Source organism: Parasteatoda tepidariorum, chromosome 7 (genome assembly GCF_043381705.1).
Source record: "Parasteatoda tepidariorum isolate YZ-2023 chromosome 7, CAS_Ptep_4.0, whole genome shotgun sequence".
NCBI classification, from domain to species: domain Eukaryota; kingdom Metazoa; phylum Arthropoda; class Arachnida; order Araneae; family Theridiidae; genus Parasteatoda; species Parasteatoda tepidariorum.
The window spans coordinates 46678402-46750490 of record NC_092210.1 but is presented as its reverse complement, the minus strand read 5'-3'; the positions used below and the strand labels follow the sequence as shown (position 1 = coordinate 46750490).

General features: G+C 29.9%; 3 protein-coding genes across 3 annotated transcripts; 2 read left to right on the top strand and 1 right to left on the bottom strand.

Annotated features, from left to right (window-relative positions):
- The first annotated feature begins 23911 nt into the window (after window positions 1-23911).
- LOC107451562 (cysteine-rich secretory protein 2-like) lies at window positions 23912-41196 on the top strand. The gene is made up of 8 exons (XM_016067701.3): window positions 23912-24040; window positions 25775-25855; window positions 26171-26307; window positions 28624-28717; window positions 32170-32315; window positions 37938-38044; window positions 39319-39410; window positions 40973-41196. The coding sequence occupies exons 2-8, from the start codon at window positions 25786-25788 to the stop codon at window positions 41113-41115; spliced, it is 789 nt and encodes a 262-aa protein (XP_015923187.1). The 5' UTR covers window positions 23912-24040; window positions 25775-25785; the 3' UTR covers window positions 41116-41196.
- Window positions 41197-44706: 3510 nt separating this feature from the next.
- Window positions 44707-57704, top strand: LOC107451576 (testis-expressed protein 264 homolog). The gene is made up of 3 exons (XM_016067722.3): window positions 44707-45093; window positions 51942-52163; window positions 53327-57704. Exons 1-3 carry the CDS (start codon window positions 44809-44811, stop codon window positions 53681-53683), a joined length of 864 nt encoding a protein of 287 aa, XP_015923208.1. The 5' UTR covers window positions 44707-44808; the 3' UTR covers window positions 53684-57704.
- Window positions 57705-59420: 1716 nt separating this feature from the next.
- Window positions 59421-68830, bottom strand: LOC107451559 (uncharacterized). The gene is made up of 3 exons (XM_043048980.2): window positions 68675-68830; window positions 65890-66147; window positions 59421-59568 (listed from the first exon to the last, which is right to left on the bottom strand). Coding segments are annotated over exons 1-3 (384 nt in total). The 5' UTR covers window positions 68800-68830; the 3' UTR covers window positions 59421-59567.
- Between the last annotated feature and the right edge of the window lie 3259 nt (window positions 68831-72089).

Genomic DNA, 72089 nt, shown 5'->3' with positions numbered 1-72089 from the left:
CATTTTGCTCGACTTTTATGATTATAATTTGAGTTTTTATTTCTTTTATGAGATTCTAAGGAAATAACTTCTAGATATTAGCTAAAAAATGGTTCATCTTTTCACCTGTCTGTGTTATATGGGAACGTTATGAGAAACGTGCTTCCGATTTCTTATCCTCATATTTTTGTTTCAAGAATTTTGAGTTTTCGAAAAGAATTGAGAAGATTCTAATGGTATACAATAAACCATCGAAAAATGCAACTTGTGCGTAACATCTTTAGTTTTACTCAACTCAAAACTCTAACTAAAGAATCCATATTAATCCATATCTAATACTAATAGTACATTCGCATGTTTACTATTAGTATTGTATTCACATGCTTTGGGCTAATGACTTTGTTTTATGATTTAAAGACTGTAATATTGTTCATTTCTCCAGAATTGCTCCAAAATATTTTAATCGACTACGCATTGTACGACAGTTTTCTATTGATTTAAAACATTTAAATTCAGTCAATAATGAATTAGTTTTGATTATAAAATAACCTAAAATCTAATCTATGATCTTCTAGCATTTCAAAAATGAAATTAAAAGGGAAAACTTAAAATAAATGGACATTTTCTAAAAAATAAATCCACGAAAAAGGGATTTCTCGTGAATGCCGCAAGCATCCGTTTGACCCGTGCTTTAGTTATCAATTTTTAACTTCTCTTAATTATGTTTACTCTTGTTTATCCTTATTAAAATAGTGTTAACAACCAAGGCAGCTCAGTTTTATCCTAATTTCTTTTAGTTTTTATTTTATTTTATGACTTCGGATAAGGCGTTTAGTTTTAGTTTTCCGCTTCATTATGGAAGGTGTCCGCAGAGACCATGCAAGAACTCTAATACATTGTTTATCAGTGCAATACATTGTTACTTCGCTGAAAACATTGTAATCGAACTCGTTTTTCTCCTAACCTCTCTTTTTTCCGAATTTTGGAATTCCCCCGGAATATATAAAAAACTTTTCGCACTTAAGAACATTTTATATGTAAAACAAAGCTATTGAAAAGTCATATCCCTAAAAAAAAGCCTCTTTTTCTGAAAAAAAAAATCCTCCAACCTTTTCAATCCCTACCCCAATTTTCAACAATTCACTCATTGTTTCGTAAATTATTAATCTTCTAAAAAATGTCGAATACACTTTTGTAAGAAATTTTATGCTGGTACTTTTCACATTGAATAAATTTTACAAAATTATGAAAAATTGATTTTTTTTAAAGGGAACATTTTAACAAGCATTCTCACAAATAATTTTCATCCACTCTGCTCTCTCACTTCAAGCAAATACTTTGCCCAATTCCAAAACTACTAATTTTTTCATTATGCTCAATGGTTTTTGTTCTTAATGTTGATATGCTCAATGAATTGCGAGTTTACAATTATTATTTTTTCTTCACGAAAGTGACCAAAAATGAATTTTTCGTGGAATTAAAACAACTTTGACTATAAAATTGAAAAAGCTTTAAATCTGACTTTTAATAACATCAATAATTCTAAAAAAAAGTTTTTATTAATTGACTTCATTCTTTTAATTATAACTATAAATTATCAAGTAGAAAGCAAATTCAGCCTCATAAATTTAAATATCGATCACCTCGATTCCTTTTTTAATAATGAAATTGAATACTAAAAACACTTCATGAAAGTATCCAAAATCTAAATTACTGTAATAAAGGAGGATTAACTTAAATACTGAGAAATATTTTTCAGTTTATTCAGTTCAATTTATAAAAGGATTGGATTTAATGATCGATGCAATAAATTTATCGAGCTAAAAAAGATTAAGTGCGCCTAATTTCTTCGTATTATAGAATTAAATTAATAGACTGCTCTTTCTCATTAAAATTAACAAACTAAAAATGTTTTCAAAATTCTGAGGGATTTCTTTTTTTATGCTTAAATCGATTGAAAAAGCTGGACTGAGCATACCATTGCTTATTAAATATCTTTAATTCTACTAAAAACAAAGTATAAAAGATGCGAAACTATTATCATTAGACCTAAAAATTTAAATTTTCAGTTAGTAACCAATAGCCGGTAATAACTTAGTAGTCAGTTTTTTTCTCAAACCTAATGAATCGGTTACCGATATCGTTAGGTCCCTTTCATATAATAGCCAGTTTTTTTATTATTTTTTTACTTGGATTAAATTATATTTTTAAAAATCATGTTAGAAATAATCTACGGCAATAAAAAGTTATATTCTACAATAAAAATAATAAAGAAAATGTGACAAAATTTAGTTAAGCATACTGAATTTAAAAATTCAAAAATATTTGAATAGACAATATAATATAATGTATACATTACAACTTAGAAATATGTGAATTCTTCTTCCACATGAAACCTTCCATCCCAAATTGATGGATTCTGAACAACCACAATTTTGAAGGGAAGCATTAAGCATTTTAAATGAAATTATGTTTTCCAGAGTCTTTCCGCATTAATGTATTTTTAGCATTATTTTATTTTGTTACCATCTTTGAAATCCCGACCCAATTTTGAGCTTACGACAACCGATGTTCAATTCCGTAGCCTTGTAATTTAAAACCCAATCCAGAAGGCAAGGGAACTCCTGAATGAAATATTGGAGAACTTCATGGAGGACTTTTTGATGGAACAAACTTGCATTTGAGCTACATGGATAGGAATACTACGAAAACTTCCCACTGTTAGTGTGACGGCAAGAAGACATGAAACCATGATCCGTCTATAATTGAGGACATCTTACGTCTGAACTGTGATCGGTGTGAGCCCAGAGGGAAATTCGTATCGACCAGCCACAGTTGGGATTTGAGCACGGGTCACTATTTTTTGGGGCGGTGGGAAAAAGTGACTGTTTATTTATGTCGAGCCACTTTTTTTGTTGACTCCCCACGTGGAAAGTGGTTATTTTCAGACTTAATTTTCATTGGAATTTTAAAATGTTTATTTTATATTGATTTGCATTCATGTGATAAATCAACAGACCTAGTTGGGTGCATATTTATAAAAAGTTCTTTTTGAATTGAAAGAATTTATGAATAGAAAATGCTTAACTATGAAATTGGCAATAGAAGCGTCGTGCTACTGAAACACTTATGATCCAATGCAGCATTCTCAACTAGTACATTGTAAACTTGTTTAGAGTACCCAAACACCAAAAATGATGGCAACTGCATTATACTAAAGTGTTCCATCACGCCAAAATCAAGGATAGTTCCTGCTGTAGTGATGTTTTAGTATTCCTAGTATATGTTCTTTTACACTACTTGGTGATTACCAAATTTGTTATTCAGTAGCATTAAAATTTATAAGCCCAGTAAGGTATGATACACATAGAAATTAGTAACGACACTATATAAAGCAAAGAACCATAAATTATGATGCATATTATAAACATATATACGAGTAGTTTGTCTAATCAATTCGAAAGAAAAATAGAAATTACTAGGCAAATAATCTATCACATTCAATATTCTCATTTAATCAGAAAAGAGGATTGAAATTTACTTGGCATTAAATGAACTATGACCAGTTTGTCAAATAAATCTGACAAGAAGAGCACATATTTCACCATTACACTTCATATAATTAAATCGCCATCTTGGCAGCTATATTTTCACTATTTTGAAACTGCACAATTGAGGTGACCTTTAAACTTCTGATTATGGTCTAGATGCAACTGTTATACAATTGAAGTCCAATGAACCGGTCTCTACGAATTTTAGCTATCAGTTTTCGCATACTATTTGTGGTTATTAAACCTGATAATATGGATTTTAATGTCCGAGTTTTCGTAATAGCTGTAAGTGCACACTCATCATTCTTATAAAAAAGCTTCAAGAGCAGAGCGTGATCCTTAATAGTCAGTGTCATGATGAAGCATTCAGGCAAAGAGCTGGTGCTTTGCATTTTTATGGCAGAGTAATTTTCATATCTTTACAGAGTGAACAGAAGTGAATAAAAATATTTAAAACTTATTTAGTGCAATTAACAGAAATTTAAAAATTAAAATATAATTGTCTTTATTACACAACTAGAAATATACATATATTTTGTAATGTCGAACTTTAGTTGCTGTAGATTTATAACAAAAGAGGAAAAAAAGCATCATTTTCTAACGACAAACTTTTGTTATTGTACAAGTACAGCAGAATGCAAAACAACTGCGAAATCATTCTATTCCGTTCTCAATTGAAAGTAATTTTCTGACGAGTGGTGCTTTCGGAAGTAAAAATAATTTTCAAAGTGAATGCGCGTGAGTTTTGTGCAAGCATCTTTTTTTTAACTGTACCCTTTAAAATGTACCAGAACACTCAATTTAATGTTATTAAAATAAAACATTCCGTCATGCAGTTTTTTGGGTACAATTACATCATGTCAAGCGTTTCCCAACCACTTCAATATTACCAACATTTCTTTTCCACTCTCATTTCTTTTCAATGAGATGCATGCAAGTGACGTAGTTTGGTTACCTCCATCCTGATTGGCTGTTGAAACCTGGCACTTGCTTACGTTGGCAACTGTTCTTTCCATTCTATTTCGAGAAAGACAAGCCCGTCAAGTATGAATTATCTTAAGTGACACATACTATATTCTTTTACAAAGATTTCAATTATTTCCCTTTTTTTAAAATTTAACACACGAAGCCGTGTAGAACAAAAGGAAAATAATTATGCATTGAAGTTGCTAGGTGCATAAAACAAAAATATATCACGGTTATAATAAAATAGATAAAAAAAATAACAAATCTAAGTTAAGTAAATAAAGACATAGACGAGGAAGAAATATATTTCAACAAATTCGATGTGCAATACGTCACTGTATTTAATTAGCTTCACTTTAATTAATAGTTTAACTTATGTGGTGAAACTTAGCTCAACTTTAATACACCATTTTGCTTACAAACCATCATCTGGTGCTAACGTCATAAGTCACATGTGTGGGTACATGTGATCTTGAAGTGCAAAAACTCAAAAGTACTAGTACAATGTCTCCCTTTTTTTTCTTTCCTTTTTTTTTTTTAACAGAATTGAGATATGCCTTTGTCACCGGCAAGAAACAAATCCAGCTTACTGAAGAGATTTATAGTTACATAATTTATGGTTTCATGTAAAAACATTTCAATTAATATGTTAATCGAATATTTTACTAAGTTATTTTCGGAACAGACTTAAAACATCCGCTCTATAAGATTTTAGACATCTCCTTTAGAATTTTTCAACACTTCATACTATATTCTTCAGCTAGTTACTATTTCTGATCATTGAACTTCTGTTGATACCCATTCAATGTAATGCGTATTTCGTCCTGCGAAAAGTTTTCTATAATGGCACAACGAATTATTGTAGATTTTCAATGGTTTAGTTCTCTGTCAATTTGATCGAATTTCTTGCGAAAACTGGTCATAAATTTTCAGATACTCATTAATAATGACAGCGGTTTCATCTACGAACATCAAACTTCTCTCAGTGTAAAATAAGAATTGCTACAACTCAGCTAACTCGCCTGAAAGTGCAAAGATATTTATCTGAAATCAATATTGTTCTGATGGTTTTAAAAGACTGTTGGCAATATAGTCTGATAATAATTCTAAATGCGCGTTTTTTTAAGAAAATTGACATAGCTTGAAATACACATTTGTAAAATTGGATAAAGTTCACAATACATATTTAAAAAATGGGTGAGTGTTGTTTGAAAGCGTGGATATAGTACAAAACGCGTATTAAAAAATAGACGCGTTATATTTTTTTCAATGCGCTATAATAAAATTATTTAATACAAGTAAGTTATTTATGTAAATCTCCTTATGAGAATATAATTATTTTTGTTATATAAGTAAATACGTACAAGTCTTTTAAAAAAAAAAATTTCTGAAAGGGAAAACAAATTTTCACCTTCGCTTTTTCTGTTATAAATAATCTACCGTTTCCAAACGTGAGCGAAAATTGGCAAAAATAATTCAGGAATGGAGTAAACGCATTTGAGTTTAAACTGTAAAAACTGGAGTGTAATACATATCCTACTTTAATGCCAAAAAACTCTAAAAATAGTGTGAATGATTACTTTATTTCAAGTTAAAACCGAATCGAGAGTTTTTTTTAACACTCGAAAGGGTATAGTTAAATCTTAACACCAATAATTCAAAAAGCATACACTAATCTGCTGCTCGTTGATGAAGAAGGTTGTGAATTTTGGAGCTCCGTAAATTTGGCGAATAATTATTGCACATTTAGAGAACTATTCACTGAATTCTTCTTTAAAATGTTTGTAATTCTGGTTTAAAAATATAAAAAATGCTCAAGGTACTGACAATACGGAGTTCAAGATGACGGTTTGTTTACATGATATGTATTTTGTGAGTGAGTTCTTAAAAGATTGTATTGACATACTTACCATAGCTTGCCGAGCGCTGCCAAAATTCAACCATAGTTGTGAAAAATCTGTCGAAGCATTCGACGAAAGAGCATTGACACACTGTACTATATTATCTATACTTTATGCACTAAAAATTAAAATTTTTAATAAAATTATGAGCATAATCACTTTTATCAAACTTATTAATTTAAGTTAATTCTTTATAAGATAACACAATCCAAAACAGAAATCTGAATTATATATCCTTATTAAAAAATATCTCATTTTTTCGGTGCTAAAATAATGAATTTCTAAAAACTAAAAACTACAGATTTATGCTAAAGTTTTGTCAAGTATTTGTATATTTTATATAAACTAGGAGGCTTCGCAACCTACTCGCTAACGCTCACCAACCCCCGGAACTGCTTTCGCAGTTCATTTCGGATTGCTTCGCAATCCAATGCTCGCTTTGCTCGCTCATTGGATACGCTCTGAACGTCTAGCTTTTGTATACCTTTTTGAATACTGAAGTTCCGAAAACTTTTCACTGTAGAAAATTCTAAAACTGTACATTTCAATATTAATTTGAAATTGAAAACAGTTCACATATTTTTCTTAATCACACTATACTAAATTTCAGTTGTTGAGAAAAGTAACTGTTGTAAGTTTTGTTTCAAAGCCTTTCCCACCAGTGGGCTAAAGCCATGTGTTGTAAAACAGTATGAAATAGTAGTCTGCCACTGAACGCCGGATGTAAAGCATCGGCTTCGATGAAGATAATTTTACATTTTTAATTCTCTGAAGTGCGCCACCCTAATAATATAGAATTTGTAAAATAAATGTATATATTTTTGATTGTTGATGAAGCCCATCATTTTGTGTTTTCATCAGTGTTCAGAAGCAGAACAACTATAAGTTTTTTATTTTATCACAGAAATATAAAATGTATAAAAAACAAAGAAAAGAGTAAGAAAATGAGTATAGTCATAGAAAAAGTTTAAATTATAATATAGTATTTGTCAGTTAAAATAAAACTTTTTTTTTAAGTCATTTCTAACAATTCAAATTTCTCCGAGGCAATTCTAAAGTATAAATTAAGGTAGTATTGTTAAGTTGAAACACAATATTTTTAGCTTTGAAGTCAACAATACAATTCAATTTTTCGCAAAAACGATTGTTTCCATTGTTAAATTCAATGTCAACAATTCAAATTTTTCTGAGGCAAACTCTTAACCTCTAAATATTACTTTTTTATGCACACATTTCTAAATGCCAGTATTCAACCACAAAACAACTCATGTTCTCAAATTTAGCATGAAGTTGTAAAATGTAATGAAAGAGGGTCATAGCAATAAAGAAAGTAGAAGTAAAGTTAGTACTGTAAAATTAAAACAATATTTTTAATCAATGAGCCAAGTTCTTCAAGAAGCAGTTGTAGAAGTAGGTAGTTGTAGAAGTAGAAGATACAACACTTTTAGAATTGCTCAGGTATCATAATTTTGATCTAGTTGCGCTTCTATGTCATTTTAATTTATTAAGTTAACTTTCAAAAAATTCTATGGCTGGCAATAGCATTTTTATTTAAGTTGTTTATTTTTATTTCTGTTAGAATTCGTTATTTTTTTAGCGAAATGTTTTTTAACCTAACAGAATTCTTTGCCGACAGATATATGAAGAAAATAAAGTAAATATTTAAGTGCTGTGAAAAGAATTTTATTCAGTTGTACAAAGTACTTCAGCCAAAATTTGGGAGCCACGTAAGAGAATTATATATAATAGATTTTGCCATCTGAAATTGATGTGAAAGCAAAATATTGTTTTTCAGAGATTTTGCTCTTATTTATTCTTTTATAGTGCAAAAAGGAAGAACACGATAGAAAGATAGTTTTAAAGACACAAACTAGAGTTGTAGTGTTAGTTCATTTACGTCGCACTAGAGCTGCACAATGGGCTATTAGCGAAGGTCTGGGAAACAGCCCTGATAATGATCCGAAGACATGGCATCACAATTTTGATCCTCTGAGATGGGGATGGCACCCCCGCTTCAGTAGCCTGACGACCTGCACGCGTAGGCAAGCACTTTACGGTAGTACAGTTTAACGAGGACCAATACCGCACACCCTCGGTCCCTACGCAGACTGATCCAAGTGGATACAAACTAGAGATATGTTAGGTAATAAATATGTTATTTAATCAACTGATATTGTGATCAATAAGAGTTAGAGCAGTTATATTGTAATAATAAAAACATTATTTTTTAAATTATACAGCAGCTTGCCCGAAAAAAAAATTTCGATCTATTTTTTTGTATGATAAAGTTACTCGACTCTAATTTCAAGTGCTTGTTAATATATAGATAAAAGAAGATGTTATGTGTTATGTTTTAATTAAAAATGTTTTAATAAAAGGAAATGTTACGTGTTCTATTATATTGTATAATAATAGTGCCTCAAAAAATAGCTTCACAAATCCTATTGTTATGATAGATCATGGTTAAACAAAAAAGTTGTTTTCCTGGCCATTTAACTGAAACCCATTCAGAGGCACATTTCAAAAATATATAAAAATACTATTTTGTCTCAAACAAAGGAGTTAAATACGAACCACGCCTAAACAAACTCGTAACATCTTAACTGCCGAATTTCTATCATGCGATAAAAGAAAAATGAAAGTTACAGTTAATTTTCTCATTTATATTGAAATAGTTCTCTGCATGTTAGGATCTGTCTTCTACGAAATACAATGGACATAAAGAATTTTGAATGTTATAATTACGTATTTAATCATTTTTTACACTAATAAATTGTAATTAAAATGCGGTTGTCAGCAATTATGAGCACTGCCGTTATGTTTCTACTTTATTACCAATTTCAAAATTTAATAAATGGAAAAAAACATTAATTTTTCATTAACTTTAAAATTTAACAATAACTGTTTTTTACGAAGTAAATTTTAGCACCGTAAAACTATTTATAGAGCATGAAAAAACGAACTAGTTAAAAATGTTCCTTTCCTCTCAAAACTGAAAAAACAAACCGAGATGTCATGATGGTTGGTTGTTACAAATTGCATTTCTCATTTCGTGTTTACTGCATCAAATAAAAAGTACTTAATTCATCCAAATAAAAAGTACTTAATTTTTGTTAAAAATTTTTTCTAGGAATGAAAATAAAAATTTATTAAGTACAAATTCTTGATAATGTTATACTTAAACATGCACAGTCTTAAACAGCTTATCACCGAGTAAAAAAGTACGTTCGAAAAAAACAGAACATTGTAAAGTTTACTGTATGGGAACTCCGAAAAGCTCGTTAGTTATTTGCGAAGCGCTTTGGTAATCATTTAGGTGAAATTAACAATAAAAAATGATTTTATAACATGAGATAAAAATTGGTAAATGAAGAACAATTTGGCAATTTTATCGTGATGCCTTAAAGCTTATGGCATAGAAAACCATTTATTCAGTTAAATTTAATTTCAGTTTTGTATTCTTTACTAAATATGTCGTAACAAGAACTATAATTTTGAAAACTAAAATTTCATGTAAGCCGTTATCATAAGAACGGAAAATTGAATAGTTCGAATACCGTATATTTTCGTTTTTATTACCAGAATAATGTTTATATATTTTTATAAATTTTTTTACCAGAAATACAGTACGGTAATTTTACCAGAATTTTTTTTTCTTTGTGTCATATGCCTTAAAAAGTGAGAGTAAATATTTCAAAATAGAATTATTTATTAAAACAGATTCATATAAATCGATTAGTATTAAATTTTGTAACAATTGGATAATAAACGTCCTTTTAAGTGATGAAAATAATGAAATGATTGAAACATAAAGCTTAGTAAATTAAAACTATAAAACAGTCATAGGATAACCATAGTTGAAAAATAGCTGAATTTATATCATTAACTAAGAAATCGACAATCATATAAGCGAGAACCGCGCTGGCATAGGGGATAAAGAGCGTTCGCCTTCCAATGAGGTGAGCCAGGGTTCGATCCTGGCGATGGCTGGTCGATGCGAATTCCGCATCCGGCTTGCACCGACCACAGTGCTGACGTGAAATATCCTCAGTGGTAGACGGATCATGGGTTAGAGTCCCCTCGCCGCCAGGCTAACCGTGGGATATCTTCCTCTACATGTAACGCAAATGCGGGTTAGTTCCATCAAAAAATCACGAAGGTAAATTTCTCCCAATACTTGATTCAGGAGCTCCCTTGTCTTCTGGATTTGTTTCAAAATTACAAGGCCATTACAGAGACGTTTATATTTTTCGAAAAAATGTAAAGATTATTGTCTTACTAGCAGAGAGGAAACATGGGAATTTTCTGTTCAGAAAGACCACGGAATAAAATCCTTATTTTTATGAAATTTACTTTTCTTGTTATATTACTTCATAAGCCATATGACTTTCAAAATGTTATTTAAATTTAATTATTTTCATAACAGATATTTATAATAAATGCAACTTTTTGAATTTATCCACTATCCATAATGATGTTGTCGTCGTAGGCCATTAAGACACTAGGGATGCGATTGCTCTTATCTTCCAGTGGCGCCATCTATGGCCAAGAGTTCAACTTCGGCCCCCATACGTCACAACCATTCATTCATCCACAGATCGTTATTTTTACCTGAACCAGAGAACGATCTATCCAATCTAGTATCCCCAGATGTATAATTTGTAATGGGAACATGGATGATTTTGTGACCGGACAGATTTAATGTGCACCAGTCACCATTTACTACGAAAAGAGTCTTCGGCCACGTGGATTCGAACTCACGTTCTCACAAACGTGAGTCAGGCGCCCTACCAACCAGGCTATCTCAGCCCATCCATAATAATGAATGTGCATAATGATTGCATTGTAAAAAATGGATACTCAAATATCCTGAAACTGTTTTTCGTTTTTGACGAGATCGTTTCCTGGTATATGTTCTGAGTAAAAATTTCATTTAAGTGAAGAAACAACTATATTCACTTCTTCAAGTAAACCAATTTCTTAAAAATGAAAAAAATATATTTCGTCATTATATTTTTTTCGAGAAAAAAAAGAACTCGTAGTGCCTAATGTCCTTCACTCTTCTAATGTACACTATAACGCGGCTTCCATATAGGTAGAACAGCACAGCAAAGACAGATAGAACAGTGAGATAAAGTACACCCATGGCCAAAGTGGGATTCGAACCCCGGATCTTCCTGGTACGAGGTCAATTTCTTGAACACCATACAAGCTGGTCGTCTTGATATGCCCCTTTATTTTCGATTGTCCAGTGTTTATTCTAGTTTTGTCCTTCTAGTTAACAATCTCTCACAATGCACTACGATGAGGTTTCGAGTTGAGAAAACATTTTCGTCATATATTTGAGAGTTTTTTTTTCGCCACGAAGTGATTCACAAAATTAACGAAATGCTGCTCGCTGATTGATGAATCATTAAAAGTGTGAGTTTATTTTCTGGTATGTGTGACAAATTTCTATTATCATTATGTAACTTTTATTAATTATAACGAATTGTAAATGATACGAAATTATTTTTAAAAAAATTGTTAATTTTCCTAGAATTTTTAATCGGCTTCAGTATAATTGATTCTATTAGTCAAATGTACTATAAAAACAAAAATAAGTAAAGGGACGAAAAAATGAATGCTTACATTTGCCATAACATTTAAGCAAAACCCGGCACCACACCCCTATATATAACATGACTTTTCAAAGAAAGTTTGACCAGAAGGGTCAATAACTCATTGACTTCTAAATGCAAGTTCATTAAGAGACAAGGCATTTTATTGATTGATTTTCAAAGGATTCGTTAAGTTGGCAAAAAAAGCAGTTTTTTTTTTATAATTTTCTTCTCCAAAAAAGTTTTTTTTTTTGATCAAATCAAAAGAATTAATTTCATTATGAAATTATATAATCTATCACGAGTTTAAGACAATAAACACTACTTTATAAATTCATATAAGTTCACAAAATCAATTTTTCTGAAGGAATAATTTTTTTTATCAGAGAACAAGTTATGTAGCAGAGCTAGCAAATTGTAAATTATTCAAATTCGAGTTGGGATTGTACTTATGCTTTTTTTTGGAAACCTAAAAGCTGTCAAATTAGTAATCGAGATGGTGTTTCACTTAAGTGTTATCAAAACATTTATAAATTTGAAACTGCGTTTTACTAATATAAAATGCATTAGGGTCTGTTGTAAAATAACAGTTAGAATTTAAAATTTGTTTCATTATTTTTCTCACTCTTAATTGAAATAGTACCTTCTAACAGTTTCAAACAAATTTTTTAATGGTTTAAGATATTGTAAAAAATGTATAAGAATTTGTCATTTATTATTTCAGAATTTTTGATCGCGCACTGCGAAAATAAGTTTGGTCAAAATTAACCAGAATATGATAAAATTTACCGTGTTTCTGGTTCTATGGGAATACTCAAAAACTAGGCATTTTTTACCGATTATCATTTTGGTAAAATTGTCACTAAAATATAGTTTTATATTTCAATTTTTAATTTCCATTTATATGTTGACTAAAATATATATGATAATTAAAATTTGATAAATATGGTAAAATGTGTTAATTTACCATAACACTTTAGAATATGGTCTAAAAACATTTATTTGGTAAAATATACTTTTCAGTTTTGCATTTTTTACAAAGTGTGTAGTAATAAGAACTATAACTTTGAAAACCAGAATACCCTAAATATCGTAAAATCGTTTGAAAATATCTTAAAATATCGTTGAAATACCGTATATTAGTTTTATTAACCAAAATTATGTTTTTTTGTCTTACAAGAAATATCATTACTATACAGTACGTTATATTTACGTTTTTTTCACCGAATTTTTAAATATTTGTGTTTTGCTACATTAACCGTTAAGCGCTATTTGACTGAAATAATTGACGATAAAAATAACTTTTATTTTTCCCAATTTGCAGCTAGCGTCTGCTATTATTTGCTTTTATATCTTACCAATTTGCAAAACAACATTTTCAAGGGCTATTTTCTTATCAAATGACGAAACAACTGTTTCAATTATTATTTTATTTCCAGAATATAAAGCGGCTGTTTCAAGCGGTATTTTCTACCAATAGATGCAAAAATTGTTCAAAATGTCATTTCTCACCTAATAATATAAAACAAATTTTCCAAGTGATTTTTTCAGGCTAATGGGCAAGACAACTGCTTCAAGTGTAACAAGCGTAATATTATTATCAATATAACGGTACCAAATTTTATTTTCTGATTAAAGAAAATGCTAAAGATGCTATTGTTTTGTGTTAAATCCAGAAGATAACTTCTAATTGGGAATCTTCTTTTTCAATTTTAGAATTCACAGTCACTTGTTGTTATCGAATATTATTTCAAATTAAATATTTGATTGAATCTTTCGACAGGCATAGAAATCTATCTTTTGAATGATGCATTTATCTTTAAAATTATATTGCAAGCAAGTAAGAAATATCTATATTTCTTCTGCTAACTTCTTTAAAATATTAATTAGTATTTAATTTTAAATAAATTTTATAATATTTTTTAATGTTGAAAATCAATCTGTCTAACATTGTTAGAATTTTCCTTCTAAAATTTTGATAAAATAACCAGCAATTGGATGGGCAGATTGATGTCTGCCCATCCAATTAACCGTAAGGTTTATGGTACAGAATATTTTTTACATTTATTGCTTTGAAACCGTTTAAAACTTGTTGGGTTAAAATATCATGAATACAACACTAAAGGATTTTTTTAAACCATTTACAACTAGCATGGTTTCGAAATCCTAAGAAATACTTACTGTACTTTTGTGTTAAGCTGCTTTATGGTGCTGATACCTATACCTGAATGAGAGTTTCGTATTCCAATAATCCAGGGTCACAATTTGGGGAGTACAGGACACTGGAATCTCTTCATCTGTTGAAGGGAATGGGAGGGATATAGTAGTGTCAACACTGGGACTCGAACCAGCGATCTCGATCATGAGATTGACAGATTAGCCCTCTCGTCTACAATATGGACCCAGCTGCAAGGAACTAGGTGGCTTTATTAGGTGGGCCTAATTGGTGCGATTATATTCTGGTTGTTTAACCATATTAGGTGTAAACAGTTAATAAACAATTGTTTTCACAGTTTACAGTTTGAATACCATGTTATTTATGTTTATTTGATTATTTTGTTTAAATATGGTAATAATTAAATAAACTGCTATTTAACCATTTTTTCCAAAAACTTTCTAACAGTGTACCAATATAATTTTTAAAAAAAAGTTGTTCAGTTTTTTTTCCTTCTTTCAATTATACCCTAATGTTAATGAAACACATTAAACGTGTTGACAGTGTGTAATAAAAAAAAATGAAATTATCTAAGCATCTTTTGATCAAATTACTAGTTTTTTATCTTCAATATAAGTACATATTTTATTTTTTTATTAGCTTGCATGGGATATGGTAATTAATTCAGATGACTATGAAATAACAAACAATATAAATATAGTTAGTTTCTCGAAGTAAAGTTAATTTTCTTTCAACAGGATATCCGTTGTAATTTGAAAAATATGGCAAAATGGTTAAGTAGAAATCTTCATAATTCTACATGGACGAAAAAAAAATCTGGTAAAATTACCAAACTGCATGGTAATGACATTTCTGATAAAAAAAAGAATAATTCTGGTTAATAAAATCAAAATATACGGTATTTAAACCTATCATTTGGAAATTGGTTTTTTTTATCACACATTTAGTAAAAAATACAAAGTTGAAAAGTAAATTTAACCGGATAAATGGTTTTCATGGCATACTTTAAGGGTTAATGATAAAGTTACCTAATTTTATCTTAAGTTAAAGTTATCCAAAGTTACCCTAAAGTTACCCAAAATTTCCTAATTTTACCAAATTTAATCACTTATTAAAAACAATATTTTAATGTTAATTTTGCCGAAATTATAGCTAAATCACTTCAGTAATACCTAGCAAACTTTTTGGCGTTATCATAGAGTCAGAAACATGATAAATTTTACCATATTCTGGCAGTTTTTACTAAAATTTTCTTTTTTAATTTTATTTATTCAGTCATTATATATTGATCAAATATACATTGAAACAAAAACGCTGTATATGTAATATAAAACAAAATGTAATATAAAACAAAATTAATAAAATTGAAATAGAACTGGGAATTTTTTCGTCTCGTGCAATTTAGTCACCAAATTACGATAAAAATAACTTCAAGTTTTCTCATAATAATTTGATAACTGCACCAACAAATAGTCTGAAAATATAATTTTCACATTACATGCATGGAGTTGAAAGTGGTAATTTTAAAGTAGAAGTCAGCTACTCTAATTTGAATGAAGCATTAAATCAACCTCAAAGAGTATATTTGTGGGTTTCATGAACAGAAACACATTATTGATGATATTTTGTTGAATTGTTTGTTCACTATAATAGAACAAAAGCACCTCCACTGTCTTTTCAGCCATTCAACATGAAATAAGGACTATTCAATTGTTGGGATACAACGATTTGAATCTAAATACCAGTTTAGAACTTAAAATTCATAAATTTCATAACTCAAAAGTTCAGTTTTTTTAATTCACCTGAAAAATTAATTTCAAGTAAAAAAGTCATACAGACATAGCTTAGTACACAGTGCAGCTAAAAATGCATTTACTTTTAATTTCCTTAATATTAGTTTTTTTAAAAATTTATTATCATTTAATTCTTCTTTCAGATTCTTTTATTTTCTGAACATTTTATTTCTATTAAACAATGAAAATTTAGACAAATTTTTCGTTCAAAAATGACAATTCATTATAAAATGTTAAAAATATGTACTGATATCTTAAAAGTGGAATTATAAATTATATATTAGAAGGAATTATTCTACAATTGTTTAAAAAAATGTGTACGAAGAAGATAATTGAATTAAAATAAAGTAATTTAATTGGAAAATTTTAATTTAAATTTGACGCGACAAATATTATACCATAATTTTTACAGTAATCTTTATTGTTTAGAGTGAGTCAGTGATTTTACGGTAATTATTACTGTAGAAATTACGGTATATCAGAATTTTGTTCCGTAACATGGTAAAAATGAACTTTACGGTAAAAAGTACAAACACCTCGAGTGTCGGTACTTCTGAACTTAATTTTATCTACTAGATTTTTTTAAGTGAAGAAAAAGGTTTCGACAAAAACAAGGAAAAGTTCATGATATTGAGCACAGAAATATCTGAGATTTCATAAGGTAAAAATTCTTTACTAAAACGATTATCTTCAAACTTTTGGTAAATCTGACCAATTCAGTCAATATTTTGAAGCTGAAATTGATATTTATATTTGATATAAATTGTTTAAAAAACTGAACATTTTGTTTTTTCGGGCATGCATTTATCTTTATAAAATCTATGAGAAAAGATAAACATTTCAGAGCTCAGAATCTTTTTTTCTGTTTTGGATATGAAGGATGCTTTGCATTTTTTTAGCATAAAAATGTGAAAATAGGAAAATTAAATAAGACAAACTTTTGAAGGATTTTGTTAAAGTTAACGATGAGAAGAAAAGAAACAATAATAATAATGGAAGAAATGCAAATAGCCAAAAGACAGATAAAGATGACAGCTGCCTTAAGCAAACAGGAACTTTTGTTTCAGTAAAAAATTTGAGGGAACACTATTTTCTTTAAAATGCAATGGCGGGCTTTGTTAAGCCTTTTCTATTTTATCTTTTTTTTTTTAAATCTACAAACAAAACGTTCATGATTATAAAATCTAAATACATAGATTTTTATTAATACTTTCCTTTGTTTTTTACAAAATTTATACGTAGCATATACGTAAAATAATATTTTAATATTCTAATAGTTAAAAAGCTCGTTTTAGTTAATAGATATGTTTTAAAGTGTATTTTACCTTAGTTGGCCTAAAAATTTTATTCTGACAATTGATAGGCTAATTATAGTTTAAAATATAGATTTTATAGTATATACTCCTATTGACTGCATTTTGAAACTTAAATTATAATAATTGATTTAGGCTCTAGAGTCTAGATAATTAACAGGTACATTTTAATGTTTAGTGCTCTCCCATTAACTTTATTTTAAATACTCATTTTAACTATTCATTCCTAATACTATAATTAGTTAACAGTTTATATTATTAATAGATATATTTTCAAGTGTATTGAACTTTTATTAATTGTATTTACAAGACACTAAGACTTTTACACTTTAGACACTTAAGATAGTATGAGAATTAAGTATTTAAGCCGGCCAGGTGGCCGAGTGGTTAGCGTGCCTGACTGCGAAGCCAATGGCCGCGGGTTCGAATCCCGATCTGGGCATGAATGTTTCACTCTGTGTTGTCTTCTGATGTGTGAATGTATGAATGTGGCCTACTCTATGAACGGGTATATGTGGCAGTGTGGCGTGGGTAATGTTGCTCGCCTCCGTGACTTTGGTTCACAGGTGCCCACAGGGTAACGATAAATGGGCAACACTTCCGGCATCTTCTAAGGCAAAGAACAAAAGTTCAGTGCCTGCCATTATTAAAAAAAAATTAAGTATTTAAATCCTAGAATACATTCTCATGGATATTTGCATAGATTAAGAAATCTTTTGGATTATGACTATTTGAGCTGGACCACCTACAAATTTCTTCATAGAAAGACAAAATCTTCTTTTCTTTATATTGTAAAAACCTTTTTGATATCTGCATAAACCATCAATGAAAGAGGATGCTTTAACTTCACCAGGTGAAGTGCTCTTATAAGTAAAATTGCTGTAATGTGACAACTGAAACTGTTCTTCTTTCTTGCTTTTCCATCGGAGCATTTTGATAACACATTTTTCCTACGTTGCTCTAGATACCAGCTTTCGAAATCAAGTAGTATATTGCTTGCAGTCACCTCCTTTTCAGTTCATAGTTACTTTCATTCCCCTTTATTTTCTTGAACATACCATCTAACGAAAACCCTCTGAATCACGCAGTGTGTGATAAAAAGCATAAAAATAACAAGCTTAAACTAAATAATTAATTGTCAGGTTATGTGGAATTTCATTAAGCAACAACGTCAGCTATCTAGCAGTGTAATTTCAAGTTTATTCCGAGAAGAGGTTATGTACGGGATATGGTATGTTTTTGAACTAAATTGAGATTTCACTCTACCACACCACACTAACCACAATATTCTATACCAAGGCCGGGATTTCCTGGTTGGTAGGTCACTGGGCCATTGTCGAAGAGATTGTGGGTTCGATCCCCGTTGGTCGAAAACTCCCCGTGTAGTAAATGGTGACTGATGCACGTTAAATCCGTCAGGTCTCAAAGTCCTCCGTGTTTCCGTAACAAATCAATACTTCTGGAGGTGCTGATCCAGGAGCTCCCTTGTCTTTTGAATTGGGATCAAAATTACAAGGATACGAAGTTGAACATTGGTAGTCGTAACCCCAGAATTGGGTCTGTTGTTCAACGACGTTTATTAAATAAAATTCTCTATACCAAGAAGGAGACATGATATTTTTATATTCTAACTATGTATCTACGTTAGTTAAAATTGCAAGAATCTCAATTTTGAAGAAAAAAAAGTGGAGATGACTGGTCTTTGGACTCATCGATTCAATTATGTAAATAATTTATATTTATTTCTTTAAATATTCATTATCTTTTAATTTATGTATATACTTATCTTTTTTCTTTCACTTACGTATGTAATATGTCATATTTTTAAGCGATTAGATCATTTTTCACAAATATTTTTGTTATAATTTATTTTATAACTACCGTTGAACAGCCGATTCATTTCTGAGTTTACGACAATTATTGTTTAACACTAAAGCCTTGTAATTTTGATCCCAATCCAGAAGACGAGGAAGCTCCTTGATCACGCATCCGGATAAATTATTCTTCATGGAAGACCTTTTGATGGAACTAACCCATGTTTCCGTTATATGGAGAGGAAAACCACGAAACCCTCCCACGGTTAGTCCGGCGGCATGGAGATTCTAACTTTTGTCTGCCACTGAGGATATTTTACGTCAAAAATGGGGTCAGTGCGAGCCGTGTACAGAATTCGTATTGCTGGGATTTTAACCTTTATAAAATTATTTTCAAGAAATAAATAGAAAAGTAAACACCTAAGACGTAACAAGTTAATATTTAAGTGAGGAAAAAAACAATATTGGAACCTACTGAATCACTAATGAGAAAGACAGAATCCAAAAAATCAGTTTGATTGCTTGATGAAAATTCAAAGTGTTTCTAATTACTCCTCACTGTTTCGTTTGGCAATAAAATAGATTTTGATGCTTCCTGTCCTACCTTTCTCAGTTATGAATCATTAGAATCAGTTATGAATGAATCATTATTTCAAAAGTGCTTTTATTATTTTTTAACTTAAATATTCTTTTGCGACTCTCAAAGCGAATACTTTTTAAAATTACTTTTTTACAAGGATTTCAGAAATATATACTCAACGTGGTCATATATAGGGTGTTTTTTAAAACACCCTATAAAATATATAATCGATTTCTTTCTATCATCTATATCATTGATAATTATGGTCACCATTTTGGCGAAAAATAGCTCACATTTCAAACAAATAAAAAAAATGAACATAATGGAAGAAAAATATCTCATGTTTTGTAATTTTTCTTATTTTATTATATACAATTTTAGTCAAAATGTAATAAACGCTAAAACACGTTTTTGTGTCAGTGACATTTCTATGAATTATGCGATGTTTCTCCCCCTCCCCTCATCGCTTTTCGTGACTTTCTCCCATAAAGAAAATAGATTTTGAAGTCAGCCATCAGATTGATCACTAAATTACACATTATTATGAAGAAGTATATAAAGGAAAAATTTATGATTATATGTTTATTAATGACTCATGACACTAATAAAGTAAATGATTGCTGATATGAAGCATAAGTACTAATTCATATTTCAATTACCTTGTATTATATTGCAATTTTCAAAAATTTTATATAATTTTGGTAAATCAGCAGAATTATGTTCTGTTTAGAAATTTATGAGTTTTCAGTGGACTCATGAGGTATTATAAGAAAGGTTTTGCATTGAAAACATGCATAAACAAATTGTCCATAATCCATAAGATTGATAATAAATATGTAGGGACATGTAAGTTTGTTGAGAAAAATTTCTAAAAATGCCAATAATTAAATTTTAGAAATATGTCAATTGATAATAAACAGAATATAGAAATATTTAGAATTGCTAAGAATTATAAATTTTTTAGAATTATTACTTATTAATTATATTATTATTATGTAGAATTATTAATTACTAATTAGAATTATTAATAATTAATTAGAATTATTAATTATATTTAGAAATGCCAATAATTAAATTTTAGAAATATGTCAATTGATAATAAGCAGAATGTCGAAAGATTTAGAATTGTTAAGAATTATTAATTTTTTAGAATTATTACTTATTAATTATATTATTATTTAGAAGACAAAATCTTCTTTTCTTTATATTGTAAAAACCTTTTTGATATCTGCATAAACCATCAATGAAAGAGGATGCTTTAACTTCACCAGGTGAAGTGCTCTTATAAGTAAAATTGCTGTAATGTGACAACTGAAACTGTTCTTCTTTCTTGCTTTTCCATCGGAGCATTTTGATAACACATTTTTCCTACGTTGCTCTAGATACCAGCTTTCGAAATCAAGTAGTATATTGCTTGCAGTCACCTCCTTTTCAGTTCATAGTTACTTTCNTTGAATTATTAATTATTAATTAGAATTATTAATTATTAATTAGAATTATTAATTATATTTAGAAATGCCAGTAATTAAATTTTAGAAATATGTCAATTGATACTAAACAGAATATAGAAATATTTAGAATTGTTAAGAATCATTAATTTTTTAGAATTATTACTTATTAATTATATTATTATTTGAATTATTAATTATTAATTAGAATTATTAATTATTAATTAGAATTATTAATTATATTTAGAAATGCCAGTAATTAAATTTTAGAAATATGTCAATTGATACTAAACAGAATATAGAAATATTTAGAATTGTTAAGAATCATTAATTTTTTAGAATTATTACTTATTAATTATATTATTATTTGAATTATTAATTATTAATTAGAATTATTAATTATTAATTAGAATTATTAATTATATTTAGAAATGCCAGTAATTAAATTTTAGAAATATGTCAATTGATAATAAACAGAATATAGAAATATTTAGAATTGTTAAGAATTTTTAATTTTTTAGAATTATTACTTATTAATTGTATTATTGTTTACAATTATTAATTGTTAATTATAATAGTTAGAAATGCCAGTAATAAATTCTTAGAAATATGCCAATTGATAATAAACAAAATATGGAAATATATTTAGAATTGTTCAGAATTATTAATTTTTTAGAATTATTACTTAATAATTATATTATTATTAATTAGAATTATTAATTATATTTGGAAATGCCAGTAATTGAATTTTAGAAATATGTCAATTGATAATAAACAGAATGTAGAAATATTTAGAATTGTTAAGAAATACATTGCATAAATATATATGAGGGTGATTCTCCCAAACCAAAAACCAAAAGAGTATCGCGGCAAACAAAATATTAAAATATTGATTTAAGGTAGAAAAGTGTTACTTTTTGAAATTTTAAGTCATGACCATTCCATTTTAGAAATATGTCAATTGATAATAAACAGAATGTAGAAATATTTAGAATTCTTAAGAAATACATTGCATAAATATATATGAGGGTGATTCTCCCAAACCAAAAGAGTATCGCGGCAAACAAAATATTAAAATATTGATTTAAGGTAGAAAAGTGTTACTTTTCAAAATTTTAAGTCATGACTATTCGAATGCATTCCCATGGATATGAGAACGATATCCTTTGACAGTTTAATTAAAAAAAATTAAAATTACCTAAACGTCTCTCTTCTGGCCGGTTCGAAACTTTTTCGTAAAATTATTTAATGTATTTAAAATTTTTACACCAACAGTTTAAAAGTTAAAGTAGTATTAGTAAACTATGTGCATATGAGGGTGAGAAAATTAATATTTTTTTAATCCTTGAATTATTTACCTCACCAAGATATATAATTTGAAAGCTCGTCCCAAGGTCTTCATGTTACTCGGGAATATTTCTATTATTTTAGAAAGTAAAAAAATATTAAAAAAAATATATAAGAAAATATTTTAAAAAAATTTAAAAAAGAAATATTAAAAAAATATTTTAAAAAATATATAAAAGAAAGATTTACTTGCTGCTCTTATCATAGCTTTGAAGCTCTAAAGTGAGGTGTGTAGCAGGTGTGTGAGGGGCTTATAGTGGTTTATACCAGAGTTGCCCATAATATAACACTTGAACCAAAACCTTTCCAGAAGCATCACTGACATGCTATGTATCTAGATATTCTTGACAGCTTACAACGTGAATAAATTTTACGAAATATATTAAACGAAAGAAACACAATAACATACAATGAAGAGCCATTACATTATGACCACCCTGCTAATAACATATAGGACCACCTTTAGCCCTCAGAACTGCTCAGACCCGCCGTGGCATTGATTCCACAAGGTGCTTATAGGTAGTCTGAGGTATCTGGTACCAAGCGCTCACCAACTGGTCCTGCAATTCCCTCACATTGCGAGGGGGTAGCGTGGCAGCACGAATTTGGTTTTCCTAGTAGGACCACAAATGCTCTATTGCATTAAGGTCAGGTGAATTTGGGGGCCAAGATATGACTTGAAAGTCACTGGAATGCTCCTCGACGATTCGACGCTTATGACATGGTGCATTATCCTGTTGGTAAACACCATCCCCCGCAGGAAAAACTGTTGCCATGAATAGGTGAANTACCAACGTAATTGTATGTTAATAAAAATAAGAAAATTCATTGTACTGGTACAAATACAAATTATTCTTATCAAAAAGGTAAAAGTTGCTTTTTGATGTATTTTTTACTTAAACAATTAAGCGATGTTTGAAATGATGTAGTAAGTATATAAGTTATCTTTATATAACTATAATTCGTAGTTATAATGTTCAAAACAAGATATTAATTGTATTAAAATGCATCGGACACAATATTTTCTAAATATTTCACAATTTTTCAACTGTTGAATCAATGATTTTTCTTATTGTCTAAATTCAACTTGATTTTTGAATAAAAGTACAGCATTTGACATGTGCAATATGCATAAGTGTAATGTTATACTTTTAACTTTGCAATGGGTATATATTACATATATATGTCATATATATGTCATATACTTATATATATATATATATATGTCATTTAAGTAATAAGCTGATTAACTTTATTTTAGTGTATGCAAAATCCGATATAAGATTTTTTTCTTAATAGTTTGCATTGCTAATTGATTAATAAGTATTAAATTTAACATTTCTTAATTAAGGCAGTGCTTGCTGAAATGTTTACAAAATTAATTCGAATGTTTCTAGTATTACAGTTGCTTGAGTTCAATGATCTTTTTTTCGCATCGCAACTCCCATTTCGTCGCGGATAAAATTTCTCTTCTCTAGTCAAAGTAATTTACATTAAGGATAATATCTTCACTCATATTAATACTTTTCTATTCCTGTGCATTAGTCACTAGAAAGTTTGATTTACATTTAAGTAAGTTCAATAGTGTTAGAAATTATTTGTTTCAATTAATTTTTGTGATTAGCCAATATTTCCTATTCCAAACTTGTTAGTCTATATTTCTATCGAAATTATCGTCAAATACCTCAAATTGATTGTCATAAAGGAAATTTGCAATTTGTCTTTAAATTTTGACATCTGACTACAATATATTTTATTGTTATTTAATGCAAAAAATAAGAATGAAATAAAGAAAATATTCCGAAAGCATCAGTAATTATGATAAGGCGATAAAAAATAAGCTAATTAAAAATTGTTTTTTAAAGCTCTCCATTCCATCTGGACTTAAAAAATTTTAGATATGAATTTTTTAATTCAGTATATAGCCTCAAATATTTAAAAAAGTTACAGTCATAATTTTTCATAAATATTAATTATCGAGTTGCCCCAAAAATTTAAAAAAAAAAAAGAAAAAAAAAAAACTCGTTTTGGTGAAAATGAAGATTAAAACAACAAGATTTGAAGTATGTATTTATTACAACTATCAAATGAGAAAAAATTTAATGAAGCTTGGCTACACTAAGATAAATAGTTTTGTAAGGTATAGTAAATAATATATGGTTATTATGAAATTATTTCGATATATAAGAGTTAGCGTAGTTTTTGAGAGAAGTGAATATAAAATTTTTATATTTGATATTCAACTCTCAACATACGCTCAAGAATAGGGTTAAAAATAATTTTACAGCTCTCACGGAAAAAGTTAAAGAAAAAAATTTCCACATTTTTCAATTTTAATATCTGCTTTTTTTTTTTTAACGAAAAGTAGTCCACACAACAAAAAATTTGAAATAGAGTTTAAATTATATGTTTAGCATGTAAAACAGAAGCGCTGGGCAGGGATGAAGAAAAAAGTATATTAGAAATTTTCACCTTTTCAGATATTTTTTCCTACTGAAGGTATTCTGATGATAACGGGAAAACTGTAAAAAAAATTTTGGATCACATAACGGTAAAAAGTACCTGTACTATGTTAAATCCATTTTTTACCGTAACATTTTAAGGCACAAAAAATCTAAAGTACCGTAATTTTTACTGTAATATTGCCTGTAAGATCACTGAGTTACTTTAATTTTATAAATATTACTGTAAAAAGTATCACAGAAAAGATTATTGTCAAAGTATTAAATTTTAAGCTCAAAATTAATTTTACAGTAAAGTCTAGTTTACAAATGCTGCATTTTAGGTGTCAGTACTTTTTATCGCATTTTTATCAGGTATTTCTTTACAGTGTGTTTCATTTTATTCTCTTTGTCTGAGCCAACACTAATGTTAAAAATATCGTTTCAACTTGATTTGAAAATTTTTTTAATTATATGTTTAAAGAGAGATGTTGAAAATCATGTTAAAAAAATTGCCCCGAGAGCTAGTTTATATTTTTATGCAAAATTATACCCCACTGTCACGAGCTGTATACTTACCAAGATATCATATGATAGTAATATTACAATTACCCCTACAGAAAAACGTTCTGCATTAAATTCTATTCAAAAACCGATTTTTTTTAAAATTATAAGTCACTAAATTAGTTATCTTTACCTTTCATAACTTTAACCAACTTTTTCAACAAAATTTTGAATCAATCTGCATTTTATTTAAAATAACAGATTACTCTGATTCGAACAAGTTTCATTGTAACTACCTAGCATAATTATTTATATCAGCTTGCTTCATTGAAAAATCAAAATTTTTAAAAATTCTCTGCAGAGGAAGAAAATATGAGAATTGAAGAACTTGGCTTTATTTTGATTCTGGTGACAATATGTGTGGCGATTCCAAAGCTTTCTCGTAAGTTCCAACTTCTATGGTACTTAATTTAGTTTTTCTATTTTGATTTTTTTTTCAAGTTTATTAATAAACTTTTAAGTTCCTAAAAAGAACTCAAGCTGAAAAAAACCTTAATTTATTATAATTTTTTTACTGAGCAAAAATCAAACTTCTTATTTATTCATTTCTAAAAATGTATTGTAAACTATCTAAAATATTATAACAATTTCTTTTTTTAATTTAAATTATTGACGAAATACAGAACATTTATTTTATTTACTCTATATTGCAAAGCAGATTTTTTTTCAATTGTTATATTTCTTTACTACATTATAGGTCCTAAATTGTATGGAACAGCTATTCCCCCATCTGAGTTGGACCCTACCAACAATTCAACGAAAAGGAAAATACTGCTAGCGCACAATTTTTTTCGATCTAAGGTTGATCCACCTGCAGCTGATATGCTGGAAATGGTAATTTTAAACACTTCTAGGGGCTGCGCTTCATGCTCGCAGTCACTCGCCAACTCCCGAAAATTCTTGCGCAGTTCTTTTCAGATCAATTTGCTTAATCATTTTCCATAAATCTTAATCAGATTAGCGTTTTATAATTTAAATTCTTTTGTACTTTATTTAAAATATATCGGATGCTATGCCAGTGCTAGTTTTCGTTTAGAAACCCTCATAACTCCTTGTGCAGTTTGCTATAATAATAATGTTCCATTCTTCACGAAATATAATAACTTTAAAACTAATTCGAAATCTAAAATAAATGGCTAAGATTTTTCATATCCAGACATAAAAGTTGTGGCTGCAAAAACTATAATTTACTAGTTTTTCCTCTGTAACGGAAAATCCTAAAAAAAAAAACGTAAAAAGAACGAAAGTAAAATATTTTATAATTTCAAAACCAATTCGAAATTTAAAGAAATGTGAGAGGTAGTGCTTATCTTTAGTTATAAGAGTATGCTACAGCAATAAATTCTAATTTTCCTGATATCAGTCATATATCGCCGTAGGTTTCCATACATCGCCAAACTAAACAATGTAAATAAAGAAAAAAATCAGCTTTGACATAAAGCGGACTCTGAGATCGCATCAGCATCATTGTCATATAAAAATGTTTCTTAATCAGTTTTCTATAAATGTCAACAATTTCATATACTTCTATCCAATAGCTTTCTGAAATATCGGAGATGAAGGAGCGATGGCAGTTACTTTTTTCAATTAAATTTTTCTAAAGTATTGTTAAATAGGTTCAAGCAAGACATAAAATAATACAAAAGTTTTCCCAGTTAACCCCCAAGCTCATCTGATCTCAAGCCTTTTAGGCTTCGTGAAGAAGCAAGTCTATGTCTTTCATGTCTATTAATCTGCCGGATTACAGAGACAGTTACTGACATCATTGTAGAATCAGAGGGAATACCCCATATGTTAGAGGAATAGCTGTGGCACCTAAATTGGGTTGATAATTTTCGCAAACTTACTGGAAATCGCAGTTAAGAGTAAAGAAAAAAATTCTTACGGCAAAACTTCACTTCAAAAAAAAAAAAAACTTCAATGCTCTTACATTTAATCAGACTAAAGAAAAAAAGAAATTAATTAAAACACAATACTACTACCTGAGAAAAGGATAGTTTTCGTTAACAGTTATTGAACACATTGTTCAACAGTTCAATTTTTTTAAAAAAAAGTATGTGTGCATTTCAAATATATTTGAATGACTGTTCTGATGAATTGTATTTAATGATTATCAACTGGGTCATTACCAAACTGATGTTGCAGTTAAGAAGAAAAAACTTTTTATCTCACTTATTCATAAGGTTTTAGAACCGTTAAATTGTTTTATTAGAATTAAAAATAACTCTTTCAATTATGGTTGCGGGGAAGGGTTCGATCCTGGCCTAGGAACCACGGAATATGGCAGCTTCTGTGAGGGTATGACTTAACTTTCCGGATGTTATGTCTACTTCTCTCTACTTTATGTTTTGCTCCTATAAATTTTGCAACCCTTCCTTAAATTTAGGTCAACTTACACTGAAGAGCCATTACATTATGACCACCCTCCATCTGTAACAATGGGCTCACCCTGGAACAATGTTTTCATGGGGCACATTAGGACCCATAATCCCCATAGAACAATCCCTGACGGCTGTAAGCTACATGAACATAGTTGCAGACCAGGTTCACCCATTCATGGCAACAGTTTTTCATGCGGGGGATGGTGTTTACCAATATGATAATGCACCGTATCATAAGGGTCGAATCGTCATGGATTGGTTCGAGGAACATTCCAGTGACTTTCAAGTCATGTCTTGGCCCCCAAATGCACCTGATCTTAATCCAATAGAGCATTTGTGGTCCTACTTGGAAAACCAAATTCGTACTGCCACGCTACCCCCTCGCAATGTGAGGGAATTGCAAGACCAGTTGATGAGCGCTTGGTACCAGATACCTCAGACTACCTATCAGCCCCTTTTGGAATCAATGTCACTGCGGATGCTAGCAGTTTTGAGGGCTAAAGGTGGTCCTATATGTTATTAGCAGGGTGGTCATAATGTAAGGGCTCTTCGATGTATGTTATTGTGTTTCTTTTGATTAATATATTTCGTAAAATTTATTCACGTTGTAAGCTGTCAAGAATATCTAGATACATAGCATGTCAGTGATGCTTCTGGAAAGGTTTTGGTTCAAGTGTTATATTATGGGCAACTCTGGTATAAACCACTGTATGCACCTCTATTTCTCTTTGCTGAAAAATGAACTCATTCTTTTTTTTTCTTAAACAAGTCCTGGCATGAAGAAGCAGCAGAAGATGCACAGCGCTGGGCTGAGTCTTGCCAACTACTTTTACATGACAACGTCACTGGGCGATGGACGGAAGGTAAAAAATTCATCGCTGTTAAATAAGTTAAAATATTTACGCTTTTTGCCAGTGTTAAATAAGTTCTAATTTAGTCAAAAACATACAAACTTCCTTATTGAAATTAAGGTTCTATACAAAAATACATTCTGAAATATCATGAAAATTTACTTATGTAAGTAACAACATAGGTATTAACATGATAGTATGCATAAAAGATTTTCTAATAATGCATAGTTACATTAAAAATGGCTTTTGAATAAATTAAGGGGTTTAGTTTATCAGCTCTACTTAAATATCGTCCATAACATTTCCTTTTTTGCAAAAGGAAAGGGAGTAAAAAAAAAATTACAAAAGTTACAAGAGGTGTGGATCCACAAAACCTGAATATTTGCCAGTATGCTTCCCCCCCCCCTTTATTTTTAACATAATTAATTTGAAATCATTTTAATTTAAGGCGTATTTGCATATCTTAAAATTTACATAATTTATCGTTAAATATTTTATTTTAAGAAAATTACTGACCTGTTCTTGGCCTTAATGAGTTTTAAGAAATAAATTCAGCACTCCGTTGCGTCAAAATGGCGTAACGCTTCTAAAATTGTTAAATAAAAAAGTTTCGTCATTTTATGCTAATTATCGCTGATATTTTTAAATGTCCGGATTAGGGCCATGGCGGCTCAATCTCCCAATGAATGTGCCCCAGGTTCGAATCCCAGTGGTGGCTATTGATGAGAATTCAGCCCCCGGCACGCAAAATATACTCAGTGGTTGACGGATCATGGGTTAGAATCCCCATGCCGTTGGGCTAACCGTGAGAGGTTTTCGTGGTTGTCCTCTCTATGCAACGTAAATGAGGATATTTTCATGCAAGAAGTACTCCACGTTTGTCCCAATGGAAAAAATGTTCCCTTGCAGGTTGGCTTCAAAATTACAAATTACGGACTGTCTGATTTCGCAAATTATAACTCCAGTAGTCCAACAATGACATATCGTACTCAAATAAGTCTTAACAAAAATACTAAAATAAATAGAAAGGTGTAATAAAACACTATGTGCAATAGAAATACCATCCAAATCTCCATCAAGTCTAATGAAACTAGTGCAGTGAGAGGAGAAAAAAAAACTGATTACCCTGAATAACTTTTGATCTAATGATCGGATTTTCACGTTCTAGAACTCAATCTTAATGGCTCGAGGGTGTGACCTCTAATATCCTAATTAATAATTGCATACGATACTTTAAGTTACGAAATTAGACACAAAAACGTAGTTTCTTTGAATAAACATACCTTTTTTTTACGGAGGACTCTGATTTCTGATCTCCAAAATATAGGGGGTAGCAGCAATCAGAAAAATATGGTCCCCATAGTTAAGTAGGGAGAACGCTCCAAAGTTTGGATTCTTTAATGTTAATTTTACTTCTTCGAATTTCTCTATATCTCAACTAATTAAGTGAATTGAAAATTTTTTGCACTCAATTATCAAATTCGTTTATCCAAAGATGACTCAATGCAAAAATAACGCTTAGTAAATATTTATTATTTTTTGTTATTTTATTAAAGAATGATCGAAAATATTTTAAATTGTAAGGTATAAAATTATTTACATCATTTTAAAGAATGTAATTTCACATTGCAAAATACAAAATTTAAGCAAAATTCGCCGAATAGTAATGAGAAATCGAATTTTGAAATTCAATTTCTCAGAAATTATTCGACCAATTTCGCTCAAATTTTGCATTTTGCCTTGTAAAATTATATTCTTTAAAATTATATTCTGAAAAATTATGTAACTTACTAGTCAAAATTTTTTCAACCATTAATAAATAAAAAAATAACAAATAAAAACTAAAAATTATATTTTTCAGAGAATTATATTTGGATAAAGGAATTTTAGAATCACGTGTAAAAATTTTTCTATTTGTTTAAAAAGTTTTCGAGATACAGCGAAATACGATAAAAGTAAAATTAACATTAAGGAGTCGAAACTTTAGAACTCTCGCTTGAACAAACAATTGGGACCATATTTCCTATGTTGTGGCTACCTCCTATATTTTCGGTGTCAGAAATCCGAAACCATCGAAAGAAAGGTATGTTTATTCAGAGCAAGTCCGTTTTTGCGTCTGATTTCGTAACTTAAAATATAGTCTGCACTTATTAATTGTCAAATTTGAGGTCAACCCCTCGATCCATTAAGATTGAGAACGTGGGGATCCAATCATTAGATAAAAAATTATTCAAAGTAATCAGCTTTTTCTTTTTTTTTTTTTTTTTTTTTTTTTTTTTTTGGCGAGCGCGCNTTTTTTTTAGTTTTTTTTTTTTTTTTTTTTTTTTCTTCTTTTTTTTTTGGCGAGCGCGCGTTCTATATTACAGCATCATTAAAAGTAAACCGCCACTTATTATTAATAATGACTAACCTGTGAAAATGAAAGTCTTCTTATTTCATTAACTAACCATTATATTAACAGTCACGAATATAAGCTGATAAGTACACGTTTGATAAGTATCATTAATAACTAGAATTAGTATAGTTCTCGGTCAGTTATTCATTAGTAACTCCTTGGTTATTTTTAGATAATTCATTTAATAATTTTCGATATTATCGATTATTAATTTAACTAATTTAATTATCGATATCTTTAATAATTATCCATTACCTATTATCTTATTAATAATTTCAACTTATTACCAAACTTCATTGATAATCATTTATAATATAATTACCATTTCATGTGATTATTATATTATCTATCACATTGACCAAGAGACGTGATGCTATTACAAATAATTATCGGATACTATAAAGTACAATACCCGGATCTATAACTTAAATCGAAGCATGTACGAACGTTCCGTAACCACTATCGCTTCATATATATTTATAAAATCACCGTCAAAAACGAAATAGAGAAAGTATTCACTAAAATTATTTTAGAGACGAAAAAAAAACGTATCAATATCTTACAAATCACTATTGAGATAGAAAGGTGTTAAAAAAATTCTCAAAACTAGTTTGATTGCCAGTGAAACTATGAGAAGTGGAAAAATACTTATCAGCCCGCAATCAAACTTATTTTGGGGATTTTAATACCATTTTCCTCAATATTGATTCGTTATATTTCGATAATGTTTACATTTTTTTGTTTTGTTTTTGTGATCCCCTATGCATATACTTTCCTGGTTTCTTTCGTCACAATAATTCTAAACATTTATTTACATTAAGAATAGTCATTACGAAACATCATGTATATCTTTACCTTACCTACATAGATTTTTAGATCTAGAATTCTGTAGTTAAAATTTATTTGATTCTGATCTGTAAATATATCAAAAAAAGATAACTTCTATCATAACCCGTATTTTTTCGCCTACTCATAAATTATTAATTGACAGAAGAAAATATTTTCTTAAATATCTAATTCAGCTATGTGACATTTATTTGTTTGTGAAAGCTGTCTCATATTTACTCAGATTTTGGCTCTTGCGGACAGAACATCTTTGTAGCAAATGTTCAAGTTCCTTGGTTTTTTGCTGCCAAAGCGTGGTTCCTAGAAAAACTAAATTTTACTTATGGAGAAGATGTAAATGATCCAAATGTTGTTGGACATTACACGCAAGTACGTAAATTTTGTCAATTTCCTAATTTTCAGAATTTAATTTTCACTCCATTTCATTAAGGATCATTACATTAAAGGTGCTATTCAGACGAAAAAAGAGAGTCAATTTTCTCCAAGGTAACCAAGGTTTCTCCAACCTATGGAGAATTATATAAACAAAATTTCCTTACTTATTAATTTATTTCTATTTTTGAATATTTTTATTTCAATTTATTCATTCAAATGTATTCTATTGAACTTAGTTATGCTATAAAACATTTTAGTGTATCTCAACGCTAAACGTGATGGCAACTACTCTAGAGCAAAGTGGTGTAGCGAACCATCATGCATAGCTCTTTAATGTAGTGTTTCACTAATGTTCTTTTACACTACTTGATCTAAAATCTAATAATTACAGTAGAATAAGATGCACATAAGAGTCAATAAAGTTATTTTTACAATACAATGTAAAGTAATAGCCATAAATTTAGAATGCTTTTATACAATAATTCTTAAAATAAAATTAATTTGTAAATCGAACATACACGTAGCACAGAAAGAATATTAAAATGAATTCGAACTAGGCTTAACAGGACGGAAATGGATAGAAATTAAATCATTCTCAGAGATTTGTAACTTAAAATAAGCTTCATATGTATGCTTTATTAAAATTAAAAGCATACATATTTAACGGCGAATTTTCTTTTCTCTTGATGAATATCAGCGTTGCAAAACTGAACAAAAACAATCTCTCACCAGTTCATTCCGAGGCGTAGAAGTCCCGCAGTGGACTGATCGTTAAGACACGGTTCCCAGCAGATCACCGAAGTCAAGCATCACTGGTTACGGTCAGTGTGCGGGTGGGTGACCAATTGGATCAGTCTACGTAGGGACCGAGGATGTGCAGTATTGGTCCTCATTAAAAGTGTGCTACCGTAAAGTGTTCGACTTCACGCGCAGGTCGTCGGGCTACCGAAGCGGGGCTGCCATCCCCTCCACAGAGGATCAAAATTGTGATGGCATGTCTTCGGATCATCCTCCGGGATGTTTCCCAGACCGTCGACAATAGCCCATTGTGCAGCTCTAGTGCGACGTAAATTAACAACAACAACAACAACTTAAATCATTTCATAATTACAACTGAAACATTAAATAATATTTTATAATACTTATAGCTCACTGGTTGGATACAAACATAGTCACAGGTTTAAAAATTTCTACGGGCAAAATAGGAATCTCTCAGTAATCTTTTCGTGGAACACCTTCTTAGAACCTCAGGACCTTGAGGATTTAAACATAATTTGATGTAAAATTGTTTTCCATATTCCTTGAAAAAATTAATTTTAAATTTCAGGGTGTCGAATATCATCATATTGAAAAAAGTTTAAAACTCAATTATTCGGAGGACAGAAGTTAGTTTTTTCAAGAGTAACAGAATATGAAGCTAGAATGGATACTGTTTAGACCATAATGTTTGAACACTAGGTTGTGTGAAGAGTTTCAATCTTTTAAATTTTTCGAACATCAGTAAAAGTCAGCACATCGAACATCAGTGAAAGTCGGTTACTTTTCCAGAAACAAATGATTTTACTTTAAATTAATAATACTAAGATGGAAAGATTGAACAAAAATTGAAAGATTTACATAATAATGAAAAAACTCCATTTGCCTTTAGTTAAAAAAATTACAAAGGTAAAAATAAGATGAGTAACAATAAAAAAAGTTACACTGTTAAAATTTTCATTTTAAAATTAATGTAAAATAACTAGCAGCAGTCTGTTCATCCGATTAACCGTAAAGTTTACAGTAAAGAAAATTTTTTACCTTTACTGTTTAAAAACTATTTACAACTAGTATAGTTATAAAACCATGAATACAAAATTGTATGTTTTTTTAACCATTTACAACTAGCATGGTTTCAAACCCATAAAAAAGGAAGTTAACTGGACATCGGAGCTGGTCTATTCGTTAGATAATTGTCTTTTCGTTTGAAAGTGCAAGTACAAATTGAGGAATGCTTAACACTGGAAACTCTTCAGCTTTTGAAGGGAATGGAGGAAATATTGTGATGTCAACGCTGGGAATCAAACCCCAGTTCTGTCGTTCATGAGACTGACAGATTAGCCCTCTCGGCTATAACACGTACGCAGTTGTAAGTGGCTTTATTAGGTGGACTTAGTTGGTGCGATTAAATTCTAGTTGTTTAACAGTATTGGGTGAATGCTGTTAATGAATGGTTTTTCTCGCAGTTAGCAGTTTGATTACCATTGTATTTAAGGTAATTTGACTGTTTTGTTTGAATATTTGAATACGGTAAAATAACAATTAAATAAAATGTTATTTATTTATTTTTCCAAGAAATTTCTAACAGTGTGATACTGAACTTTTTTTTAATGTAATTTTCACCAATAATTACGAGAAAACATAAAATTAAGATAATGTAGTTAAATAAAAGTAGATGTTCAGAAGCACATAAGGAGACAGTTAATAATTGGAAAGAGACCCTAGCGGCGTATAAAGACATTTCCGGGAACGGGTTCTAATGCAGTTTTAATTCTAATGATGTAACCTAACTGGTCCAGAATTTATCGCAACCTTCACCACCTCCTGTTATACATACTTTCTTTAACTTGCACATCTCGAGAAAAAATAGATATAAAATGTCATTTAAGAAGAAAAAGCTGTAATTAAAAGATAAAGAAACCTATTGCAAATTTGAAATCAGTGATGCGAAAGCATTACAAATCTGTTAAAAAAATCACATGCAACAGAAAAAGAAAAAAAAAACAATTGTCCCCCAATGTTATTATTCAGACTTTATTGTTTTCTTTCAAACTAATTCCTATCAAAAGAATGAAAAATATGCAAATGCTTGCACCCATTTTTTGAACAATTCAGGCACAGTTTTTTGGCTTAAGAATATAGTAAACGTAATTTTTTTCTGTTTTGGAATTAGTATTTCTCGTCAAAATTTACTGGTGCAGTGCTTTTTCTAACATGCAATAGTGATTTTATCTAAAAGCTTATTTTAAATTTATATAACTTAACATTTTTCTGACTTATAAATGTGATTTTCTTTTTTTTTCTCAAACAAACAAACTTTTTTCCATAAAATGTTATGAAAAATCAATGTTCTTTTTTTTAACCTGATTGCTTACATTCTGAAAATTGTACAAGACATTTATGGCATTTTTTTAAGAAAAATTCATACATAAGCCATATATTTTTCATTATGGATAAAGTGTTAATCTTACATTATTATTAAAATATTATAAAGTGTGATTCGCACTTAAAAATAACTCCCAAACCTTAATGCAAAAAAAATATATTAATAATAATAATAATAATAAAAATAACGTTTAAATAATATGTCTTTCCACAGATATTTTTCTTTTAACCAACCTCCAAGAACACGCAAACACGCTTTTTTTTTTTTGAAGAATTTTTCTTTCACTCATTAATTTTTTTTATAAAATAAGCAAAGAGAAAATGTTAGATTTGTCCAAGTTAAACTTTAGATAATAATTTAAGAAGTATTTTTCATTTCCGTCTTTCTTTTTTTCTGAAAAATGGGTTTTCTCACAATATATAAAAATTTTGATAAGAAATTAATTTTAGACTCTAGTTTTAACTGTAAAGTTTATAATTATATAAGTATTTGCCTTGTCTTCCGTGCAGAATAAAGTTTAATAAATGTAATTTAATTAAATCAGAATTATTTTAATAATGATACACAGGGATCCCCAACCCTATGCCCGCGGGCACCATGGCGCACGTCGATCGGTCTAGGTGAGCCCGCTGCTTGTGCCCAACGATAAAATACAATATTTAAGTTTTCCATTTTTCCATAAAATGATATGCAAAAATGAATGCTGTAAATTACTACAATTGCTACACGTAATGAAAATTATTACTGAAATAGTTAACTTAATTCTAGCAGCACCTTTGCAACTTCGACTTTTCTAGGCCCTGTTACAAAATCCTGATGATGCTGACTTCATTTTACATTCTGAAGTACGCTGCTGGCTCGGTAAAGGCAAAGTACTTGATAGATTTATACATTTAATCGAAGAAATAAAAAATTATCTTGAAGCCAAAAATCAAGTATTTTTAGATCTAACAGATCCTCTTTGGCTAGCAGATTTGTCTTTCGTAACAGACATAATTGAAAAACTAAATAAATTAAACTTGGAGCTGCAGGGAAAAAACAAACTTATAGCAAGAAAGTTAGTCTTCAAGTTAGGCGAGAAGAAGTGCAGATGGAAATTTTGGATCTTCAGAATGAAATCATCCTCAAAACGATTATATCAGATGAGAAATTCTGGAATATAGTTGACAGAAATAATTTTCCATTCTTAAAAAGAGCAACATATAAGTAGTTTTGTGGTTTCACATACTTGTGGGAATCATTGTTTTCGACAATGAATTCAAAATATAGATCCCGATTTACAGATGAACACCTTGACGATTGCTTGCAAGTAGGAATTTCCTCATGTTCTCGCAATTAAGAAACGATGGACAGTGAAATGCAATGACAAAGATCACATTGACTGTATTTTATAAATAATTTTTATACTTCGTATGTTTTGCAAGCAATTCAGTAATCATTTATTTTACACAAGAATATTAATACTAATTATATTCAATTAATTTTTAAAATTAAATTTTGTATGCGCTATATGTAGTGTGTGCATTATTACCTATATCTACCAACTATAAATTCATCTTGAAAAAATGAAAGGTGCCCGCCATTCAACCGATTTTCTGGAATTTGCTCTTAGGTACAAAAAGGTTGGGGACCCCTGCAGTAGAATGTTCGTCTAGTACTTTTATCAACATAAAAATAATATTAGGAATCCTAAATTTAAAAAAAAACTATGCTTCGTGTAAAAAGGCCTGTTATTGCATGTACCAATAAGAAATACCAAATAAAAAATGGTAGGCGCCTATATGTTAAAACTCAGTGATTTTTTTTCATTATGTGAACTACAATTTAGATTTTAAGAATCATAAAGATATAGTTTTGAATGCAAATATTTTTCTAAATTATTATTCTATGTAATAATATATTTTGACACATGCTAAATGTTTTTTTTTCTAAATAAATTCTAATAATTAAATAAGATTGTGACGCTATTTTCTTTTTATCGGAAACATTACCTACCTCTTTAAATGAACGTTATACTCTGATGGATAAATTAAAGAAATTATTTTTGAAAAAAGATTGAGTTTATTTTTTATATCTTCTCCTTTGTACAAGGCTCTTTAATTGAAGCAGTACTTCATATTAAAAAAATTATTTGTATTTGTTTCAAATTAGCTTAAAATAGCAGTTATACAATATTTTTATTTGCAAAAACATTTTTATCTATCTTAATTTAAATCTGTGTTCAAGAACGAGACAGTATTATTCCTAAGAAAAACCTGTGTGATATCATTACTGATTTATGAAACTTATTTTAAAAGAAAATTACAAACTGAATAGAATTAAAATTCGAATGAAATCCTTTCAAAATTGTACTTGTTTATTGATATACTTTTGTAGATATACACTGATTATTGATATACGTTGATATTCGTTGTTATACATTGTTATTGATATACATAGTTTATTGATATACATTGATGTTTTTCTTTTCTCAGATGGTTTGGTACAGCACTCATAGAATGGGATGTGGTTTTAATTACTGTGAGGCAAATAATGTCACAAAATTCCCTTACTTTACTTATGTATGTAACTACTGCCCAATGTGAGTATCTATTGAAATAATGTATTTTCTGACTTCCATGAGAACTCCTCCAGACGCCAGCCTAACGTCAATCCGATCATATAGTCTGTCTATGTAAAGAACTCCCCTCGCCATTCGTTTGGAGCAATGGCGGTGACTGTGGTTACGAGATTCAATTATTTCAAGTAGGGATGTTTGGTGAATATTTAAAACAGATTTTGGCTCTGTGAGAAAGAGGTTCCCCTCTTTGAAATGTACTATTTCTTATTTTCATAGCAGCTGACGGGCTTTGTCTTTGTGATAAGGGAAGTTTTTTCTGTAAACAAACTATACCTAGGTATCCAAAGCCTTAGCCTTCCTTACTGACTGTTGCTGTGGCTACGTGTTAAGTTGTTTGTTCACTTCCCCATCCTTAGTGGTTTTGCTTTTGCTTTCATAGCAGCAGACAAGATTTCTCAGATTTTTGGTTAAGGGGAATTCTCGTGAAAGTTCTGAGTATTTTATTCGGATTTGAACCATTTAATTGCGTTTTTTGTTTGTATAAATAGCATGATGTATTTCTCGGGATCACGGATATACCAATTATGTTTAAAGTGACCATGCCAAAAGTGACCAAGTCGTAGTTGTAAAAACTAATATTTCAGTATTATTTATTATTTTTTTTAATTTTTCTCTTTTTAAGATCATTTGCTTCCATATCTTTTAAACCTTCTTAAATTTTTGTGTAATATTATAAAAATCTTTATTGAACTTTGTAGCATAGAACACCATATTCCCTTAACATTTTATAGGCTTATATTATTTTACAATAGTTCAAAAATTTAATATCAAATTTCTTATTATGCTATTAAACAGTCGCTTTGGGTTACATATGGTCTATTTTTCATTTAATCATGATTATTTAAAATATTCGAGAGTGGTACAATTTAGGGAGCTGGTGGTACGAATTAGGCAACCGGTTTCCTAAATCGTACCACTTGCGAACCTTGCAGAAACAATTAATTTTCAGTACATACTTCGTAAATATTGTTACTAAAAAATAATATAGGTAGTTGAATGATAGTATTTTATTATCAGTGATCCTTGATTGATAAAAACTTAAATGGAAAAACTGGTAAGATTCAGGTAATTCTCCTCTACTGCATATAGAAGGAAATAACGTATTGAATTATAACTTTTTTGCCAGTTGATTTTATAGTTTTTAATCAAAGATATTTTTATTAAAGGCTTTTGATGTAGATTTCAATATGTATTTCATTAACTTATAACTTCAAAAATTGGATTTATTATTTCAGAGGAAACCACCCAGAACGATTTGACTACCCATATACTAATGGCACGGCATGTTCTATTTGTGAAGGACAATGCAAGTTTAAAAAATTTTGTAGTAAGTATTCATTAAGTGTGATTTAAGCCTGTCCAAAATTTTTTTTAATCAATACGGACTTCGGAAGTATGCAGGCTTAGGAATGTTGCGGGCTTTAGGATATATGAGATAGAACAGTCATTTACAAGTTTTCAAGAAAATCAAGAATAAAAATTCGAAATCACATTCTTTTCTACGAAATATAATTTCGTTTGTAGCTCGTAGCTACTAGACTTATCAGCACGCAATGTGCATATGATCTAAGTATAGTCATCTGTTATTCTATAGATTAAACTGTGGAACAATTTTTTTGTTTTCTGTTGCATGAAATTTTTGTTACAGATCTTAGATACTTCCATAGTTTTAAATTCAAATCTGCAATCAGTCTCTCTCTAAGCTGCAGTTTTGTTTTAAATATGACATTTTTACTCTAATTTTTGTCGTAATTTTCAAGTTTAAAAACATAATATGCAACTAGGAGTCACATAAATGTTACAAAAAACTTCATGGAGACGCAAGGTTCCTCATTAGGATTAAAATTGCATGGGAACCCATGACCAAAAATGTCATTATAAGCTACTAGGACCTCGTTCATATTGAGAACTCCTTCTTCAGAACAGGTTATAATAGGAAATCGCTCCTATCCGCATGCAACGACATTTCAGATAATGGAGTCCTATGCAAGTTTAATCCTGATGATGCGTCTTGTTCCCTTAGGAGTTAGTCACAGCATTTACTCAACCCTTTGTTAAGTATTACGTTTTTAAATTTGTAAATTTTGACAAAAAATAAACTGCAAATTTAATCTAAAAAAATTGTTAGGGAATAATTGAAAATTGTTCAATATGAAATTAGATAAAAGAGCAAAACTAATTTCATATTGAAAAGAGTTATGTATGGCCACTTTGTAAAATAGTTGCCCCCCTTTTTGGCGTTGAGTTACATAATTTTTTTTTTTTTTACAGTGTACGCAATTCCAAAAAAATTTTTTGCTACAGTAATTTAATCAAGCATACTACTGTTCTTTTTTTCTTCCTTCTGTCGATAACAACTTTATTTTGTTTTTGAATTAACAAATTAACCGGATGTTCACCAAAATGTCAAAAATAAAGTAAGAAGAAGAATTATAACACTGTAAACAACTGACAAATTCCAGATAATTTATGTAATTCGTTTATTCGCTTTTGTCGTACAGCTCAAATCTACGAGCACAGTCGAAAATCAACTATATATTGTATGAAGAAGCATAGCTAAAGTTTAATAGTAATTACTGTAGTTTTCACAATAGTTTGTCATTTATTGTTTTTGTTTCTTTCTCTCTCTGTGTGTTCTATGTGCTTTCTCCTTTGTGTGTGAATGTGACCCGCCCTATAAACGGGTTGTGATCGTGTGAATGGCGTGGCAGAAGTCGGATTCCTGGCCATAGATGGCACCACTGAAAATCAGAAACAATGGCACCCCACTGCCTAAACAGGCATACAACAAAAGAAAAAAAAATTATTGTTTTATAATCGAAGTAAAAGATCTGCATATTTTAAAAAGGTGTGTTCAAGCTTAATTTAAATTTTTATATAATCATTTAGCAAATGGTTGTAATTATGCTGATTTTTGGACAAACTGCGGTGAGCTGAACTCCACTTGGCACAGCTGGCTATGTGAGGATGAGACAACTGATCGATATCAAGCATGTCGTGCAACATGCAAATGTGATGGTGCAATTCGATGAAAATAGATTTTTGAAGCAGGAATGAAAAATTTATTAATAAAGGATGTAAAATCTTAAATAAAATTTTTAAAGGTTCGAAAAGGTTTTTATTTTTAAGTGTTACATTTTTTGATAATTGTGTTGCATTTCATTTATTACCAGCGTGAACATTTGATCTATGAAACGGATTTGTACTTCGGTCAGAAGTTACTTTTGTCTTTATCTCTGAATAGTTATTATTTAATCCCAATCCCGACTAACTTGAACCCCCTTAAGGAATTTTGAACAAACCTATCTTTATTTACACGAAGAAGAAAAACTTCACACGGTTAGCCGAACGACTTAATGAGGCTCTGATTTATTGCTTAATTTGAAACTGAAGATGTTTTGTTCCATCACTGTAGTACGAGCAAAGAATTTATAAGTGAGATACTCACTTATATATTCTTTGGTACGAGCAAATCGGGAGCATTTTACAAAGTAACCAACCAACACCGTGATTCGAACCCAGGTTGCCGCAGTGGGACGGGAACACTTTATCTAGGTTAGTGTAGTCTTCCTCCACTTTTTAAAAAAAAAAATATTTTAATGAGCAGACGAGGGAGTTGTGATATTGAAGACCATTATACTTACGAATATTTCATACGCCTAATTTGGTGCGTGAATGAAGTTTGGTAAATGTAATAAATTGGGTATAATTTACTGAAACTTCAACACAAACGTAATTTTTATGTGTCTATGTGCTGTGATAATAAATCTGCTCTACGCAAATTGTGGATTTTTATCTACGTTTAAATTTAAAGTAAAAGTATTAAAAATTCAATTTATTTTTATCTATCATCATATCTATTGATGATAGATAGTTTGTGAAAGATTGAGTTCGTAAATTATAATATCGTTTCAAAAGATTAATGAAAACGTTAGTGTATGGAAAACGGCTATTATTAATATTCGGATTGGTTAAAGCTGTTAATACCTGGTTCATCCTACATTCATGCATTATAAGGGTAGGTGCTAATGCTCGTGCTATCTTTCTTCTCTCTCTCTCTCTCTCTCTCTATATATATATATATATATATATATATAGNGTATATATATATATATATATATATTTATAGGTCAATGCGTTAAAAGGCAAAAAAATAAAAATAATCGAGAGTAATTAAAACTGTCTATCACAAGTATTCGTGCAACATATGAGCAGCGTTCACGAAAAGCGGGCACCGTCATCTAAAGTTTGCAGGAAACTAACATTTGTCTAGATATCCATCTGGAATGTAATTATTAATAATAACCAGCAAATGTTAGAAATTCTGATAAATTATTCATTTTAATTGCATTTTATCATAAAGTGGTGAAGATGATGCTCCAAAAAGGGATTAAAAGTTTCGAAATATTCTTTCAAAGATGACAACTGAACAAATGTTGATTTCTTAACATCGTTTGTAGCAAAGAAGAAAACTCTAGTTATACCTCCTGCACAAGACACTGTTCTCCCAGATGAAGGGAGAGGGAATGAAATCCTAAAAAATCTTGAAGTTTAATTCCTGAACCTCAGTTACTGTTTTGAAACAATATAAACGCATCTGAAACACCCAAAGATTTAATTGATAACTGTTTAAGAAACTTTATCTAAATATATGCAATATTTATGATCTGCAATAATGAAATGTTTTTAATCATAATTACGTAATAATCATAATATTTCTTTATTTTTTATAACTTGAGGATAAAAATCTTTACATGATAAATAAAAAAGTAACGCAATTAATAAAAAGAAGAAAAATAAATACAATGGAAGTCTTAAAACAATTTTGAAAATAAATAAATGAAAGAAAAGAACAACCTTTAAACACGTCATTGCATTAAACTGTGGCACACGACACGTGCAAATTGGGTGACGTAATGCATGAGTTAAGTTGATTTTCAATTTACAATTAGCTGCGCAGAAGTATAATCAGTCGGAGAAAACCATCGTAACTCCTTATTTGTTTAAAACTACAGATTAGCAATTTTTTCCCCCTCAATATTATTATTGTAACATTAAGGAACAATATAACAAATAATAATAATAATAATATAAGGAATTGTATAACAAATTTGAAATATTTTGAATCGATAGTATTGAATTGGAAAGAAAAATAGCGGTTAAGTCATATTTCTTGAAATATTTCTTGAAGTACTTATGGTGTTTATTCAATTACACCGCAGAATACCGATATCAGCATTTTTACCAACATCATATTTTTGCTTCAAGTTTTTTATTTGCGATCAAAATAGGTTGCAGGTGATGTATAACTTTCTGCCTATGCAACATTTCAATTGCTTCAACCGTTACCGTGTGGAGAGTCATAGAAGAAGGAAGTACATTAGTTCTGTCTTGATTTTCTAATAGATTAAAAATTTCTGAGTTAAGAATCTAAATGGAACTGAAACTACATTAAAAATAGTTCTAAAATAAAGCGTCATGGAAATTTGAAATAATATTTTAAAAATTAAATCCGAAAAATATTAAGATAGGGGAAAATATCGAAGTGCATTTTCATACAACTGTGAAGAAGAGGAGACGAAAGAGGAGCGGGTCAAGACATCGATTCGATCTTCTCCCTAGATGGTGCTTTCGAGCGTTGCGATTTTGAAACTTATCTTGAAACTAAAAACAAGAAAATATCCACAAAATCAGAGTTGCTATCTTTTGAGTGTAATTGGCGATCGAAATGGGCTGCAGGTGGCGTAGAGCAGAACTCTTTTCCTATGGCAACACTTCACATGCTTTCCCCATTAGCGTGTGGAAAGTCATAGAGGAAGGAAGTACGTTAGTTTCTCTCTTGATTTTCATATAGATTGAAATCTTTTAACTTGAAAAACTATATGGAACTGAAAACTACATTAAACATACTTCTAAAGAAAAGTATTATGGAAATTTTAAAAAATATTCTTATTAAATAAAAAGGAAAAATATTAAGAAAAGGGAAAATATCGTAGTACATTCCTATACAACTGAAAAGAGGAGGAGAGGGAAAGGAGAAGGGCTAAAAGCATGAAACCGGTCTCTCCCCAGATGGCGTATTCGAGTGTTGCGATCGCGAATCGCTAATTTTGACTATTTTTTTTCCGACATCGAATTACCTTTTTATGAAATTACTTTATATACTTTACTCGATATTGTCTAAGCATTAAGAAGTCAGAAAAATAATACGGAAAAGAATAATTCCGAAATAAATAGTTTCAAAGACTGAAAATATGAAAGCGTAAGCGTAAACGTTTCGTAAGAGTAGGCGTAAATCAATCAGGTAGCCCCAATCTCCTTATGGACCGTTCACACGGCATGCAAAAATTCGCGTGTGCGAATCGGAAAGTGCGAATGAGAATCTGATAGGTGAAATACCTGTGAAAAACTCTATCATGAAATTTCTGCTCACATGCGTGAAATTGAATATAAGAATCTTTTTCGTGTGCATTGTGATTGGCCCTTTATTTTTAGTTACCTTGGCCATCTGCGAAATTTTTCCACTCATTAAATCCCTGTCCAGTTTTTTTTGTATACAGTGAGAATGGCTCTTCATTTTCAGCAACCTTCAACATCTGCGTCAAGCCTTACCACTCATTAAATTTCAGTGCGGATATTACACTTTTAGCTGTAACCGGTTTATTCTTTGTTATGATATGCTAATTAAAAAAAAATCTGAGTCTGAAGGAACTTAAAAAGAAATTATGGATTCCGGGGAAATTCTTGCAATGGATGCTACTTATGTGATATTATTTCTTATACCCATTTTCCTTTTACTCCTCTTTATAACCCTTTGGTTTTTAGCTTGGCATTCCGGACTATTTTTACCTATTGATATTAAAACTTGTAAATCACCATTCAGCGAGTTGGAAATAGCATACAAATTTGTACGAGGATCTCACAAAGATAGCAGCCTTGTTTATGCAGAAGCTCATTCATTAGCTCCTCAGCTTCGATGCATTGGAGTTTATTACGATAATCCAAAAGAAGTAATATTTTTTTCTAGCTAATGATTAAATTGCATAAAATATGGTTTTGTTGAAATGTTGTTTCACTCTATCTTTTATGTCCCTGAGCAATAAATTTAATTTAAACGGACAGATTATAAAAACTAGTCTGTGTAATAATTTGTTACAAGTATTTTAAGAGTCAAAATTTAATTATAAGTACAGTTAATTGTAATAAGTAAACTAGATTATGTGCTATTGTGTAAATATATTATAGATGATATTGTCATAATTAAAATATAGTAAGAAGTTGTATTTGTGTACAATCATAATAAACTCAAAAATTTTTTTTTATTAATTTATAATTTTTTTTCTTGAGTCAAATGTACCTTATCACTTTAACTATTGTTAACATATTTAATTTTTGTTAACAAGACAATTAAATTTGAAATAAAAAAGAAGTCATGTGTTTTCTTATCATTCATAAATAAAGAATGAGAACTTTCCATGGGGATATTTCCGTATCTAGATCTCTCGCGCCAACTTCAATCGCGAAGGTGCCAAATCAATTTTAAGCTTGCAATTTTTTTTTTTAAAAAAAAGCATGTTGATGTTTGCCTGAGGGTGGCTGTGAGTTATGCCTTTCGAGTTGGTCCCTTTTTGTAACGTTTTTTTTTTTTAGTTTCTCGGCTGTCACTGCCCTGAAGTCTCCCAAGACTTGGCGATTATTCTGCCACAGATCACGATACAGAAATCTTCCCCTTTCCATTATTTGTTTGTATCAACTGAAATTTCTAAGGTGTCCAGTGGAACTGCTTAGTATTAAACAGGAATAAATTTATAAGAAATGTTAAATGTAGTCTGCCTAATTGTGTCTACAAGTTTTATCTTTTAAATTTATTTTCTTTTGTTTATCACAAGGTCTCTAGTTTTATTTGTCTTTTTAGAAGTCAGGAATCAAAAACTCTTTACTATAAATGAAGTATTAAACTTTATTAAGCAGCTCTAAACATTCCATGTGTGATTGCATTTCTTTTTCATGAAAGCAAAACAAAACTAGTCTGTTAGATAACATAAACTTGCCTTCTTCGTGAAACTACCTTTTCCTCAAATTTTAACTAGTTTTTAAATTTTTTAGTGATAAGTTCCTTTCTATTCTAACATTGAAACTAGTTTAAATGCAACTAGAATGTTGTATTAAAGTTTTAATACAGGGTTCCCACGGTCCTTGAGAGTCCTTGAATTTTTTTTTGCTAAATTTAGGTCCTTGAAAGTGCTTGAAAAACGTCTTAGGTCCTTGAAAAACTTGATAGGTCCTTGAATTTGTCCAATACTGCCGGCGGCCCTTTTTATAAAACACCCGCGGATCTTTCTCGTTCTTTCTGTTTTGTTCCCGAGCTCTCTCACGTGGTTTTTAACGCCACCGTTTCTAACCGGGCCTAGCGTCTTGGTGTCTGCCAAGCGCGCGGAGCACAGCAGACAATCAATGCGTTCGGGGCGAGACTCCACTTCATCTTCTGTCGCATATGCTTAGATCTTCTTTTTTCTTATCGAAACTGGAATACTCTCGAATTTCGTAACAATATGTACCTTGTAGTTTTCAATAAATTTGCCGTTTTACCATCCGCACTTGTCCTTACGTTTGCGTCATTTCAAAACTTTATTGTAAAGCGTATTCGCAAAGGCACGGCTTCGTATTTGTGTTATGTAGTTTAGACTAGTTATGCCTGGGAAGTGCTATTTTAATCCCCAATGGATGGATAATCAAGCTTATAAAGAATGGATTTTATCGATGCCCGAAAAGAAGTTCAGAGCCAAGTGCCGATTATGCATGAAGGAGATCGATATCGCGAAAATGGAAGAATCTGCTCTGAAATCACACATGAAAGAAAGGTAAAACAAAAAAGCAGTCTCATGCCCTGAGTTCTCTTTTTCCAAAGACATCAACATCTAATTCATCTGGTGTAAATACTCCTTCAACATCGTGTGCCCCATGTGAAACAGAAACTTTAGTGGCCGAGGTAACATTGTCTTCTTATCTGGTCAAAAGGAATGTGCTTGATGCTGAAATTCTCTGGAGTCTGAAGTGCATCACTAGTAATTATTCATGTAACTCCTGTGAAGGGATTAGTAAATTGTTCTCCAAAATGTTTGCTGATAGCTGTATAGCGAGACAATTTTTTTGTAGTGCCACAAAGTGAGCCTATTTGGGCTCCTTTGGATTGGCACTATACTTCAAAGGGATTCTTATAAATGAGCTGAAGAATGTTGATTGCTACACTGTACTCTTTGATGAGACGTTAAATCAGTCTCTACAATCTAAGCAGATGGACATTATGGTAAGGAATTGATAATAAAGTTTGCACTAAGTATCTTACCTCCCAATTTATGGGTCATGGAACTGCAGAAAATATTTTGTCCTCTTTTTACAAATGCATGGATGATGGTTAAAAGCTCTCTAAAATACTTCAATTATCCATGGATGGACCCTATGTCAATTGGAAATTCTATTAGAAGCTTCAGTGTGAATTAAAAGAGAAATATTCCCACCAGGTCATATTCATTGGCAGTTGTGGATTACACATAACGAATAATGCTTTTAAACATGGTGAAAATGGGATATGTTCCTTCTAATTTTTATTTTCAGAAAGAATTGTTGCTGCATAACATTTAGAGAAGGTTGTGTAAATTATGGATGAATAATTTCAGAAACGATGTTTAATAGAGGAGAGGAGGGGTTATGGAATAGTCATGGAATATGGAGTACCTAAGATTTAGCTATGTCTTTCATGCAGCCTTCACATGGAAATACACAGGATTAAAGGATTTCACCATTAACACCTCATTACCATTAGTTATAGATTGTGCTGAAAATGATTTTGTGAATTAATATGTAAAACCAGTACGGTTGTTTTTAAAAAAATATAAATTTTAGTCCATAATACATATACTCTTTTCTCTCTATATAGGCAAAGCATTTAGGTATTATATTTGAAATTAATTATTGCCACAACAAGCATTGTTGCTTCTAGTAAAATAGAAGAGAATAATTTTTAAAATTGGTCTTAGATTAAGGTCCTTGAAAATTTTGTTGAGGTCCTTGAAAAGTCCTGGAAAGTCCTTGAATTTCAATCTCATCATAGAGTGGGAACCCTGTAATACTTTTATCAAATGAAATCAAATATCTATCTCATTTATTCGTTTTGATTTTTAATAAGAAATTTACCAAATGACTTAAGATAATACTTAGAAGAAGCAAATGTTATAACCAAGATGCAATTACTATTGGATACCAGCAACTGATGTCATCCTGGGTAAATTCTGGCGTTCCCTTATGTCACAATTCAGAGGCCAAGCAGGCTTGTTACGCACATGTGACATTGCTTATGGATATTTAATTAACTCTGATCCAAAATTGGCTGTAGCATAATAATTTACCAAGCCTAATTGCTGTTTACCAGCCAAGCACAACCACATGATTGGGCGTTACTTTGTTATTTGAATCACATGGTTAGGCCTTATTTATTCTTTTTTAGTTGTAAGTACTCAATTGTTTACATGATTGGATTGTTGACTGTTGCCATGCAAATCATGGTTTGAAAAATAAGAAAAACTATTTGAAAGTGGCTTCATTTAGTTATGTTAAGAGTTAATTAGACTTAAACTAGTGACTTAGAGTTAATAAGACTAAAATCAAAGCCAAGGAATAAAAAGGGCAGGGCGCTTCCTCACAGAAAAGGACACTAATTTAATACCGTAAAAATTTATCAAAATGTGTAAAATTATGTAAAAACTGAATTTGATCCCCAACGTTTTTTAAATTATCCTTTTATACTATTTTATGTATATATTTCAAAAAGTAATTCTCACACTTTATCAAAGTAAGAGAAAAGTTTGTAGTTCATAAAAAATAATTAAAGGCATAGGCATGCTTAAAGACAATCTCTGAGCATAATTTTTTTTAAAAGATAGTTAACTAAAAAAGCACATAATTGATAAAACAACTTGGAAGCTTTTTTCTATAATTCAAATTGAAAATTATGAGAAAAAAAACATTTAAAATTGCATCTTTTTTTTTAAAAAAAAGTATTTGTTTAAAAAATAATTTTTCAATTTAAAATCCTTTAAATTCAAAATTATGCCCCTTCCCCTTTGAAAAGTCGGGAACAATCCTAACAAAGAAATTATTTGTTATAGTAATCAGAATTAAACCCATAAACACAGATAATTTTACCAGTGTGTAATTATTATTTGAACATAGAGTTATTTATTATTTTTTTAGATGGAACATGCGTAAAAAGGCAGTGTTTAAGGGATGACAGCAAAATTTTGTGTGGTGCATTTATAGGGATCAAATTGCAGATAGGGTAGGCTGTCTAAAAATGCTTAGAAGAACACTTCTAAAATGCTTAGGAAGAACACTTCTAAATTTTTGTATATATATTTATTTTTATATTACTTTATTTCATATAAATATTTGATTAAAAATGCTTAGGAAGAACACTTCTAAATTTTTGTATATATATTTATTTTTATATTACTTTATTTCATATAAATATTTGATTTACTATTCTTTATATTTAATGTAAACAAAATTATATATTTTCCAACAATGCATTGAAAAGTTGTTTAAGTTACAAGAAAATCATAAAGCTAAAGCTTCTATTGTTGAGCAATTTTAATAAGGATCAATTCAGTTGCTTTGCTTCAGAAATTTCACTCTTGTGATTTAAATTTTTTTACATTAAGTATTATTATATCAAGTTTTTTACATTGACGAAATGTAGTTAAATTTTTTAGATTACTTAAACGAATGTCATTTAGTATTTACCTAAAGTATAAAGGGTATTTTTACTAGTTATAATCAGTTTTTGCCACCGGCAAAACAAAAATCAGTTTTAAGTCAGTAAAAAAAAACAGTTTTAAAACAAAAATCAGTTTCAACACATACAGGGGTGGCACAAAGCCACCCCTGTATGTGTACCATGAGTTGGACCAGCATACCTCTACCCCAATCAAGTTTTGATCCTATTCAACATTTGTTTTTTAAAAATTTCCACAGAACATTTAAGGAAGAAAAAAAAATCATATATAGCATTTAAAATGGCGGTTCAAAAAAAAAATCGAATTATACAAATTAGTTTTTAATAAGATAAAATTGAAAAGTGGACCAACTGACCCCAGTTTTCCCTATAAATAAAGAAATATAAGTTTGTCCTATAACTCTGAAATTGTTTCGTCCAAGGTCTTTTATTTTTCTCAGAGGTTGCCAGGATTCGTTTTAGTCTCCAGTCCTAAAAAATGAATTTTTGTTATAGTTTTAGCATTTGGCATTGTTATAAATTTAAGTGCAGATGGGTTTTCTTATTTTTTATTGCTTACTATCCCATTAGCGGGCAGATTATTACAACATCTCCATAATATTTGTCATCTAGGTTTCCTTTTTATTTTAAAAAGCAAAAAAACTAATGGATAAGAATTGCCTAGATTCCTTTCTCAAAACAGCTCAAAACTTGTTTCTAATGAAATTAAAAGGCTGAATTGAGAGAACACTGCAAATTGCAAATATTAATTTTTTTTTCTGTTACTTGATTACAAGCATAGCTATTCTAGTATCATTACATAAAATTCTACTTAAATTTAAACAACATGAAGTTTGAATGTATAAGAACCTTTTATTTGCAAGTTTTTACTACATGTATCTTAGAGAAAGGTGAATTTTTACAATAATATTCCTAGGCTGACTGTTGGGACTGCATAGGATTTTGGATTTATGAAGCAAGTGCTGAAAATTCAATCTGTAAATTCTGTTACCAGGCTAACGAGAATCTGGGGTGATTGTATTCCTGGTTTTTTGTTTCACCTGTCCAGGTCTCGAAAGTAGGAGCAGGACATGTTGTTTTTATGTAAAGTCCATAAGTCTTTGATCACAGACTTCCATATATTAAACTTAAAATCTGTTTAAATTTTCATAGCAATCTAAAATTTAAAGTAAGTTAAGATTTAAAGTAAAAATTAAGAGTTCTGCAATCTAAAATTTCAATTTTAAACCTTCGCTAAATCGTGTAAGCTTTCGCTAATTTGTCTATTTTCACCATTTTTCTTTCATTTCACGATTTTCACAACCAGAAACTAATATATGTGAAATTATTTCGATTGATGAATAGTAAAAAATACGATTATAGATTATTCTTTATTAAATTTACTAAAATTCCCCCCTCCCAAATTTTTTTTTTAGAAATATAATTTTCCAAATAATACATTTATTATATCCTAACCTGGGGGCATTACACATTCATTACTTACCTAATCTAGATTAAAACCTTGTGTTGACCATCTTAAATAATATAATTTTTTGGTGGAAAATACCTTCAAGAATGATTTATTTTTATTTCGATGAATTGAAATTTTAAAAACTTGTTTTTCTTAATCTAATTATGTAAAATCACAAAGGACATCAAATAATCAAAGTTATTTGGAATTATATTTAATTTTGTCAGCAGATGCTTTTCAGTTTTGTGCATTTTTTATAAGTGTTAATTATCGTCGATATTTTTAATACATCACTTTTTATTAATAGCTTTATGCCCTTATAATAGCTGGTGTTCAGTTATTATGCTATATGACCCCTTATTATTAGCTGCTTATATTATATAGATTCATTGAGGATTTGAATTTCATTTCTAAAAGAGTACAAGTATGCATTATATATGTATCCACTTTCGCCATAGAGACTCTGAATTAATGTTCATTCAAAAGCAAGAACTGATTGAACTTCATTCACAGTTAATGGAACTGAGGAAAATGTTTACATTCAAAATAAAATATTTGAAAGACATGCATTGTGTGATACTTAAAAATTAGATTTCTAAAATTTTTAATCATTTTAGGTCGGTGATGATATAAGAAGATCTGTTGTTGGTGTTGTATTGAATGATGAAGGGAAGGAAGTTCCTGAAGAAGAGAGACAAAGAATGTCTGCCAAAGGCTTCCAAATCACAAAATTCCCTGCAGTGGAATATGTGGTTTACACTGAATTTCCGCACTACAGTTTTCTGTCTGTTTTAATTGCTATAAACAAAGTTGTCCCTAAATTTTATGAATATCTTGAGGTAATTGATTTATGTTTATGTCTTGTAATGAATGATTAATTTGCTTTATCCGTGATTATGAATTTGCCAGGTGGCATAGTGGTAACGCTTCTCATTCTCCTGCCATTGGTCCTGGGTTCTATCCTCAGACCAGGTAAGGTTGATTTAGCCTTTGATCCCTTTGCTTCTATGAAATAAGCATACTTGGGGGCTCCGCTTTCAGCTAACTACCCAACCGGAATACCAGTGCCTGCATCCCAGAGTTCAAGCTCAAGAAAACTGAGAGGGGCACTGTAGGCCTTGGCCCTAGGGAGTAGAATACTTTTGTTGATTATGTTTTCTAGAAGTTATATACTTTAATATTTTATTTTCTTGCTTAATTAATGTTTTTTTCCGTGGTAACTTTAAAGATGACGTGGCTGGGCCATATAGAAGGAATAAATGTGTAAGGGGCAATCAATATTTTAAATTTCATCCCCCCTCTCTCCAAAACATAAAGGAAGACCCAAAAGGAGATTAAGTTATGTAACAAAAATTCTCTCCATAATGAAAATTAGTCCACTGTGGGCTGTTCTGTCTTGAAAGAAAGAAACCATATTGTACAATGCTGTCATTTTGTACATTGATAATAACATATATAATAACTAGGGTCTGTCTAGGTTTTTTTAAAAGGTACCTAATTTGTGAAAATTTGGAAATAGTTTGTGAAAATTATTAAATCAACACAGCATACACACAATATAATTTTAATTAGTATTTTACCAAGTACTCAACACACTTAGCATATCGAAGTAACAGTATACTGAGATGAAAAGAACAGATTTTTAATATTATAACATACTCAGACAAGTTTTAACGTTGTACCGTTTTTCCTAAAGTTGAATTTGTGAAAGTATTGTTTTATCGAACGTTGAATTTGTGAAGAAGGTACCGCTAAACAATAGTAAATTTGCCCTGGACAGACCCCTGAATAAATACATAGATTTTTATGAATTTTATTTAACTGTTAGGTTAAATCCTAAAATCTCAAATTAAAATTTAATATTCATTTATGTGAAATATCTCATTTTATATTAAACTTTTAAGCATAATTTTTTAAGCAATTAAATCTTTTTTATTGATTTCTTTTAAATATATAGTGGAATTTCAATCTGAATATTGTAGTGAAATCTTTATTTTAATAGGAAAAAAAGCTTCAAGCGTATCCCTTAATTGAAATGTGTGATGGTGAGAAAATTGTGTACATTTCTCCATTATCCAAGCAAAGTGAATTCTTTGTTTATGAAGCTTTAGCTGAGAGTGAAGAGGAAATAACATCTGAGAAAACAGCAGATGATGAGGAAACTTCTGCCAAAGATCTGGAAGAGTTGCCAGATACTATAAGCTCAATCGACTCACTCATAGAAGGTGGTGGCTCAAAAGTTGAAGAGTTACCATCAAATGAGGAAGTTCTTGACAGTCTAGAAGAAAAGAACAAAACTAATAGCAATGGCTCAGATGCTAGCACAGAATCATTTGAAGAACTTCAACTTGATTCTTGAATTTATTTTCTCTCTTGCCCCCCATGTATTTTGTGAATATTTGTGCTTTCCAACAACTTTTGCTAGGCATTTGATAGTTTATTGCTGAAGAACTTCCTCTATTTGAATGTATTTGCACAATACTTAATATATGTATAACTTTATTATATTATGGATCTAGATTTCACACACATTGCTAGTTATAAATATTCTGTTTTGTATTAAGACCAAAAATTTGAAAATATATCAAAATTGATATATTTTGCATGCTTTATTCTGTATTGTAATTCAGTCTTCCTTTGTGGTTATTTTATTTGCTGTATATATGTATGCATAAATTAACCAAGAGTTATTTTTGTCAATTTTATTTTTAGCTTACTGTAAAGCAGCCTGATTAATTGTGCTGGCGTTTGATGCAGGAACTTTTATAAAATTGAAATGGAGAATTAAGATTTCCATTAAATTCCTACGTAAAATGTTAAAATTTATAAAGTTAATTAAAATATTAGTTATTAGTACCAGTAAGATTTTAAATAGATTTTTCCTTTTAATTTGTGTAAATAATATATTAAAATATTTAATTTATATTGGAATTTCAATGTCAAATTTTGTTTTAAATATTCTGTTGAACATTTAGAATGAGGTTTAATCTAGAATTTTCTACTGATGACTTATTTTTGAGGATTATGCAAAGCATAGTTTCACAATATGTTTTTATTGTTAGACTGTATTTCATACATTTGGTACTTTTCATCATATGTTTTGAAATCTTATTTGAGATCGTAAAATTTATTCAAAGCCCATTTTTGAGCATGGGAATTTATGTAAGTTCAGTAAATTATCTTATGTATACTAACAGATAAATAGCTGAATTTTAAGATAAATAAATAAATGTGCGGAATTTTTGTAAGCAAATTTAAAGAATGTGTTTTACTAACTTAAATAACAGATTTTTTATTTTATTTCCAGCATTATACTGTAACTGTTTGATAAAACCATAAAATAATGTTCTTGGTGTAATTTTAATGACTTATTACAAAAAAGCAGTTCAAATCTCGATAATCCTATCACAAAACATGCTAAATAATATATAACATAAATTTATCATAAATCACAAATACTACTTTTACTAACATTTTTTGAAAATTATTTGAATCCTAGAAAAAAGAATAATAAGTTTTTTTTGGTTTGAAAACTCAGATGAAGATTTTAGATAATTCATAATTGTTTTTTTTTTTTACCATAAAAAATAAATGTAATTTTTGCAACGTTTATGTAGTTGTATATTAAAAAAATTTAAATTATTCAGTTAAGCTATTGATTTTGTGCTTTGTTATTGTAATCATTATAAGTAAATTTTTTTTATTTAAATAAATTACGCTTTTATGCATTCATATATTTTTAGACAAAGGAAGGTGCTAAGCCCTAATTTAGTTAACTTTTTTTCTTTTTACAGTCGCTCATCTTAGCTTTAATCTTCTGAAAACAATCATCCTATTGTTATAATCATTATACATTGATATAGTTAATTTATGGCAATGTTAAGCATATTTTGCTTGATCTTAATGTTAAGCTGATCTCATTTTTTCATTTTAGTGTATTTATTAACAATATATTTTTATGGCTTTTAATTATTTTCTTTTTTTGTATGATAATATATCAGGGATATCAACTATCAAGAGGTTGGGTATATAGAAATATTTTGAAAATTTATGAAAAATCTTAATTTTTTTGTTTATAATTACTTTAATGTTTATAATTTTTTGGTACTATTTTTTATGTTTCAGAATGTTTTTTTTTTTCACTTCCTAATTTGGAATCAAATCCTTATTTTTCCACAGGAGAACAAATTTATTTCTCTATTTTAATTAAGTTGGAAACTATTTTTTTTTGTTAATACTTTTATAAAATCTTCCTTAAAGTTTTTTCATTTTGTTTAAATTGCTTTTAAAATTTCTAATGTCACTAACTGCATTACTTCAAAAAACAGCAAAGTGAACAGAAAACATGAACTACATGATAGTGAAAAAGCACACTAAATGTTGACATCTCAGATAAATTAAGTTGAGTTATGTTTAAATTGGTTTGCATATTTTGGTAATTGCCATTTTTAATATTTATAGTTTATTAGTTCAATATTCATAAAATATTTTACATGTGTTCATGTAACTGCTCTTGTAGGTTTGCATTGTTTATGCAAACTAGGATTAAATGAACCTGGGGCAATGATCCTCTTTTTTGCATCAGATTTTATTTGCAACACCATCATTTTAATTTTTTAACTTGAGTATGGAATATAGCTGATAAATGTTTCTTTTGCTATTAAAACTACAATAATTTATCATGTATACCAGGGCGTGAAATTTCCAATCACCATTGGCGACTGAATATTACAGCTAGGATTAAATGATCCTGGGGCAATGATCCTCTTTTTGCATCAAATGATGATCCTCTTTTTTGCATCAAATGATGATCCTCTTTTTTGCATCAGATTTTATTTACAACACCATCATTTTAATTTTTTAACTTGAGTATGGAGTATATCTGAAAAATGTGTCTTCTGCTATTAAAACTCTACAATAATTTATCATGTATATCAGTGCGTGAAATTTCCAATCACCATTGGCAACTGAATATTTAGAGCTGGCATGTAAGTTCTGTCTTTTAAAAAATATTTCTTATTAAAGTAACATAATTTTTTCAGAGTTAATGTTTATATGCTATAAATTGGTGCAAATTTGGAAAAACTTTGATATTGCAGGATTTGAAATTCCTTAAAATAATTTACTCAGAATTTCTGAAAATGCCCCTTAACAGAGTTTGATCTTAAAACTGCGATTCGACACTTAAATAGTATTTTGCCGAAGGGCAGTGGTATATAAAGATGAAATGTTAGGAGGATACTATACTGTGAAAGAAATCTTTTATATCAAATTCTGTTTATCTTTACATTAGTAATTCAAAATCTTTATAAAAGTATAGATAAGTGAGTTCGTGCAAACCGAAAATAAACTGAACCATGCAAACCGAAATAATAATTTTAATGTCTTTTTTTCTTCAAAATATCAAAATGGATTATGCAATAGGGAAGTAATCATTCCGTAATTTTTTTGCATTTTGATATTTTGAAGAAAAAAAATTAAAACTTCATGGTTGGTTTACATGAACTAACTCACTTTTTTTATTTAATATTTTAAATTGCTAAACAGAATTTTACACAAAAATTTCATGATATATCTTGATATTGGAACCATTAAAACTTTATGCCAACCTTATTTTAATTAAAAATTATATAATTTAAATAAAAATTCACTGCATGAAATATGTTTTGACTTTTGTACATTTTTCTGGGTTTAGTCACTAAAATGTTCTTCATACTAAATTGTGTTAACATTTTAAAAATAGCTCATATTGTTTATGAAAAAGTGGCAGGCAAGTACCTGTAAAACTGAAATTACATGCCTTGTAATATATGGTTAAAATGCCTTCAATTTCTGTTATATGGACTATTTGCCAATATTTTTACAAAAATGTAATTTTTGCTAAGTATGTGTATTGTTTTAATTGTTCTCTTTGATGGTTATTGTAGATCCATGAGTAAAACTGTTTGCATAATCATATTTGCATTTATGAGTTAGTCTTTATTATTTTCAGTTCTCAATATTTTTGAAATGATTTAATTTGCATTTTTGCTTATTCTGTGAACGATAATATTTCCTTAGTTTTTGTATCACTGTTTTAAATTGTGTCATAGTTAATTTGCATTGTGCAAAATAGCAATTTCTACTTGGAAGGCTTCATTCCATTTACATTTTTTTTTTTTTGTAAGAATTGCAACTCCTTTTTATAGGCCTATTTTTAATTTTTTTTTTTTTACTTTTTTAAAATTATCAGTTTAATTTTTCCGATTTCTTAATATAATTTTTGTTAATCATAAAAATTGTGATGACTCTTTGTTAAGTCATAGTTGATATTGGTACGTGCAAGCTATATGTGGTATATTAAATGTACACTATTTCATCAATAAAATTATACCAGTATATCTCTTGCCTTACAGAGTTTTTTTTCTTTAGATATTTAATACAAGCTGTTATGGTGTTTTATTGCTTATAGCTATTGTAATAGTAACTAGTTTAGACACAAAACTAAAAAACATTAATGATAATAAAATAAAAAAGTAGACTAAAAAAAAAAGAATATTTAGTCTTGTCAGACCTAAAATGTAGGATGTATTGCTTTCCTAATAGTTTATCAGCATCTAAAATCAACTTCAGTTTTTAAAAGTGATGCACCCTATGTAATATGTCTGGCAAAGATTTTCCTCATATTTTTATCTACTTAAAAATAATTTTAACATTTTATAGTAATATTTTGCTTCAAAATTTTAAACATTCCTTTTTTCCGTTTACAACATGCCTTCATGTTCAATTTAAATCTGATAGGTGGTTAGGGCTATAAATTGTTTTTAATTATCTAGGTCTGAGTATTAACTTCAAACGTATGTTGATAGTGATATTGCCAATTTTCAAAAACTTTATTTAATTTTTGTTTCACCAGTAATAATGTATATTTTAGCTCAGATTTTTTTAAGTATAAATTTATTTTTGTATAAAAGAGTATTTAATTTAAAACGTCAAATTTTTTTTTATTTTTAGATTAAGTAATTCCTCAAAAATGGCCATTTTAATGTGTAGAAAAAATAATTGTTTCCAGAAAGAAAAGTAAACCATATAAACTGATCTGTTTTTTTTTTCTTCCCCTTTTTAAGAGTAATCTTACAATGCAGACTGTTCAAAATGCCAGGTATCCTAAATATGACTGACATTTTGAAGAAGATAATTTATTATAAAACGAGATGACTTTGTGATGCACATGCTTTCTGATGATAAATGTCTTCTAGCATTAGTTAGAATAAACATAATAGTTCGATAACTTATTTCCAGTCTCGGGAATATTATTAGATTGTGAAATAGCCGTCACTTCTGACGTAACTGTTCTGTGTTGATCTACTAAAATTTTCATTTGATTTTTTTTTTTTTGTCTGCACTGAATCTGGTCTAATTTCAACTGGAGTATATGTTTAAGGTACCGATTTGATAAATTAATATTCGGATTCGTTTTGTTGATTATCGGAATTCATTGATATTATATTTTTGCATTATTATCTTAAATTTCCAAGAAACATTTTATTAGCTGAGTGCGCAATTATGAGGCATATTTTTGAAATGTAATTAAATAATTAGGCTTTCCAATTGCGATGCATCATATATCGAAATTCGGCCATCTGATACTAAAGAGAACATGACACCCCTCTCAAAATGATCATCTTTTAATTTTCTGAAAGAAACAAAACACCTGCTCATTATTGATATACCAGCAAATCTGCAAGTGATCTTTTGAAGTTTAAAAACACTCGAAGCATCTCAACTATGCTCTGTAGGATTAGAACTGTTCTGCTCAAAAATCTGAAGATTTGAAAATAGAATGAAAACTTTTCCACCATACGCAAGCTGCAACATCTCAGTATCTTCGGAACACATCCTGGAGTGCCCCAGCATTACTGTTTTTAAGAACATTAATCAAAGCCTCTAAGTTAATCGAACGTCTGCACTATTTGAAGAACCTGGTTTAGCCATGGGAATTAGTCCCACCACTACCTTATATCAAAATTGCATGACAACATCCCAGTAATGAGTCTACTGCGCAACGTTAACAATCAAATCAGAAATGTTTTTAAATTTTATTTAAGATAGAAGAATAACTTAAAAATCAATTTATTAAACTTCAGAACTAGTTTAAAACAAGCATAAACATTTCATGACAGTAACTTGAAATTTTTCGGTGTCACATACTGTATGTCAAAACGTAGCGGCGAGGAACTTTGATTAAATTCTTCCTACTGTTATCTGAAATAGAAAATTTGAAACTTAAAAGTGTTAATTACAATGGAAACTACATATTTTTTAATCATGCACTGAAATTGAAAACATGTTTAATAAACGCAGGGATGCCAACTGCTCCGATTTAGAAAAAAAGGTTTTATAAAGTAGTAGAGAATTAAAAACAAATCTTGCAGAACTTGGATTAATTTTTTCCCAAACTTAAACGTTCACCACTAGATAACTTGAATTAAGTGGCGTTTTATATGAACTACTGGATTATTTATATTTAGTGGTGGGGAAAATAAAATAAAATCATAGATTTATTAAACCAAGAATCCCACATAAAAACGTACATTTTTCTAACACTGGGGGAAAAAAATTCCTACAAAGCGGAGCAAGTTGGCATCGCTGTAAACATTGATAACGTAAGAACAACGTAAAATAATGTAAGAACACACATTAGTAATTAATTTGAATTTTACTAAGGGGATTTTCACAAATTGTTCTTATGTAAGAAGTTAAAAGAGCAAGAGATAAACCGATAACACGTGGGTTCCACGCATTTAAACAATTGTCACTTTTGGCGATCGAAATGGGCTACAGGTGGCGCAAAGCAGAATTCTTACCCTACGACTAATACTGAAATTATGATGATCAGAAACCAGTCAATTTGTCAGACGAAGCAGTAAGGCTCAACTTTTTAAATCTTGAAAAGTAACTGGCTTGTCTTAGTTGTCCTTAATTTTTAATTTAACACTTTTGTCTGGTTCTAGCTTCTTTAATTACAGAAATTATCAAGCACATTTTCAGCTGAGAGTACAAAAGTTACCAAGTGGTTTGCTTAGTCATGATGTAAAATACTCTCAGCGTCCTTAATTTGGTAAATTTTTACTTCAACAAGCAATTTTTCTAAAAAAATAATTTTTCCCAATTTTCAAAATCATTTTTAGTTTAGTGTACAAAATATATTAATTTGGTTTAGTAGTAGATGTGTCATTTTTTCAAAAAATTTAATAGCTTCTTCGTTTACTGCTATTGTACCTTTATTTTCAAAACATTTCTTCACAACAGCCATTTTTCCTAATCTCTGAATTTTTTTAAACTCGAGAATGTGAAATTAATATTACTTACGTACCACGTAAAAATGTTTTAAAAGGATATAATTAAATTTTTTAATAAATCTGGAAAATCATATTTTCGAAATTGGTTTGCTGAACAAAAAATTTCGAAAATCTTATAGAGCACTTCTAGCGACTCCAGAAGATGAGTTAATTCACTCCAGAAGATGAATTGTAATGATTTTAAAAGTAAAGAAATATATTTTTTTTAAAAAATTGCATTTTTCTCAAGAAATTCCCTAAAAAAAAAGTACTCATGACTCAGAAAACAATGTAATATTTCAAAACACTTTACATGATATTTAAGTAAACCTAGTTATAGATTTTTCACACAAGTCTGGTAAAAATCTGGCTGATTTATTTTTAAATTTGTATTTTTCAGGAAAAATGCCTTCGTGGCTAAAATTTTTAGATTTAAAACTGTCAGAAGATTTTCAAAATTGTAACTGAACTATTATTTTTCCTAAACTTTTTTTTTGTAATTTTTTTCCCATGCATTTTCTATATCCTTGAATGGCAACAACAGCTGAATCATGAATTCAACTTAATCATAGATAACTTTACCTCAGAAGAAAAAAATTTTACAAAAAATAAATTTAGAAAAAAGTTGGAGTTAGTGCTTTTGAATTTATCAAAGAGTTGTTCGTCATTCGGTTGGATTTTACATACTCTTAACTCGTTTGTATCGTTTTATAGAAATTTATTTCATCTTCTGTAAGTTCAAATTTTCTTTCGTGTTTTTATCAGCTTAAGCTGTGCATGCAATATTCAAATCAGGATTTGTAAAAAAGAAACAATGATTTAAAATGGAATGCAATTAAAGATTTTAAAGGAGAGGAATCTTAAAAAATGTCCAATCGATGGACAAAGAGGATTACCTGCAAAGGAAAAGTTGAATGTTAAATTGAACAGAAGATTGTTGTTAATCAGAGTTTTTAGTTTCCGGCACTGATATCCTCAAAATATCTTTAATTTCAAGGCAAGCACCCTTCATAAACGTGAAGCAAGATTACGTCTAGTTCGTTAAGGTTTGGATTACGTGGGTTGCTATTTATATTTCTGGCCTAATAATGAGAAAACAAATATGTAGGATCGAAATTAGTTTTATTGTTTTTCAAAATATTCTCCATGATGATCAATACACTTTTGCATGCGTTTGAACCAATTTTCAAAGCACTTTTTCCAGTCTGATTGAGGTAACTCCAAAACATGCGTTTTGAATGCATCAACCGCTTCTTCGGGGGTCGAAAATCGTTGTCCACGTAATTTATTTTTGATGTGTGGGAATAAGAAGAAGTCATTGGGTGCCAAATCAGGGATGTACGGCGGATGACCCATCAGTTCGATCTTTCGCTCCGTCAGAAATGCCTTTGTTTGAGTGATGTTTGAGAGCTCGCATTGTCATGATGGAGAATGATTCGCCTGTTCTGCTTTTTTCGAATTTCTCCGATGACTTCTGGCAAACAAATGGTCGTGTACCATTCAGAATTGTCCCTTCCGCAGAGGATTAAAATTGTGATGGCATGTCTTCGGATCATCCTCCGGGATGTTTCCCAGACCGTCGCCAATAGCCCATTGTGCAGCTTTAGTGCGACGTAAATTAACAACAGCAACAACCATTCAGAATTGACCGTCCTGCGTTGCTCTAACGCCACTGTTGCCACATGACCGTTAATGGCGAAGAAACAGGCAATCATTTGTTTCGATGTGCTTCTTCCTCGAACAACTTTTGTTGGTTTTGCCTCGTCTTGGAAGACCCATACAGTTGATTGCTGTTTTGTTTCCGGCTCATATGCATAGATCCATGATTCGTCACCTGTGTAGACGTTATACACAGCCTTTGATGTACCTTGAACGTATTTTTCCAACATTTCCAACTTTACGCTCAAATGTTCATGCAATATTTTATTGATGCTAGTCATACTAATGTCCAAAGACGCCTCAATCTCACAGTACGTCACAAGATGATCTTGCTTTATCAGTTCACGCACAGCATCGATCTTTTCTGGCACAACAACTGATTTTGGACGACCTGCACGGGATTCGTCCTGGATCGAGAATCGACCACGATCAAATTCGTTATACCAACTTTTTACAGTGCTGTAGGATGGCGCTTTACCGCTGAATAAAGAATTAAGTTCATCGAAGCACTCTTGTCTTGACAATCCACGTTGAAAGTTATGAAAAAGAATGGCACGAAAATGTTCACGATTCAATTTGGGTATAATATGAAAAAAACACAACTACTTCGATTTAGTAGGAACAACATATGACGCAATGCTAAACGAATGGAATGTAGTTGTTGTTTATTTAGTTATTGTTATTAGTAGTTGTTGTTATTTGTTTTAGTTGTTGTTGTTTATTTAGTTTCAATAACTTTTCTTTATAATGCAATAAAATCTGGCGAGCAGCTGTTTAAACGATCGAACACTTCGTTTGTTTATTTGTGGCTTGAAGTTAGGCTCGCAGAAAATGCCGTTCATGGGTTAAATTTAGTAGGAACAGCACAACCTGTGACGTAGGCTATATTATACCCAATTCCATTTCTTTAAAGAGAAGAACTTTTCAATTTACTGTCAACAACACAAATGAAGCTATAATGGTAAATCGTCTGCTGAATTTATGTTTAAAAATATCAAACTTTCGATTAAAATCGTCTGCGGTCGCCTAGCAACACTTACTGTTGCCAAGACCAGAAATATAAATAGCAACCCTCGTATATGAAAATATATTCCAAGATATGAAAAAATATTCGAAAAAATTCAAATCTAGTGTCATCTTTTTTTTTTTCTTTCTTTTTTTTTCTTTTTCTTTTTTTTTACGCCAGAAAGAGCACATATGGCTTAGGGTGAAATTCTTAACAAAGATCTTAAGGGAATTCGATCTTAAAAAATGTTTTTTTGTAAAATATACATAGTTTATTTATTTATAAATTTTACTATGAGCAGTGGAAAAAAAGGTAAAACGTGGCAAAAAAGTTAAATGATTATTGAAGTGACTGTCATATTGATCAACACTCTATAAATTAATTTATGTAGTTAGTTGAATTACGCAAAATATGAAGAAAAACTGGGAAATGCCTTTTTTCAGATTATGCAACGTGATGATTACAGTAAAATTCATTCATTAACGATAAACAAAATAGAAAATGGATGAATAATTAAAATAAATGAGGTTTAGTAAAACACCGTGTGAAATAGAACCAAGAGACGAATGCCAAATTTGAAATGATTAACCCTTTGACTCAAAATTTTTATTAAACATATTTTTCATATTTCTTCTTCATTATTTTGCATTGATTTCGCTCAAAATAAGTTAGAAAATATTATATTTAGCATTTTAATAATTTCTAGTTATGAAGTACAGCATGAAACAGTGGTGTTTTTTTCTGCGTTAAAAGTAAAATCTTAGAAACACGGCTCACTTCCAAACAATAATTTTTCAAATTTGCATTTAATTGCAGTTATTTAGATCCAAGAAAAACAATTATTCATCATTGAAATTTCGTTAGCTTACAAAATTAACTATTGATAAACTTTTGAAAATAAATGGCTTTTTTTTTTTCAAACTACTTCTTTTAGGTTTTATATTTCAGCACAAATATAAGTCGATAATCTAATATATTTTTTAGTAACTATTAGACTGTTTTTTTTTTATAATAAAAAAATACCAATGCATATTCTTACTTGTAATTAGAGTGTCATTAAAAAATATATAAAAGGGTAATCAGTGTCCATCTGCCTTAAAGGTTTAAAGTAATTTGAGGTTTTAAATTAAATTGAAAATCTTGAGCAAAAACTTAAACTGTTATAGTTCAAAAAATAAATAGTTCAACACTCTACAAAAGTTATGGTTAACTTTGCGAATTCATGCTGCTGAAGCTATTAGATTTACATGCATATGAAGAAGTTACAAATATAGTTGACTCTCTAGTTCAGAGATGGGGAAACGTTTTTGGTCGAGGGCCAAAAATCGGGAGAAAAAATGTTTGGTGGGCCAACTAAAACTTTCAAAATTTAAAAAAAAGCGATATACAAGTTTAATTTAAATATTTAGTGAGATGAATGAAATTGCGATTTCATTTTTAAAAGTTCTTTATATTAAGGTTCTAAGTGAGATGTGCTTATTTTAAGGAACAAGGCTTTTCTGTTAGTCTACTTCTGAAATGATTTTTTCTAAGGTTCATAGTTGAAAACTCTTGTTCACATATATAAGATTAAGCAAACATAGCGCTGATTTTCTAGGCATGAAATATTAAATTTTGGAAACTAGTTTTGGTAATGATTTGTAAAACTTTGGCATATTTAGAAACAACTGCTTCAGATGATTGCTAGATTGTCTGCTCATTGGATCTTAAAACGTGCAGTCAGCCAAATGCGAGGCGCAATTTACCTATTTTAGATTCCTCGAGAAAGACAAACGCTAGTTAGAGCCAATCTAAGGCTATTCTATAAAGAGCTTCTGCTTTCAACATTTTACCAATTGAAGTTGTCTGTGCTAACTATTTCCATCAATTTATGTTTAGTAGAACAAAAATAGAGAAAGTAAAAAGGTCATCAGTATTTTGTTAAAAAAGGAAAAACAGAAATAATTTTGAATAGTTGACAAGAAAATGGATGTATATTGTTTATATTTGCCACTGATCGGCAAATTAAAATTCTATTCGCGGGCCGGATAAAACCTTCCGGCGGGCCACAGTTGGCCCGCGGGCCGTAGTTTGCCCATCCTTGCTCTAGTTGGTAATATATTCTTCCTAAAATAGTAAGCTATTTTAACTATATTGTTGTTTTCTCTAATGCCACTTCCTAATATCGGCAAGTCTGCTTGTTGAAACCAAGCAAATTTAAAACAGAGGGTGCGTTTCTTGTTTTTTAGTTGCGCTATCTATTGCCAAGAATACTACTTTAGCTACACACACGTCACGGCTCGTTTGTAGGGCTGACCCGTTCATTCATACATTCATTCATCCTCAGATGGTAATTTTTGACCTGTACCAGGGAACGATCAATCCTCATTTGAGTACTCCCAGTGGTATTATTTGTTACAGAAGAATGGAAGACTTTGTGAGCAGAAAGATTTAACGTGTACCAGTCACCATTTACTACAAGGGAAATTCTCGACCGGTAGGAATCGAACTCACGACCTCTTGAATATGAGTTCAACGCCTTTCCAACCCAGACTATCCCGGCATTTTAACTATATAAAAAAATGTGAATAATCAAATTACCAATTTGGAATTCCTCCATAAAATCCACCTGGCCATCGACCAGCACGGAATCCTCTCGCTGAATTGCCACCTCTTACACCTTGTTCTTCTTCAGTTGGGAATCTTATTCCACTAGGTCCTCCTGATACGGATCCCCGTCCGCCAGTTCCTCCCCTGACACCGCCACTCGTTTGACGATTTCTTTGTGCTTCTACGGAACATCCATAAAATGCCAAGGAGCAAACAAGTAGAAAGGCAATTGCTTTATTCATGACGGATCTAGAGAAAATTGATAAAATAATTGAAACAACGACTTAAACCAAAAAAAAAAAAAATTCCATGTCCACTAAAAATTATAATGTCAATGATCATTAAAAGTCGTGTTGTTGTTTCTAATGCCACATTCATCATCAAATCGTAACTTTTGATCCGTACCAGAGAATGATCAATCTCCAATTCAGTACCCCCAGAGATATTGATTTGTTATGGGAAGTAGGAGAACCTTGTGACTAGACAGATTTAACGTGTATCAGTCACCATTTACTACACGGGGTGTTTTCGACCGGCGAAGATCGAGCTCACAACCTCTTAGACATGGCCCAACGCCCTACCAACAAGGCTATCTCGGCCTCAATTAAAAATTGTACATCCGCTTTGGGAGTTGGCCATATAATATAAAGTAATAAAATATAAGGTAATTAGATAAAATATAAAGTAATTAGAAAAGTAGGTAAGGGTATTTTACTTAAGGATATTGACAACTTCTGAAATTTTTTTAAGAATATTAGCGTTATTTTTATTTTTAATTATGACCATAAGAAATTGATAACATCGCAGTAAAAATTAGCATCCATAGCATTGAGTTAATGTCTTGGTTAGAAAAAAAAGTTCGCCACTTAAAAGAGTTGAACATTTTTTTAAAAACTTTTATGTTCTTTTTTTGAGAATATTAATTTATAACAACAGGATTTTATTTGGTTTTAGAGAAAGGTTTTCTGAAATATTTTAATTGTGAGATAATATTAGCTCATAATTTTAATTTTTTTAAACTGTATTGTGATTGCTACTTGGAACAGTAAAGCATACTGTAACTTGCTACATGTTTCAAGGTACAGTAAAGGCATGGTTTTTAATTCTTTTACTACAAGGGAATATGTTTAAATGTGTTGTAATCTTTTAAATACAAGAAATTCTAGAAATATATTTCAGTTTAATGTAATATTTTTATAATTTATTTCAGTTTTCATGTTATGAATTTGTTTTATGACATAAAATTTTAACAGCTGAATTTATCAACGAGTGAACAAGTAACTTTTGATTGACCTAAAATTTAACCTAAAGCTTTGAATTGCAATATACAATTTTTTACACTATTTAAAAGGATGTAATTTTGCATGGAAAAATACAGAAATTTAGCGAAATAGTTCCTGAGAAATCAAATTTTAAAAATTTTCTTTAAAATTTGATTTCTCAGAGACAATCGATTTCACTCTAATTTTTTATTTTGCCATGTAAAATTGCATTCTTGCAATTCAAAATTTTTCCGACCATTTATAATTTAAATTATAAAAAATAATAAATATTTACTAAAAGTTATTTTTTATATGGAATTATCTTTGGATAAATGAATCTTATAATTGTGTATGAAAAATTTTCAATTCGCTGAAAAAGTTCTCGAGATATGGCAAAATACACAGAAACAAATGAAAGTTACTTTAAGGGGTTCGTTCTCCTGACCAAACTGGGGACCATATTTCCTAGATTGCGGCTACCCCCTATGTTTTGGGGGTCAGAAATCCGAATCCGTCGGCGAAAAATGTATGTTTATTTAGAGGAAGTGCATTTTTGTGTCTGATTTCGTAACTTAAAATATCGTCTGCACTAATTAATTAGCATATTTAAAGTTACCCCTTCAAACCATTAAGGTTAAGACCTAGAACTTAGACATTAGATCAAAAGTTATTCATGATGGTCCATTTATTTTTTGGCGCATTGTTCTTTGCAATACCATCCTAGTTGGATGTAAGATTATTACTTTTATTACTATTTTAAAAAAAATGTTACGAAATGATTAAATTTAGAGAGCTGGTGTTAAATAAATTGCTGACTTGTGTTCCATCTATGAATAATATTTGTAAAACAACAAATGGGTCTAAATGTGTGCATTTTCGATGCAAATCGAAGTCGTGACAAAGTCACCTCGCTTTACATATTGTTCGATTGGATGATTCTTGGTGGCTAAGCATTCGCTTAATGAGACCGATCGATGGATATTGACTATAGCAGCTTTATTTATAGCTGTTCCTGCCTTGATATGAAATATTTCTTGCAGTTGTACATGGATAAAATGTCAAAGCGAGAAATGTTTTTCTTATTTATGCAAAGCCTATACAAATAAGGATAATCAATCAAAAATACAGGGGATAAAATGACAAACGAGAAAAGTTTTCTAATTTATGCAAAGCACACACAAATAAGGATAATCATCCACGAAACTAAGTTCATTCCAATACTTTAAAGAGTGTTACACTTTATTATGAAAATCGAGCTCTTACGGAGTTAAATATTTAGTGGCATCTTTCAGATGATCAGTGTGTATGGATAGAAAAAGAATCTATAAAATAAAGCTTTGTTCTTCTGGAACAGTATCGTAAAAAAAGCATGGTACTATTAATGTTTTATAATCAATGCGTTAACTTAAAAAAACAATAATCTAATGTAATCTCTTTAAATCATGCCATTTGAATGTAAAAACCCAATAACTGATATACTTTGCGAACTGTAAAATGAAAAACGCACTACTTACCTGCTTCCATAAAGGTAACTGTTTCCACTTTCGCTGCTTGAACTTCCCTTTCCTGCTTTGAGTGACAAATGATGGGACCAACGGAAGTCAAGGTTAGCAAGAATTGAAAGAAAAGCCGACGTCATTAAATCCTGTGGTTGATAACGATTTTCATGCAATATAAAGTGGTTAAACCGGTAAGTTTCATCAAATTGATATTTAAACGTTTTCCCTAAACATTCAGAGTCGCCAAAAAGTTTACCTAATTATCCATATGTGTCTATCTTCTCTTTTGTTTTCGAAGTCACGAACTAAGCATATTTAGTCACTTTCTTTTCATTTGTCGTTTCATTCTCTACATCCTTGTCACCTCCAAATTCCATCTCCCACGTAATAGCAAGTGGAAAAAAAAAATAAGTAGAAAACTACTGGATTGATTTATAATTTTGGGTCAAATTAAAAAACATAAAAATTCATTTCATAGACCAAATCATACTGGGGGATAAATAGTAGAAGGGGGAAAAAACTAGAAAACTACTAAATCAATCTTCACTTTTGGATTAAATTACTAATCAGACATTTATTTCATAGACCAGACTCTCAAATACTGGAGAATTAATAAATAGCAGGAGAAAAATACATAGAAAACTACTGAATCATTATACACTTTTAGATTAAATTACAAACCACAGAAATTTATTTCATAGACTACACCAAACACTGGAGGATTAATAAATATAATAGGGAACAAGCAAGTAAAAAACTATTCGATCTAGTTAAAAATCTTAGAAATTTATTAAAAAGACCAGACTTCAAATGCTGGAGGCTTAGTAAATAGCAGAGGGAAAATAAGTAATTACTGGATCAAATTGCACTTTTGGATAAAATTACACACCACAGAAATTTATTTCATAGACCAGGCCCCAATTACTGGGAGATAAATAAATAGCAGGGAGAAAAAGAGAAAAACTACTGATTCAATTTACACTTTTGGGTGAAATTACAATTTATTCCTAAAATGATTTTTTATCTACTGAACATTATAACACTTATATTGTTGATACTTTAGTATTTTAGGAGTCTCACCATAAATATATTCTGATATAGTATTTGGGATACGAAATCTGAAACAGCAAGGTATTTTTTCCAAATGAAATGTATTTTTTTATTCGATGAATTCCTCAATACATAAAAAAGTGGATACTAACCAAAATCTGAAAGAGGTTTAATAATTTCATGAGACACTGATTATAAATGGCGTTTATGTGAAATTACTTTCATTTATTGTGTTTTCGTAATATCTTATGAATTAATTACATGAATGAAAAACTTTTAGCACATAAATGTGAAATTTAGTTACTCTGTGCAAAAAAGCACGTTTTTTAAAATTATTTTTTTCAATTTATTAAGTATTGAAAACATTTAACTTTGTATAAGTTCTGTTAAAATAGGTGATTTTTTTAAATAATGGAAGATAGGTAGGCACAAATCGATAGTATAACATTTCGAAGGGAAAAAATACAATTATGAACATTGATTGCCCTTGCTGCGAATTACATGTTTGTAAACTTCTTGTTTCTAAACTCAGTTGTCCATTCAAATTTGTTTCCCTCTATTATTTCATCCACTTACTTACTCATTCCTTTAATCTCTAACTTATTCATTCGCTTTATTAGAAGTCATTATAAGATATTATTTTCGAAATGAAATAAAATATGATATGTTGTTATAGTGACGGAAATAAAAAAAAAATATTATTATAACTTATATTAAATAACGTTCACGAAATCCTTCTACTCCTCTCTATACTAATATAAGTAACAAAGGTAACAAGGGTTAGTTGGGGATAAGTAACAAAGGTAACATAAGTAACAAGCGTTAGTTGGGGATATCTCCTTTGCTTTTCAAATTTCAGAAATCATCTAGGTTACTCATTATAAAGAGTTGCATGTCTAATTGAACTGCGCTCTGCACTTTCTTGCCAGTTCAGATTTCATTGAAGAAGACGCTATATAGCGGGAGAAACTTTTAATGGCAAATTCTGTGTAAAAAGCTGGAAAGGTTTTTAAACAAAAACAAAATAAAAACAAATTACTACAAGATAACTTCTCTTCTACGCAATCCAAACCAGACATAATTTGTTTGCATTTTGATATTCGAATTTTTTTTTCCTTCATCATTTCAAATTTCGTAGATTTTTCTAGATTTTTCTTAATTCCTTTTTCCTTTACGTTCAAATTTTAAATTATTTATGCAGGTGTAAAAGAATTTGCCATGAAGTGTTTCTCAGGTCATATAGCTTCCTCTTAAGTGAAATTTGCCTCTCAGTTTCGAATTATAACTGAAAGTCCGTGCATGGTTGGATGGTTGAAGAGCGCAAGGTACGGAAACCGAAGGATTACTGTCTAAATTGTGGAAGTGTTTTTCAAGCATGCACCAGTATATATCCAAAAATAATTAGCAATAACTCATTAGTGCTTTAGTATGGCGTAAATAATAAAATCAAGCCAGTAAAGCCAACAAAGGTTATCAACAAAGATTAGCAGAGCACTAACTGATATCAAAATACAAAATCTTGGAAACAAAGGGCAATAGATGAATAAAACAAGTAGTATGTTTATTGTGAAAATTGCAAAAATTTTATACAGAAATTTTGAATATTAGTTTCAAAAAATGCCTACAGATGGCATTATAATACACATAATAAATAGTGATTTCGGTACCAGAAGTTAAATATCTATCTATCTATCTATCAACTAAATGTTTCTGTGTGAAACTGAGAATCTGTGTGGTTCGATCTTAATTGTTTTAAGACTCTGTGTGACTCATGTTATCATTAAAGAATAAGCATAATCATTAAATGTCTTGATTGACTTTATTAATGGTAACCAAGGCATTTACATTTGGTGTCAGAAGTGGGATTCGCAGTCCACTTCTGTGGGAGTGGGTTCGGAATACAAACTGTGACTTGATAAGTAATCCTATAGATAGAACCTGCTCTCTAAATATTGTAATGTTGCTAGAGACAAAAACATAATCATAATTACAAAGTTTGTTATTACTTTTAAGTTCATTTTTTTTTGTTCTACAGCTTCAAATTGGAATTTAATAAACGCAGTAATATTGACTCAGACGAATACGGAAAAATCTCCAGTGATATTTGTCAAAGAATGCCATATTGTAATAACTTGGAATACAAACTGTGACTTGATAAGTAATCCTATAGATGGAACCTGCTCTCTAAAGATAGTAATGTTGCAAGAGACAATAACATAATCATAATTACGAAGTTTATTATTGCTTTTAAGTTCATTTTTTTTTGTTCTACAACTTCAAATTGGAGTTTAATAAACGCAGTAATATTGACTCAGACGATTAAGGAAAAATCTCCAGTGATATTTGTCAAAGAATGCCATATTGTAATAACTTGGAATAC

Bases quoted from the DNA above. Each gene is read 5' to 3' on its own strand.
- LOC107451562 (XM_016067701.3), top strand. From the start codon at position 25,786: ATGAGAATTGAAGAACTTGGCTTTATTTTGATTCTGGTGACAATATGT. The intron at 25,856-26,170 runs GTAAGTTCCAAC...ACTACATTATAG, and splicing joins GGCGATTCCAAAGCTTTCTC to GTCCTAAATTGTATGGAACA. The intron at 28,718-32,169 runs GTAAAAAATTCA...ATATTTACTCAG, and splicing joins CACTGGGCGATGGACGGAAG to ATTTTGGCTCTTGCGGACAG.
- LOC107451576 (XM_016067722.3), top strand. From the start codon at position 44,809: ATGGATTCCGGGGAAATTCTTGCAATGGATGCTACTTATGTGATATTA. The intron at 45,094-51,941 runs GTAATATTTTTT...TAATCATTTTAG, and splicing joins ATTACGATAATCCAAAAGAA to GTCGGTGATGATATAAGAAG. The intron at 52,164-53,326 runs GTAATTGATTTA...TTATTTTAATAG, and splicing joins AATTTTATGAATATCTTGAG to GAAAAAAAGCTTCAAGCGTA.
- LOC107451559 (XM_043048980.2), bottom strand. From the start codon at position 68,799: ATGACGTCGGCTTTTCTTTCAATTCTTGCTAACCTTGACTTCCGTTGG. The intron at 66,148-68,674 runs GTAAGTAGTGCG...AATTTTCTCTAG, and splicing joins AGTTACCTTTATGGAAGCAG to ATCCGTCATGAATAAAGCAA.